General features: G+C 35.3%; 2 protein-coding genes across 3 annotated transcripts; both read right to left on the reverse strand.

Annotated features, from left to right (window-relative positions):
• Nucleotides 1–2,497: 2,497 nt before the first annotated feature.
• Nucleotides 2,498–7,191, reverse strand: LOC142337699 (serine/threonine-protein kinase ULK4-like). Its single transcript, XM_075387145.1, has one exon. The coding sequence runs from the start codon at nucleotides 6,536–6,538 to the stop codon at nucleotides 2,603–2,605; it is 3,936 nt and encodes a 1,311-aa protein (XP_075243260.1). The 5' UTR covers nucleotides 6,539–7,191; the 3' UTR covers nucleotides 2,498–2,602.
• Nucleotides 7,192–39,580: 32,389 nt separating this feature from the next.
• On the reverse strand, nucleotides 39,581–47,843 carry LOC142337700 (uncharacterized). Of its 2 annotated transcripts, none has more exons than XM_075387147.1 (5): nucleotides 47,493–47,843; nucleotides 46,109–47,130; nucleotides 45,308–45,442; nucleotides 40,531–40,759; nucleotides 39,581–40,152 (listed from the first exon to the last, which is right to left on the reverse strand). In XM_075387147.1, exons 1-5 carry the CDS (start codon nucleotides 47,722–47,724, stop codon nucleotides 39,875–39,877), a joined length of 1,896 nt encoding a protein of 631 aa, XP_075243262.1. In that variant the 5' UTR covers nucleotides 47,725–47,843; the 3' UTR covers nucleotides 39,581–39,874. The 2 variants fall into 2 exon arrangements, with proteins under 2 accessions (XP_075243262.1, XP_075243261.1); XM_075387146.1 differs by having other exon boundaries at nucleotides 45,308–45,574.
• Nucleotides 47,844–72,089: the final 24,246 nt, after the last annotated feature.

The following is a 72,089-nucleotide window of genomic DNA, read 5'->3' on the forward strand; positions in this document are numbered from 1 at the left end:
CCTTATAAACCATATATCCAAATATATAACCAAAAGAAAAAAATTACATGGTTCAGCAGAAATTTGATAAGACCTGTCAGAATTCAGTTTAAGCTTTCCGTTAAAAGTATAAACGGATGATCCTGCAACTCAAAAAGAAGCCAAAGGAATGGCAATCAGTGGGACAAGGTCACAGGACTACAAAAAATCAAATACGTAGAGAACTCACAAACAAAATCTCACAAACAAAATTAAAAACTAAAACTGTGAGGCATTATAAACCATCTATCCAAATATATAATCAATAGAACAAAAATTACATGTTTCAGCAAAAGTTGATAACACCTGTCAAAATTAAGTAAATGGCGACCAAATCAAGAACAAAAAATTGTAGTTTCAAAAAATTTTTTATTAATTTAATCAATTTGAGAATCATTCAACCCTTTAGCTATAGATTGAAATAATTAAATCGACTCATTTACAAACCTATAAGAAGACATTGTGATCTTTCATTATCCTGCATGCGTCGAAACACAACAATACGAGAAATACTAGTAAAAATTTTAAAATCCAATAAATTTTGCGAGAACGATGTCGCTGCCATCAAAACCAAAAAATTCACCAAAACTTTAAATATGTTCTATTCCACAATCTTTAGACGCCAATTGGACCTTTCATTAAAGCGATAATTTGTCAAGTAAACAGAAAACAAACTCAAAAATGCGCAAAGATTTAAATATCAAAGTTTTTTAATTGAAAACTGATAGCACTAAAGCCAAGAACCACTATTTACAAATGAAACTCAACCACAAACTAAATCTGATTTCACATAAAAAAAGATTGCGCTCTCTTTATTTACACACAGCTACTAATTGACAGAAGTAAGATCAAAAGATGTAACATTAAAAAAAGATAAAAAGAAGTAAGACAAGAAGACAAATACATTTACAAAGTCATAAGCGCCATTAGATATCAAATGAAAACCTGGTTTAGTTTCACTGTACCAATTGAAAAATGCAATTGAATTTAGTTTATTAGTGAGACTAAGTCAGGAGACAAAAAAATCAGGCAAAAGACAAAAATTCGATTTGTTTTCAAAAACAATTTGCACAGCAATAAAAACGATGAGCTCATCCTAAAAGCTGAATATCTATCATGTTCACTGGAGCTCAATTTCATATGAATGGTATCATATGAACCGGTTGTCGCCGGTAAATAACAACGGGGCGAGGTCTTCTTTCAAAAATATTTTGAAGAAAGACCACGCCGCAATACAATCCCAATAAATTCTTATTGTAGAAGTCCATGAACAAAACTACCCTGATATAGCTGCGCGTTCAACTAAGCACCTAATTGTCCCAAAATTTGCCAAATACATAATTTAGCAAATTAAATATTTCATACATCAAAAATAAATGATGCATTTTATATACATATTAGTTAAATTAGAAAAACGGGCAAAATTTCAATTCAAGAGTTCTCTAATAGAAAGCGAAATTAAACTAACCCTCTTTTGCAGTTTAGAAATATTGTGCCTGCGGTTTTCAGGTCTCTATTTTAGGCAAATTCAGACAAAGTGGGCAAAAAAAAAAAACAAATTTAGAGCCTTTTTCCATGAAAATGTGAAATTTGAAAAATTTATCTCAAATGTTAACCAAAAAACTAGGAAGAAACCATCCAGCATCCATCCTCTGTCTGTGACGGTAAAACCAATATCACTGTTATTGAGAATTGTAGCAAGCTTTAGCAAAATTGACGAAAATCTTGAAAAAAAAAGATACGAAAATGTGATTGAAAACAACGGAGATCGGTCTACTATTCAGAAAATTTTAGACTTCGATAAATCTTTGGAAAAACCGATATTCAAAAATTTCTTCTAAATTATATATATTTTACGCTGGACAGGCTTTTCAATGATACCACCCACAAATGTGTACGATAAATATATCGATCGACGAAAAAAAGGCTGAACAACAAAAACCGTTTGAGTATATAGTTCCTCCCCCCACTAAAGTGGGGTTGCAACAATTATATACAATGATGATTTGTTGCAGTTTCAGTGAATGACTAATTTTGAATTGATCGTCAAAAATTTTCTCCAGCATAACGTTCCAAAATCGACGTTTTTTCCTTTCAACAATTCCTTCAATTTGAAGTTGATGGAAAAGAAATTTTTGTTAAAATATTAATCAAAGATATACGCGAGGAGGTGGCTTCTGAGAACAGATGACGTTTCTTTTGTTCTCTACGAAGCGTACACAAGAATTGATGATTTGACTGACGCCCTGGTATATTAGAAATAAAAAGGTTGAAACAAAAAGGCAAACTTTTATAACTGTGCTCATTATTTAACCGATTAGAGAATCATGTCACGAGGATTCTGGTATCATATGCTTCATAATTGATCAAAGCACTCAAACTTGCTTGCTGCAGACAAATAAGATTATTGTAACCCACTCAATAAGTTTTCATTCCAAACAGATTTTATACAACGCACTTAATTTTTTGGAAAACAACGCTGGCACAAAGAACTCTATTTACACTATGAACAAAATTACAGACACGGGATTATAAACAGTCGAATTTTGTTTCATTCAATTTCCAGTTCCCATTGAAGTCTAAATTAAGCGTGGATGATTTTTAAAATCTCTTTTGCAACTGAACTAACTGTCACATCAGTATTGGTGCCACCCGATAGAGAGTTGCCTATTGCCAATTTCTGAATAGCTTCTGTCATGTCAGTGCTCAGCGGACTTCGCTTGAACTCTTCCACATGGTTTCTATCACTTGATAAGACGCGCTTTAGAAACCTCAGCAGAATTCGTTGCTTTTTCATATCGAACTCCTGCAACGCCTTTCGAATGCAAATGAGGTTATCGGACGAAATAATGTTGACGTCATCGGTTGAATCGTCAGCACCACCATAGAGCTGCACAAGAATGAACAAAATATTGCAGGCTAGTTCCTGGATATCAGTTTCAGTTGAAGTAAGCATTTGTATCAACGGTGACATTAGTTGCATAAATACTTTATTGCGCAGCAGTAAAGCTTCAGCTTTAGATGTATCGGTGGCTCCATTTGCATTTTTCTGCTGCAAAGTCACCCGGACAATATTTGAGGCATACTTCAGCAGATTTTGAAGACATTCAAGAATGCCAGAGGCCAACGTATTAACAGCCTTGAGATCCTTTTCGTTCAAAAAAGCTGAGCCGCTATTTCGATTTTGTTCTTCAGATGAGCGCATGTTGCTAGACACGGTCAGAAAGAGAGAGCACAGATTATCTGCCAATCCCAATTCGTACAAGTTATCCAAGTTAGCACCCTTGGTGGTGACTATAGTGTTGAATATGTTAACCAGACTCAGAACTACAGTTCCGGTCAAGTCTGTCTCGTGTTCTGACAAGACCTGAAACATGATCGGAATGATCCCAGCTGACTCTATATCCTTGATACTAGCGGGAAAAGTCTCCAGAATATTCGCCAGCATTTTAAGCCCATACGCTGGCATCGGATCTTGGTAGATGAGAATCTGTTCAAAGTTTGGCACTAAAATAGATACAAAATTAGACAAAACGCGGTTCTTAATGGCTTTGACAACTGAAGTCTCTGCAGAGAGACAATGACTTAGCACTTCGCTCGTGATTTCGGAGAGTAACAACAGAGCCATAAGTCTGATGTCTGCATTGTCACTATTTATCACCAGATTGCTAAGAGGAGGCATTAGTCCATCGACCATCTCGGAGCAATAAGATACTATGATTTGCGGATGTTGAACTATCGATTCCACACATCCCAAACACGTTTTCTTGAACTCATCCGACAAGTTTGCACTGTTCGAAGAATCGATGCATGTTTCTCCGGAGTCTATCATTTGCACATGCGTCAGCAATTGTCCTAATTTGGTAACAATGTCTTCATTTAGGATTCGGTTTCTGAATACTTGACTGGAAATCAGAAAAACGGACATTCCGAAAAGCGGTAACGTGGCTTTCATTTGTTTAATCTGCAACGTCGATGGATGTTTGCGACCAGAAACACTGTCCAATGTGGCCACAACGTCTTGTAGTACAACAGGGAACGTGTTTACTATTATCAACATCAACTGTTCCAGGCACTGGTTCAGGTAATTGAGAGAATAGTGCTGGCTCTGATCAGCTCTTGCTGACATCTGCTTCTTACAGTCGCGCTCAATGTATACCACCAATCTCTGATTGCACATGTATACCAGCATTTCAGTGCTGTTTTCAATTACTATTAAGAGCAGAAGGAAAAACTTAGCTCTGACTGTTGCTATTGGACTTTCCAGCATTTTCATGACTCGAACTATAAAATCTTTATCCTGGGTAAGACGCGAAACATGCTGCCCATTCGACAACATACTCAGAAACATCGTTAAAACTGGTTGCTGAATCTTGGAATTGGCAGCCATCGAATCCAGAACTCTCTGAAGTCCAACTTTGTCAATTACACTTGGAAATATTGCAGTGTTGAGCTTGTTGATTCTGCACAGGGCAGAAATTGCCACAATTTTGAGTGAGTCATTGGATGAATGGCAGAACAGGTTCCACAACAGAAGAGCAACTTCTGTTGTCGAGAACTTGTTTGAATGGACACCACTTGTCGCCGCAATGTTTTCTACAATTTTAGCCGCAAAATGTTGAGTTATGGATTCCTCGCCTTCTCGCAAACATCGGGTGACCATTGTGAAGGAGATGGAAGGAATTGTCCAACTGTCAATACTAGATCCCTCTTTTTCCTCCTGGGCCGCAATCAGAAAAAGCACTTCTCCAATGGCCGGCAATACACTCTGTTTGATCTTCACATTTCTAAAACTGTCTCGTAGAACTTCAGTCAATATTACAATCACCTCCATCAAGTTAGTTCCATGATTCACTCGTGAACAGTTTTGGGCAACAATTCCAATCAATCGGCAATACTTGGCCCGCATCTCTTGCAGTCCATTAGTTTTGACGTGGTTCACAACTACGTTTAGGAGCCTGTACTGGTTAACTAGCATATTACTCAAGGCTTCGCAACTGACCTTCATCAAATAGGATGCCACATGCAACTTTGCCTTTTGTAATGTATTGTTCTTCTCGGCCGGCGTCAAAACATCAACAAAAGGTTTCACATGATTTTTCAGCTGGTCTTCCGAGAGTGCTTTGATGCCTTCCAAACCAATACTTGGAGCTGGTAAGGATTTAGCCTCAAATTTTGTATCCAATACCTTTGAAATTTTAGGGTTGTCGATTATTGCACCAGTTGATAAGTCTGAACTTGTGTAAATTAGTTGTTTCCATTCAGACAACGAGTAACTATCTTGGTTGACATTTGACGCTCTCTGAGTTGATTTAGTCCCCCTACAGTCTGAGTCGCCTTTCGTTGACTGAGCTCTATTATCACGGGGCGTGGTCGACTCAGCAGCTTCTAATGTCGCTTTCGGTTCCCTACCTTGCGTATCAGAGTTAGCTCCACCTTTCTCATTTCCTCGTACTTTTGCTTTCGGATTGTTGACGTTGACAGATGTGCCCTGCGTCCCTTGTGCTAGTTTCGGATCTTCGCCAGTTTTGGGCCTAAGTGATGATCTCAATTCTTGAGTCATTCTCAGTGACTGGGCTAGTTTTGAAGTGGAAGCATTTAAAGTGTCCATTCCTCGATCTTCGGCATCTGAAGCGTCGCCTCCTGTAACCAGCGTGATAGGGCGATCGAAAGTCTCGTTTAAAATATTTCCTTTCCAAAATGGGTGCTCTGAAATTGAATTCCAATCAAATCGTTTCGCTGGATCGGGCTGGATCAATCCATTAAGCAAGTTCATAAACTCTCTCGATGGCTTTTCTGTGTGTTGCGCCGAAAGAACTTTGCTTCTTGGCGACACGAAATTGGCACTTTCCAAGTTTGCCATCAGATCATCGCTCGAGGAGCTGAAAGGAGTAGTTCCGGTGAACATTTCATACAGAATGCAGCCAAAACTCCAAAAGTCTCCAGCTTGGCTGAACAAGCCCTGTTTTAGAACCTCAGGAGCTGCATAAGACTTATCAACTGACACGCGTGAGCTGTCAACTTCTACCAATTCCTCAAAATCTTCCATAGTTTGTTGAAAAATAGCTTGTAAATCTTCCCCAGGAACTCTAGCTAGAGTGAAGTCACTCAATTTTAAGTTTCCCTCACCATCTAGTAGAACCTTCTGTGTCGTGAGGTTACTGAAAACAATGCCAATTGAGTGTACGTAATACAATCCTCTTAGAATGCAGCGACCAAACTTCCGAATACATGCTTCTGGTAGATGCTGGTCTTGTTCGATTACTTGTTTCAAAGTGCCTCCAGTGCATAGCTCAACTACAATCCACAGGTGGTTCGATGTTTCGTACCATTCGTGAAACGACACCACATTTTCGTGATTCAACTCGTGTGTCAATCTGACTCGATTGGTAATTTCAGCCCGAACTGATTTCTCAATACAGTAGATAGCCACAAAGTTGATAGTACCCTTACGCCTGCCCTTGTACACAATTGTGTTCTCACCTCTGCCAATTTCATCATACAGAACATAATTTTCCATCCAAACGTCTAAAAAGAATAAATTAAATTAGGAAAATCTTGGTAAGTATGCCTGCTGATAATTTACTTTGACCCTCGATTTCTCCATTAGATCCTCGAATCCTCCTTTGACGTGAATATTCTCGTGTTTTTGTTCTCTCTTCCTTTGGAGTATTGACATTTCAATACTCGCTCGCTTTCAATTTGTTAACCTCCCAAAAAACCATGTTAATCAGGTGAAGCAATGGGATTTCTTACCTGATAGCATTAGTACTCAATCACTTAATTATATTAGTATCGTGCAGTATAATAGCTGCTTTACATCACGAAAATGTACAAAATTGAGAGTTCATAAGTAAGCATTATCATCAGCATACAATTTAGTAACGGGTTTCGATTCGACTTCCTCATAAAAAATTTCCTTTCAATTGTGATATTGCACGTAAGCAAAGCAATGCCAACGAGACTGTGTCCAAGATAAGTTTTCAATGAAACAAAAAGTTTCAACGAGATTATAGCGTTACAAGCATTTATAACAGAACGGCAATTGGCCGATATTTTAGTTCATGGTTTCGAAGGCAATAACCATGACAATATTAACGTATTATTTATTGTAACGTCAAAATACGTGCAGCGAATAAAGTTAATACATCACAAACATTTTTATAGAATCAGCTCTTGGTGTTTAATTTTTTGTTTCATATTCTACCATAGATACAGTTAAAAGACAGGGGAGCCAACTTCAGTTGTTCGTTGAGCATTTCCAAGTTACTCAGATGTTCCGAGGAGAAGCATAAAGGAGTACTGCCAATGGCTCATTACACAGTTGCAATTTTAAAAAAAACATTCGGTAAACTTCAAAGAACAAAATGATCCTGAAAAGCTGAATTCTGACGTCTATCAACAAATAAAAAACGTTGCTAAAATTAAAAGTTCGAAGATCAGTAAACATATTCATTAGTTTGCCTCTAATTATTATTCAGCAAAATTGCTCCACTTTATAATGATGTTGTCGCAAAAAGCAATCCTGGGCTTATCAACGGTGCACCTGTGGGAAATAACGACTTGCACCAAACAAAATCAAGGAAACGATAATTCTAGAAAAAAGTTATTACAAATTTACAAAAAAATTGCTGAAGATAATGAGGACAGTTGTGGACACCCTAGATATTCACGCTCATAGGTATAATCAACATTACGAGAGAATTTGGTTGGGGAAACGGAAAGTGCTTGAAAAAGCTCCTTTAGAAAATGTCGACAACTTGATTCTTGGAAGTAGCATTGTAGCAAAAATCGAATCTGACTCAACACCAACTTAGTACATAGGATTAAACGCATATCGCCATTCAACCACCAAAGAAAAGATCAAAGTACTGTGAGAGAATAACTCGAACTAAATGAAAGCATTGGGAATCCAGGATGAAACCAATAAAATTGTACAGTCCGACGAATATAAAAGAGCGGACAATATCTTTCAAGAATATGAACAACTCGTTCAGTCATGTGCAAACAATTTTGATCATGAAGTATTCACGCTATGCGAAAAATCACTGTAGAAACCAACCAAAAACGATACCAAAAACAAAACAAACAAGGCGGCTCGGTAATGTGCGATGGCACATAAGTTTCCGACCCCGCCCATCCACAATTTTGGCATGATTGTCTACCAAATGAGGAACAGATAGAAAAACCCAAAAATTATTTTTTGCGAATCCCAAAAATGCCCAAGTCTTTTTCAAAAAATTCTGTATGAACGATAAGATAGACTCCAAAGCAAATAACTCAGTGGAGTAAAAATTGATGCATTAGATTGCTGTTATATGTCAATATTAAGAAAGCGAGTCAAGACGAACAGCAAAATCAAACAACAACAAACATTAGTTACATCAAAAAATTTATGTCCCTCTTAAAAACTAAATTTAATAGAAAGTCAACATACCGTCAGATAAAATTAAAACTAAACAAAAATTACATATAAATCACCAGAAAACATATGCGACCAGTCCATAAAAAGGTTTGGTAACAATTATACAAAAAAGAACAAAAACAGTAAAGTAAAAAAACTAACTTACTTTTTTGAAACAGTTAATTTCAAAGTAATAAATACCATCAGGAATCAATTAGTATTACCACAAATTTACGATTAACACTGCTCCTATAGAAGGGCATTAGGACCTGTCCTTGTTCATTTTTTAAAGCGGCTAAAAAGAACAACAAAGAAAAACAAAATTTCAATTGAAACTTGCCAGAAAACGCTGTCAAAACCGTGAAGCCAGATTTTGGCACTCAAAATATATTTGATTGTGCCTTCTTCAAACAGCTATAATGTAGTACGTGGCCATTCAATTGTAAGACTAGGTCACAAGTAGATAAAAAAAGCGAAGTGCTAAAGTATGTAATACTTTTAATTTCTTTTTCGAAGCAAAATTACATTCAATGTCATCAAGGCATTAATTACAAAAACAGCTATTTAATTAGGGTCGTTTATTCATGAAAAGGAAGCCCTCAAGACCTGTAATTATCCAGAATATTTCTTGCATCTACAAAAAGAACGTCAATTATGACAAAATCAAATTAATTTACTTTTTTTTGTGAAAAACCGGTGTCGAAGCCAGTAAGGTCATAACAAATTCTTTAAAAAAAGATTTTGGGACACCAATCCGTTTTGTTCCCTTGACACCCATAATGTCATTTTTGACCAGTAATTAACTAACGAGATTAGGTAACAAAAAGAAACATAAAAAGAACAAAATTGCGAAGTTAAAAAGTTTTTTTTTTAATTTTGGAAAACGATTGTTTTCAAAGTCATGAAAGCCATCAGCTATCAACTAATATCAGAATATCAGTTCTTCTATTCTTCCATGAAAAGCCAATGAAAGCTATCACTCTACAGGAAATTTCATACGACCGAAACGACAAAGTATAAATGACAGTTAGAGACAAAATTAAAAAATTCAATTGATTTCTTCAAGAAAGAGGCGTCGAGGCCGTTAAAACGATGATGTATATCTTTCAAGATTTTAATATCTTCAATTGTGTCTTATTCTCAATGCTAATAAGGTGACATGGAACTGTCAATAATGTGATAATGTGACAAAATTAGAAAACGTGAAAAACTGGCAAATATCAAAACAAACAAAAATCTGAAATCTTGTAGTATCAAAGCCAGAAAACAATAACTTCAGGCTTAAAACTGCAACCGAGAATAAATGTTAACTCAGTAGAAAGAAGAAGCAGTCTTTCTTTGCTGACACTAAGCTGGAAGTTGAGCAAATTAAGAAAAAATAGAGGAAAAGTTAATTAAGCCATTACTTATTGAAAAGTCAATTATTTTTAAAAAAAGAAACGACCATAAACTTTCAATTAAAAAACTAAATGCATTAGCTTGGAGGTGCTTAGCAAGCGAATTGGTTGGACCTATCACTCCTGAGCTTTGATTTGATATGTTCTGTTCTTTATTATTAAAAAAAAGTCTTTTTTTTTAAAAAAAAAAGACCGACTGATTACAACCCGATTTCTTTTGGATTGTAACAGTCCAAGAATGGCCCAAAACTAGCCCTGCTAATATTTATTGTCCGTTAGGAACAATTGATTTTTCGAATGTTGTAGATATAGATAATTTGTTAGTTGAAAACTCAAAATAAATTCTGCATTTTTGATAATCAGCGAGTAAAGTTAGCAAAAAACGGCAAAGTTTTAACTACAGTGCACTCTCAGCGGACTCTGAAGTAAAAATAGCCCCCCTCTGAGTCTACAAAGATTGTATGAGTGTTGTTTGGGGGTGTACTGTCGGCAAATTTAATCAAAGTGGACTAAAGTAGCTTATTTCGTGCTGTTTTTGATGAAAAAGGCTAAATTTTGAAATGTTTATCCAGATTTTTTGACCAAAAAAATTAAATCAAAACAATCAACAATGCTTGTTCGTCTTCAAAAATGAAATCAACGACACTATTCTTAAAAATTATAACAAATTTAACCAAAATTGACGAAAATTTAGGCAAAAATTCCGGAAAATGTGAATAAAAACAACGTGAATTCACTCTTCTTTTCTCAGAAGTTTAAACCTCGATAACTCCCTGTAGAAAACGAAAATTAAAAAAATCTTTTTAATTCCATATTCTACGCTGGACGAGCTTTCTAATGATACCAGTCTCAACTCTCTACGATGAATATATCGAGCGGCGAAAATTCACGGAACAAAAAAAACCCAGTTGAGTATATAGTTCCTCCCCCTCAAGAGGGTCGGAACAATGAGGAATTTAACACAAGCTACTAATTGATAAGTATGAATTTGAACAACCATCAAGCTACTAAAGCACGCTATAAATCAACTCGAAACCTGTTCCAATGGTGGAAACTACACCGTTCTCTACCAAGACAACCTCCAGCTCAATTATTCAAAAGGAGTGTCTTTTCTCTGAAACCAGCTACTTTCAATATTTCTTTCTTACTATTCTGGCATTACATCCTTAAATTGGATTTCTTTCTTACTATTCTGGCATTACATCCTTAAACTCAGCGACTTATCATACTCAACAGCAACAACTGCCAGAGCAATTTCTAATGAAAATCAAAAAGGGTGCCATGCCAATTATAAGCAAGTTCGTACAGCAAGTTCGTTAGCATTCAGTTGTTGAATTTTCATAATTCGACAAGAAAATGTTTTCAAAGATAAAATTGATAACTATTGTTCGGTTTGTTGCTCTGCCCTTTCAAACGCCCGAGTCAGATCCATCAACTAAAAACTGCAATTCATCCGAAAAAACTGCTGCTTTTCACTCCATGATAAGTCTCCATTTTTTTAAAGAGATAACTTTTCAAAAAACCTCATCCTGAAGCATTCAAAATCATTTAAAATTCACTAGATATCGAAAAAGATCCCGCCCTGTAAACAACTGAAGGACAAATTAAGACAGTAAAAATCTGTCACAAGGAACAAAATTTTCTCATCATCTGTCGAAGCATTGCAAAAAACGCATCCAAACAAAACAACTTCTAAGTGTCCTTCGGAAACGCAATTTATGGTTTCACGAAAACTGGCTAAGGTCTCCAAAAATCAAAAACTATTAGAAAAAATGGATATTTGACTCAGACATATACTCTTCTTTTCACGCTAATAGAAAATAACTACTTAAAAGTTTTCAGGGGGATTTCATTACCGTAAACAAATAGAAAAGCGAATCAATTGATATAATTTTGACTCACTACAGCCTGAAAATTCACCATTTTCGACGTCAATCGAAGCAATGAATTTGTTTGATTAAAAAATAATTGATAAAACTGTTGCAGAGGGAAGTCTTTTACGAAAATTGAACAGTGTTAAAGCTGATCAATTATCAACTCTTTGTTCAGAGAGGGCGAAAGAGAATAAAGGAGAAAGATTCTTTTAAAAATTACAAATGTCATTACAGCTGGATCAAACAAGCAATATCAACTCACACAAGCAGTTTCGTTGAGGTTTAACTACTTGAGACACCACTATGAAACAAATCTGGAAATTAAGAATGCTTATGAGGAAAGTGTTAAAAATGCCCGACTTAAAATATATTTTATATGGAAATACAAACAAAATATGTCCTTGTTAAAGGATAGTTTTGTATCCGAGATATTAAAAAACGCAACTACTGAAAAAAAAAGAATCGCAAAATCATACAAGAGGCTATCGTATTGAACACAATGTGTCAACGGCACTTCTACATCTCTAATAAGCATTTTACTCAATCGAACATCTGTCGAACATTTCTTGGCTATTTTCTCTTCAATATATACATAAAGATCTTTGCTGTCATTAACGACAACTTTAACCTGGTGGAACATGCTGACGATACCTTAGTATTTTAATAGAAAACCTTGAGAATTGACTCAAGTTGCTAGCTCAGCACTTTGACCAACCTTAAATTTAAACCTCAATACACAATTTTCTGCAATCGATCAAAAAGATTTACAAAATCATTGACAAAGGGCGAAATAATGAAAATAAAGAAATGAGCCTTATTGAAAATGTCAAGAAGTAAAATTCTCAAGAAGGAAAACGGCATGTGGAATTAGGTATTAATGCAATAAAGATGTCATCTACAGTAGACACCAGAATGAAGCTAATGAAAGCCTCGTTGTTTGGTGATTGTCAATAGTGCCTTATAATTAGCAACTATAAATTGCGCTCTGCTAATATGCTGTGAGAGTCGAAGAGCAATGCACTCAAAACTTGTATTGAAACAAACAACAAAACCAGATATTTCAAATCGAGCTCCCCAAAAACAAAAGGAGCATCGTACTTACTTAAAATCTTCTCATAAAAGTCACTGCTATTCATAATCTGAATTTTCCAACAATGAAATACAACGACAACAAACGCTCAAGAAAGATTCATTTTAGACTCAAAAGTCAAAAAAACTATTTAATACTTTTTTCACCAGTGCAACCACTTCAGGATGATGATATGATGGCGAAAACTCAAAGGATTTTACTGAAAAAAATCTGACAAAAAATTGCTCAATTGATTAAGAATTTCTACTGTTCTAAAAAAATTAGGCATTGACGCCTGTCACTTTAAGTCCAACTAACATCTGTTCACATTTGATAGCCTGATTTTCAGAGCCCAAGGCTTTTGGTCTGAAAATGATGATCGAATGTAGGCTTTTTCTCCAATGTAACGCCAATGAAATTTGCTCTTTAGAACTATCATTGTTGACACGTTTTTCGAAAAAAGGGGAGAATTTAATGCCAGCCCACTCTTTTGTTCAGACATTTCTTCACTTTTTTGAGGGCATCGTAGACTTACATGTGGTATCAACTTGCTGTATGTCAAAATCAACTTGTTGTCAATATGCGGTATGAGTTATCTGCCTCTAATTTTGGCAGCATCCTATGTCAATTTATGCCTTTTTTCGCCAAAATCTAAATTTGGTCATTGCTTTGTCATTTCAGTTCAGTTAACACGTAACATTTTCGACAAGATTGTATTAGAACAACAATTGTAATATCGTTCTAACACTAACAATAATTACAATTCAAAAACGTTGTAGACCAAAAAAGTTTTTGGCCAAATATTAGACAAATTGATTGATTTAAAAACATTTTACCACCATTTCTTTTCAATTTGAATCTTTCCAGGAATCTCGAAACAGAAAGTAGCAGACACTTTCAGATCCGTTAAATTAGTTAAGTTCATGAAATGCTGAAACATGTCAGGAAAATTGTTTTGAACATTGAATTTAACAAAACGCTTAAGCACAATGAAATTTAAAAAAAACGAGTTGATCCAGTAAATAAACAACTGATATGAGATGCATGGCAATGCCATAAACTCATTAGGTAACAACTTACAATACAAAAAATTGTGTAAGAATTTACAGATTTCAGCATGGTTTCAGATATGCTCAATTATTTAGACACGCATGGAGAAATCAAAGTTAGAACGTCATCTTAGTAGCGGTACAGGTGTCAGAAACGAGTACTTTTAGGGTCTCAACCGCTTATTCGGAGGCGACACCTAGAACAGATTTTTACAATATTTTTTTTTTTTCACGAGCCGTTTTTTTTACTTTTTCTTTTCTGAGTTCCGCACTTATTTACTTTGTCCTGAGGCAAACGTCTTTCAATATCAACGCCGAAAAGGTTTCAATTAATAGCCAAGGCATGTAAATACCTCGGAAGGATTTGTTTCTTTTTAAAGAATGCAAATATTATTTTCTCGATCTATTCGTGATCTGTTTTCTCAACTTTTATTGGTTCTTCGACATTTTCTTCAAAGCCGCTGTGTGGTTTAGCGATAGCAATCTGATCCAATTATTTTTGTTTCTTCAAGATTTTCTTAATAAAAGATAGCTTTCATTAATATCAATTTGGTAGTAGAGTTTGAAAATTTTCAGTCTTTTAGTTCGTGTTGTAGTTCGAAATTATATCGTGTTGTAGTTCGACATCTTGTATATAGTAAACTGTTCGTACGATTTTGATATTAATTTGTTTAGAAGCGTTGGCAATTATTGAGCTATGCTCAACACTTTTCTTGCATTTGTCATTCATTCTCAAGTTACTTTCAATATTTAATTCTTATGCTGTCTAATTCAGCATGTCCTGTTGAATGAGTAAATATTGTATGTAGTTACGCTTCCAAAAATTTGAAGCGTTTCTTTCTTCGAAGTCTTTTTTGCTATTCTCCATAGTAGCTTTATCGTTACCTCTCCCAAAAGCGTCCAAATAACAGTTGCCTAGAACGCTTAGTTTGGCAAACTTTGCAACATATCGTTTTCAAGTTAATTCGACACCCCCTGAGCTCTGAGAAAAGAACTTTTTTATTACATCTTTTATACAAATTGGTAAGCTGCAATAGCTAATAAATTTAACCAATAAAAGCAAGCTTTTCGATTTTTCCAAGTGCTTGAAAGGTATGTCACAACTTGTTCTGCTACATTTTGCATTTCGTCTTGGCTGTTCATTCATGTCTGCCGCATCTTCAGCCTTTTTCGTGATATAATTTTCAGTTCTCCAGGCTATTTTCAATCAGCATAAACATTTTCATCATAAACAGTATGTCAAATAAAGTCCAATTGCTTTAGTAAAAATTCATTCATGTAAACAAATGAACAAGAAAGCAAAGCTAAATTTCCTAAGCTAAGTTTTTTTAACTCGTTGGTGGTTGTTTAATCTTTTTGGACGCTTTTTAAACATTTTGAGATCATCGAACAACAGGCAAGTAATTGGCCAATTTCAATATCACGCTGTACGTTTTAGCGACAATCAAAAAAATTCATTAATAAAATCAAAGCTATTGTTTGTGGAAGGCTGAAAGTAAAACCTCAAGGTTCTCTTAGGCTATAGTGAAAAGAGTTAGTGAAAAGAGTTATTTCGATGCACAAGGTAAAATTTGTGATTCCTTTGTTTCATTATTCATTATTTGAGACTGGTTTATGATTATCAAGACAAAAACAAAAAAGAGTGTCGCTACGAAGACTACAGGATTTCCAACCGCCTTTCTTTTTGTTTTTGATTCCCAAAAACATCAACCAAAAACATTAAAAAAACCCAAAACGTTAACATTGGGATTCAACATTGATTCAAAAACTTTGATTACTTCTTTTAAGAATTGTTTAGGAATTCCCAATTGGTGTCATATTTGTAATTTTGTCCCAAATTAATTACTTCATTAGTTTTCTATGCATTGAATATTGTCAAATGACTTATGTTGATCCATTTCAAGTATTTTTTGATAAGCTAACGCCATTCACGCTCAAATACTTATTGGTTATTTAGCATTTTTTTAAATTTTAGAATAATAAATTTAAGGTATGCTTGGTTGGGGAACTCATGGTTGAAATCATTTTGCATTATTTTCAATTCCCGTTGCCGCTTTGTTGTTAATCGTTTCAAAAAGGATGTACTCTGCTCTCTTAGGTGGCTAAGTGTAACAAGTTGCAGTCAGAATTTGACAACCTTAACATGCTATCTAAAAAATACAACACTTTTAAATAAATCTTTTCTGTATTTGGTCAAAATTCTTTTTACGTTTCTTCATTTTCTTAGATATTAAGTTTGTATAATTTTATCATTTTATCATAGGATTGTCAGGCTTGTTTTTTGCCAAAAAAAAAATCGTCTATTGTCTTACTTTTGCCCCTTAACTCAAAAATTAGCGTGAGATCGTTTCGACTTCCTTTATGCTTATTTCATTCAACCATCTTATAAAGACAGCGTTTTAAAACCGACGTTGCTCTGCAAAAAATTGTCAAATAATTTTCGGTTCAATAATTTTAGCCACAAAAGGAAACATTTAGGAAAAAAACTAAATAAATTTGATTAAGTGCAATTCACGAGAAACAAAATCTCACGGCTACAAAAAGGCCGGTTTGAGAAAACTTCAGTGAAAACAGGGCAATAAAGTTTCCACAGCTGTGTTTGCTAGCGTTTCTGCCCAAAGTCCAGATGAACTGATTAAGCAAAATAAAAGCAATCATTGACACAAACAATTTGTGACTTAACTATATTTTCTCGATCCTTTTGTTTGAAGTTGTCAAAAAACTAGGCACAAAAAAGGAACCTACTCAAAATGGAAGTGTCCAATCAATTTTGTTTACTCAGAAAGCTCAAACAATTTTTTCGTCTTTTTCAATTTAAAACAGTTGCCATTTTTGCAGAAGCTTGCCAAAGCAGTGTTGCTAAGGCAAAAGCTTCTGCGATATCATTTCAGATATGCTAATATGATGCATTGTATGCTTACAAGTGGGACCGTGGGTACATTCTCGGCCACGCATAGAATCATCCGAGCATTATTTTGTTGTCTAACTTCATCGTTAATGACAATTTTGCAGTAGAAGCTTCCCTCCAATTGATTGAGCAAAATGCGAACGCAGACTACTACAGCGAACGAAGGTGTAAACACGACAAATGGAGGTAGTTGATTGAAGGCTTCTTTGCAGACTTAAATAAGGTTACTTAATTTCATCGTTAACGCACTCAGGGCCCATTTTAGTGCAAACCAGGTTGAAAATTAGGAGCTGTTATAGAACACTTTATCATGCTGAAAACATGTTTGTTTGAGGTGTGGGGAAGAAAAATCAACGCCAATGAGACGAAATTGATAGAAAATTGTGATTAGATAAATTGCAGTTCGTTATTTGAAAAAAACCCTTTTGTTGCGAAATGATGAGTGAAGAGATTTTGAGAAGTTAGTGTGAAAGAATCTTCAGGATCGCAGAAAGGTACCTATTGACAGGGTTACAGGGGCAGGCAGAAATACACAGGAGTTGACAATTGAATAACTGTTGTTTTCAATTATGCGCGGGAAATATATGCACTAAATCTTTAAATTGTGTAAATACCCCGCGAAACACTTTGTAACTTTCGGGAGGTCATGCTTCACTGAGGTTTAATGGTCAAAGAAGTGTATGTTTCTTATTCCAAGCGATTAAGTCAGAATGTCTGCAGGATCTGTTGTCAAATACGACAACCAAAGTTTCTGATTTAATAAAAATTCTCGCACGAAGTACAGATCCACAGCACAATTTTGAAATCTTTCATCGAAAATACAAGGCTTAATTAGAGCAATAGAAAGCCTGATTATCCACAAAATTTGACAGAGGTCACGTACACAAAAACTCTTAGTCCACCAAAATTCCACATCTGGATGGCTTCTTTACGAGCTTCAAGAACAAAGTTAAATCCTCTTCAGCAGTTGATGCTGCTACAGACTTTTGGACCTCGCAACCTCAACTAATAGCTAAAGGAATTTTGAACAAAAGCCCGAAGTACTCTCCCTGTTATGTATGATCCATGCCCAATCAGCATAAAAAACTGAACAAATCAAAATTTTGAGTCTTCCGAAAATTTAGAGAAAAAAAAATATTTGAGAACACGATTGGCCAATTTCCAATGAGCCTCTCCTGGAACAATCGAACTTAATACATCAGCAGCAAACAAATATCAGGTCTACCTGACAAAGCTATATAGTTGAGACAACCTATCGAATTTCGGAAAATTGTTTTTCTCATTCTAAGTTATTCCTCACTCCTCTCCTGAGAATAATCACTAACTGTAAACTTCTTCGGCATAAAAATAATCAAAAATTTTAAGAAACGCAACAAAACTATGCCATCAAAAAGAAAAGTGACATGAAGTTTTTTGTCCTGCTACTTTTTCATAAATAGATCATGAAATGAACTAAAAAAAACTCAGTGGAATTAAGAAAGTCTTCAAAAAATAAAACACCAGTTTCCTCTAGATTAGTTTAGACCGTACAAACTCCTATTCAATTTACAAAGAAGCGGTTTTCCATTATCAACCATACATTCAAAACTTTCAAGTTGTTCAAAGGCTACATTTTTTTAATTAGAGCATTTAGAAAAGCAGATTTAAGTTCAATGGTTTTATCTGATAAACTTTATATATGGTTATATTCATCCAGATTCTAAAAGTCTAGTTATAGGTGTGCCCGGAAACTTGGTTAAAACCTTCTGTCACAAAACGAGCTTTAAAACGACTTATCTCACCATCAGGACAAATTCTCACGGCGAGATGACATCTATTTCCTACTCATTTCCATCACTGTTCACAAGAAGCCAAATTTTTTTTTTCTAAACAGAGGTTACTCGACTTTCGAGATCACCTTTTTAAACTTCAAAACGAATCAAAAAGCACTTAATACTACCGGAATTATCGAGAAAATATCCCTTTTTTGAGGTTTGGTCTGATATTCGACGAAAGTGTTTTCCGACATGCAAAATGTAACACAAGCGAATTTGATGAAGACAATTTGGTTTTTCTTTGTGCATAATGTCGTACTGCACATTTGCAAGAGATGCATGCAGTAGCATCTTTTGACGTTAAAAACAATTTTAAAAACATAAGTCCAATATATGCTGTATTGAAAAGCGTTATCCAAGAAACAGCAAGCCATACAAACAGGATGTACCCAAAATCCTTCAGTTTTAACATTTTCTTGAGGAGTATATCAAGCAGAACTTTTGAAACAAGTTACCTGATTCCCACAATAATGCTGACATTCGGCTGAAATATACATTCCACCTATGTCATGAACTAAACAATCGCCATCAACAGTTACGGGCAAAATCTTTTCAGTTGCTCTGGTCACGCAATCTTTTGAGGACATGCTGTTAACTCAGTTCAAACTTAAGAATCAATTTTCGAATTGCTTATTTTCAAACCCTCCAAGAAATCCACCAATCCATTTTCAATTTCGAGGGAAAACGCTGTTTCATTAAACCCAACTGCGAGTTTTGCACCAAAATATACCTCGACACCAGCCTCTCTTAAGTTTGGAAATAAAAACTTTTTCGAGCTATCAGGAACAAATAACGTATGTTATAGAAAAACTTTTCCAGTTTTTCATTGTTGTACCTTGCCAGAACCCTATGACCTCCTTTTCCTAAGATAGGAGAAGGCTCTTTGTTGGCTTTGTGAATTGTGCCACCAGTAAACTTTTCAAGATAAATTCCCTTAAAAAGTGTACAAACCAATTTTTCACTTATTGAATCAACTACTTCAGAAAAGTTTAACTCCGTTTCCTCTGCTCAAGTAATATATTACCACATTTTAGTCACACTGTTTTCTCAAATTCGTTAGATCAAACATCAGTTTTCGCAAACGCCGTCTCACAAAACTTATCAATCCTTTACAAAACACATTAAGCTTTAAACCCTTTTCCTCTACTTGTTCGCAAAAGCTGACTGCTTGTGGAGACCAGAAGGTAATCAGTTTTCACTGAAAGTTTTTTCCTTTTCTATTGGCCTGACAAATTGCTTCTTGCCAGTGTCGTCCATTGACTTAGGTATCACCTCTTTAAATCCTACGGGCGGTGTCACCAAAATATTTGATTCCTGATTCAAATTGTCCACAAATTATTCAAAATTTTATTCTTGACCACTAAAGGAAAATTTATCATTAACTTTTTTATTCAAGCTAAATGTTGGGAACTGCTACATTGAGTGTCTCAAACATTCAATAACAGACTTAAAACTATTAAACTAAATAATTGGACGTTTTTAATCTTGAAAATTTATAACGCAAAATCAGAACCTTCAAACAAACAACTTAAACTTAAAAAGAGAACATTACGTATGACGGTTAAAAACACACAAAAAGCAAATTCCAAAGATTTTTTCAGAAGCAGAACTACAGTCCACCCTATGTCTACTTAAGATAACAATTCTCTGTTTAATACAAAAATCTTCCCTAAAAACCTAAAAAGGCGAAGCCCGCAAACAATTCATGTTAAATTGTACTGGAAAGTTAGATTCTGGCTAGAAAGCAATGCTTCTAAGAGCTAGATAACAAGAAATTAAAACTGACTACTTATTATAAAAGAGGACATATTTTGTTTAAGAATGTAGTTTCCTCGACAAAGTTGGAGCCGACACAGTCCAATTTAGCTGCTTCTCCGGTGCGACTAAACACGATGAGAACAGATCGTCCAGATAATTTCTCAAACACTATCGTACGCAGGATTAAACTTTCGCAGTTTTCAAGGAAGACTTCTAAAATACCGTTTTTTGTTTTTAAGATCAATCAAACTGAAAGATTGATTATCTGAGAAATTTGCTCGAAGTTAATGCTTTGCTTTATCACTTAACGTTATGTAACTTTTGGGAGTCAGGCTGAAAACACTAACAAAAAACTAACTGCTTATGTTCACTAGACCCAAGATAGAGTATGTGCGGGGCCAGAGACCAAAATCGCACAGAAATTACACTCAATAACAATAAAACAAAGTACAGAAATCTGAACTAAAAAAACAAGAATGAACAATAAAAGATTCACTGCTTAAGCATTACTTTTAGTTTTAATAATTATAATGATTCTAATTGAACCATTCCTTTAGAATCAAATTTGGAGGGGAAATAAACATTATAGCAAATAGAAAAAAAATCTTCAAAAGACAAAACCAGCAACAATTTGGCATAATTAATTCAATATTCAACAAAACTAACTTAAAACTGATACCAAAATCTTAAAAGCCCACCAAAAACACCATAAAAGTATTTTAATCTATTAATCTATGCATAGATCTGCTAGACGTGAAAGATACAAAACCGCAAGAACAAACAAAAATCTTGGTCTATTCAACAGCGACATTTGAATTTTGCATCCTGCGCAAAGAGAAGTCACTGAGTTTTTTTTTTAAAAAAGAACCTCATTACTCCTCTTTGAGTAATAAGCTCATTACGTATTCAAAATTCCAGTCTTTTAAAATACGCCTCACCACTACTATTTCTCAGTTAGCAAGAAACAGCGCATCTTTACAATCCAAATTTTTTATGGAGGCCAACCTCCACTTATTTGGGGGGATAAGGACTTTTTGAGGGCACCACTAAAACACTCTTAAAAAGGAAGTAACCACTGAGATTCTTCACATTTCTAATTTTTTAATTCCTACATTTTCACATTTCATGTGCACTTATGTGCTCAAATACAGTTTAAAAAACAAGAAACTGCACATCTCACATTTGCTGAATGCACTTACTTTGGATAAAAATATTCCAAAAGAATTGAGTAACAAAGAGCTCAACAAATTGCAGAACTATTCATTTTTAGTTCAGACTAGTGACGCCCTATAGAAAATTTTGAAAATCATAAAACATGATAGGCACGATTGCGACTGTTTACTCAGAACAATCATTAAACAAATAAGCAAATATCAGCAAGCCCGATCTTAGTTTTGAACAATAACTTGACACACACCAAAATTGCTACTCTAATATCCAGTTGAACAATACCGTGATAAATTTTCTTCAATCATTATTGCCATAATCTTTTGTTCTTATTTTACTGAATTTTCACAGAACACATCTTTTCTTGCTTTATTATTGTGAGAAAACAGTATATTGTTGAATACTTACTTAAAGTTGTCGACCTCGTATCTGAAGAAAAAGAGGAACTGCCTCGCCATCCATCCGCTTGTAGAAAACATCCAAAAACCTCAGAAAATCATTAGTGCAAGCACACGTGCAACAAGCAAACATTTTCGATTAAAATTGTTAGTATTATACCAGAACACCTAGTTACTACACACCTGGTACACGAGTTGCTGTCAAGAAGGAAGACCACTTCAACAACATTCAACTTTTCTAGAAAACAGAGACGAGCTGAAACAACACGACTGCAGTATCTATGTGAAGGGTCAGCTTTCATAAAGTTTACTACGTGGAAATTTCACCTGCTACACACAGAAGTCACAGCAAGGGTTCGTTGAAAAACTAGTTTTTCGTCCTATTCCCAGTGCTGTAAATTGATGTATTGCTTAAACAGTTTGATGAACGCTCTCCAGTTGGTTGTACTCATTTTAACCATTCATGAAAATGTTGCTTGTGATTCCATTCGAACATAAATTAGCAGCCTAAGAACATTAATCCAAAAGACCACATTGCAGCTCAATTTTTACTTGTTTATCTGTACGTTTTCGAAATCCTAATCTAAATATCTTTGCACAAAGAAACACTTTTCTCCGTAACTCATCTTAGGTCCATATTCACATCAATAAAAACACGATAAAGTACACAAAATTCATAAAGTGTAAAGAACACATTTAAACTAAAATTAAAATGGCACAACCACAAATCACACTAAAACCATATGGTGGATTAGATAAAGAGTGTTTGAGAGACTTTTTGGCATAATAGGAGTAGCTGCAATTGCAGGAGCACAACAGGCAAAGTTTTTGCAACTCCACTTGAAAGACGGAGCACTTCGTTACTTTCAAACTTTACCCAAGGCTACAAGAAACAATTTAGAACTTAGTTTAACAGCACTCTGTCAAACTTGCATCTGGTTCACCTGTATCTATTTCTCATGCTGTTAGAATTCACTTTGAGATAGCCAAGAACAAATTTTCTGAAGATTGTTCTTTTAACGATGAACACTGTAATTATTGACAATCCTTTATTTAAGAAAGATTCTATCAGGATCTGTCCCTCAAAATATTTGTTAAAACTACCTGATATAACTGTCCAATTGAATGAAATTAAGCCGATAAAACTAAAAATTCACATTTTTGAAAAAAAACTAAAGGTAATTCCAATTTTTCTAAGTAAAAAACACTATTCCGCCGAATGTTATAAAATTAGACAGTATTAAATTTGATCCGAAAACCGACTCCCCAGAAAACTTCTGGTAACGTTACAAAATATTGCAGTGCGCGCGTACCCAGATCCAATTCCTGAAGCCTATCCCAACGGAGCAAATCAAGCTGCGATTGATGCAGTTGACGCACGAAATGCGGAAGCATTGCTGTTTGCTCAACAGGAAGAGAGCACCAGATTAAACGGTTCTTAAAAAATGTATGCCCAGTTGGTTAAGAGCCAAGCTTCTAGAACAACCTGATAACACAGCCATAGAAGATTACCTCCTTGCGCGTAAAGAACTGACTATTCACAACCTGTGTAAAAAGGATGATTACTCCGATGGAGCGTTTAACGAAGTGAGTAGTACCATCACAGAAAATCTGGTTAATGCTCTATCAAAAAAACTCAAACACCGGAAGCCATGGAAAATAAAATAAATGTTCTCGCAAAACAATTAGATGAGCAGAATCAACAAGGACAAGAACATAGCTACCAAAACACAGGAATCGAGGATACGGTCGCGGAAACTACAGAGAAAATTCTAGAGGAAACAGAGGATAGAAGCCGAGATGACTATAGTAATTTTTATCGAGGTAGAGGACAGAACTATCCGATCAATACATTCCAACAACCATCATTTACACCAGCACCAACACAGGCATCTTATCAAAGCACAACAAAGTCCAAGTGAGGAATTCGGTGGTCAAGCACCCATACAAGTCGTGCCCTCAGAGCAAAGTTCTGGTCTAGTAGCAACTACACAGTACGCTAAAGTCGTTTGCTTTAAATGTGGATATACCAATCAATTGGCAAATCAATGTGCTTTAGGAAGAGGATGAAGACAAGGGGGTAACTTCCCGTTTCAAAAAGCACCAAAAAAACTTTTAAAGCCACAAGTCTCAAAATAGTCCAAGAATCAATCATCACCTTTTTCTACTCAAACCGAACAAAAACTAGATAGTTACTGAGTTAATTCAGAAAATGACATTTGCGGGGGACTATCCCACTAAAGGGAGACTATTTATCTTATGTCCACGTTCTCTTTGACGTCAAAAATCAACGCCCTGCTTTGATTGACACAGGTTCTTGCGCAAAAGCAATACCTCAAGTCTTGTTAGAAAATTTTCAAAAACAAAACGCCAAGCTTGATTTTATTGAACCAGTTTTTAAAATGTCAAACTTGCATCTGGTTCACCTGTATCTATTTCTCATGCTGTTAGAATTCACTTTGAGATAGCCAAGAACAAATTTTCTGACGATTGTTCTTCTAACGATGAACACTGTAATTATTGACAATCCTTTATTTAAGAAAATTTCTATCAGGATCTGTCCCTCAAAAAATTTGTTAAAACTACCTGATATAACTGTCCAATTGAATGAAATTAAGCCGATAAAACTAAAAATTCACATTTTTGAAAAAAAACTAAAGGTATTTCCAATTTTTCTAAGTAAAAAACACTATTCCGCCGAATTCTCATAAAATCTTAGAAAGCACATTGAGAGAAAACTCTGATCAATTTTCAGAATGAAGTGGTGTAGTTAGAGCTAATGAACAATTCGAAAAAACAGCAGAAATAGCGCATACTTCATCACTCAGCACAATTGATGAAAAAGGAAAAATAGTAATGTCAATAAACATTTCTGATCACTATGTTCATAATAAAGGTGATACGCTTATTGCCTCATTCGAAATTTCGAATCAATCGCACACGGATAGACTAAAAATATCGACCCTCAGCTAATTGCTTTAGCAAAAATGAGACCCAAATGACCTAGAAAATGGTCTCAATCAATTAGTGCAAGTCAATCTCTCAAATCAGAAAACTCGCCCCAGCCCTGAGTATAATAAACTCTGGTTTCAGACTCCAGAAGCCTGCAGTAATCCACAAAATCTACCACTTTTGCAAAGAGAAATTTATGAGCAAATAAAACACTTTCAAAGCCTAGAAAAAAATGACCCGAAAAATAATTGTGAAGAGAAGGAAAGGTTTTGGAAAAATCAGTTCTTACGCCACAGCATAAGGTCGAAGTTGAAAAGTTACTCGTGGAATTTTCCGGCATTTTTGCTAAACATCGTTTCGATGTAGGTTACAATACAGAGCTCAAATTATACTAACACCAGAGCATGACATGCCTGTGTGCGTTCAAAGTCTAATTACGCCCATAAATTTGAGGGATGAACTCATTGTTGAATTAGCTCTTATGCACTATTTCAAGCTTATGACAACTCTTTCTTATTCCAAATATAGTAGCCCTGTGTTTCACCAACGAAAATCATCAGGCGAACTTCGAATTTTGATTGACTTGAGAAGAATAAACCACCTACTATGGAATGATTATATAAACACGAACTTTCCATTCTCAAATATGAGCAATGCCTCAAACCACTTTGCCGGAGAAACGTTGTTTACAAAGCTATATTGTTCTCAAGCATACCACTGTGTACAAATGGCAGATGACCTTTCAGTTCAACTTTTGGCATTTCATTTTGCTTCAGGAACTTCAGCCTATAAATGCCTAGCACAAGGTCTAAGTAAATCTGTCACAGGCTTCAGTTCCTTTATAAGGCATTATTTAGATCGATGCTTAGGAGCAAAAATTTGTACACAAAATATGGATGACAGCGGTAGTGCTGTTGAAAAATTTGCAAGACCTTATCCCAAGTTTCACAAAAGTTTTTGAATGTGTTAGAAAATCAGGATTGAAACTCTCTAACAAATGTGAATTTGGTACGCAAAAAGTAACGTTTTTGGGCAAAAAAATTACTCAGCAGGTGTTCAACCAGAAAGTGAAAGAATTAAAACAATTTTGAGTAAACTAACCATGCCAAAAACAGTAAAACAAGTGAAAAAGTTGAATGGATTTCTGCAAATTTGGAGAGATTTTATCCCTAATCTAGGTGAAAAACTGCTGCCATTTTATAAACTGTTGAGAAAAAACGTGGAACACTTCGTTAATTATGAGCATGAAAAACAGATCTCCAAAAAGCTACAAACTGAACACTAAGATTAGCAAAACCAGGCTTACAGCATGTGTTATTATGTGACGCTAGCTATAACGATCAGGCTTCGTTCTGATGATTGAAGATTATATCCCAGATCAAAGAAACAGAAAAACGAAAAATATATGCACCAGTAGCTTTCGAGACAAAACTTTTAAATGAAACTCAATTGAAATTCTCGACATACTACAAGGAATTCTGGGGATTGTATTTCGCTCTTGATCATTTCTCCCATTTTATCTGGGGTACAGAAAAACCAGTTTCAGTCTTGACTGATAAAAGTTTGACGCAATTTTTTATTCAAAAGCAATTCCTCCTTCGCTTTGGAATTTCGTGGACAGACTTTTGTCTTATAATCTTGTAATTGCACATATCCCCGGCAGAGCAAATTACGCCGCAGATTTTTTATCACGCGTCCAAACTGAACCTAGTCAGAGAATTCAGCTCAAATTAACAGATCGCATACCTGTTAAGTAGTAGTAGTATTGCATATCTTTTAAGTAGTAGTAGTGTCAAGGATGCTGATACAAATATAACAAAGATAAAAAAAGATATAAATTATGTAACAGCTAGAAAAACATTAATTAAACAAAGTCATGCTATACAGAAACTACATCTACATCTAAGGTACCACGTGCAGGATAAGTCAAAATCATTCTTATCATTTCTCATTGCCATTAGTAGATTTTGAGTAGCGGTTTTGGATTTGCAAGTATCCTAGAAAAATCTGATGCTGACATTAAGAAAATCCTCGTCGTCATTTATAATACGTTCAACTCTGAAGAAAAACGATTTTTTGTACATTTTTTCTTAGCTCGTGTGAGTGCCAGACGTTCACGATCAAGAGTTCGTAGGTTTAAAACCTTTGAGTCCAACTTGAAAAATTTGTCAAAAGATATTCAATTCTCGTTGTTTAAGATTGCCGTAAAAACACGTATGTCATGCTCGATGAGTTGATAGCATATTGGCAGAGAGTTGGATAATTTTAACAGGGAGGAGTAGTCATTGTAACCAAAGCACCAACGCAGGCCATGGATATTGAGCTGTTCTAATTTCCGTAGATGAGAAATTTCAGGAAACCAAGCATGGTATCCATATAGTAGAACCGACAAAACACATGCCTTGAATAAATTGAATTTAACTCCAGATGGGAGGTTGAACGGAACACTGTGCTTCAAGTGGGAGGTTGAACGGAACACATTGTTTTTTGTACATTGAATACAAAGTACAAAAAACAATGCGTTCGGTCCAACATCCCATGTTAAGGAAATTGATCAAAATCTCATTTCTGAAATCATACGAAAAGGAATTTGCGATGAACTTTGTATGCAAATACAAGTGCAAACAAAAACAAATACCAAATCAGATGACATTTTAGGCTTAATTAGACTTTAGACTCAAATATTGCAAAATTGAAATTAACGCAATTCTCATGCGTGATCCATCTGATCAACTCAATGACCTTTTGGAAAAACTTAACCCGTTAGATCTTAAAGCGGAGCAAAAAAAGGATGAGGTTATAAAACGCGTTGTTCAGTGGAAGCTTCAAAACAATATTGATGATTTGCAATATGTATCCTTTGCTCTTAACAAAAAAGACCGCCTAGTACTAATTGAAAATATTCTTTACAGACAATTTTTTGATCACACGGGAACAGTGTATTGTCTACCAAAGCACCTTCGGAAAGAGGTTATATACCGCTTGCACAATTCGCCTAGGCAGGTCAAGACGGAAAAGATAGAAAACTGCAAGAATTCCGAAAAAGGTTTTACTTTCCTGATTTTGTTGAGTATTTTAGTCAAATGATCAAAAATTGTTTAACATGCACACAACAAAAAGCAATTTCAAACAAAGCCCTGCGAACCTTTTTGCAACCACCATCATTATTGCAATCGTTTCCAGGCAACTTACTTCAGATAGATATCGTTGGCCCATTGACATCAACACTACATAAATACGTACTGCTAGGCATTGATGTATTTTCAAAAAATTTGTTCGCCGTACCACTGACAAGAATCACAGCAACAGTAATTGCAACTGAACTCAAAAATATTTTTTCAGCACAGCTATATTCCACACACAATCATTTCAGATTTAGGCACAAACAGTAACAGAACTTATGCATGAATTAGCGAAACTGTTAGAAATAAAAACTGGACATGCAACTTTGAAACACGCTGAGAGTGTAGTAGTTGAGCGAGCTCATGGAGCACTTAAGCGCATTTTTAAGCTGAACAAAAATGAGCAGTGGTCCAATTGGCACAAGTATTTACCTCTTTCTACTTATATTCACAACACCTCATACTACACGTCAATTGGATGCTCTCCAACGGCAATAGTCCATGGAAGAGAACCAGTAAAACCACTTGAACTTAGCTTCAGTAACGAAGAAATTAAAACGCTGGATCCCAAATCTGATTTTGTGATTGAGTTACAGGATTCAATGCAACAAAAGTTTGCAGAAAAAAAGTCTTCACTCATTGAAAGCTACCACAAATATCGCACTTTTATGATGACGCTAAAGCAAACGCAAATCCATTAAAACTTCATATGTACTGTCTTATCTTAAATCTTAAACTATCCCATCAATCTTATTTTGGAAGCAAATCAAAGCTTGTATGGATACCAATATACCGAGTGAAAGTTTTAACGAATTCACTAATTCGAAAAGTTGGAACAAACTTTACACAATGCCATCATCGGATTAGACTTAGACCTTAGGAACCTACAGAAGTTCCAGTTGATTTAGAAGACATCAGCCCTGACAATTTTTTACCGGATCCAGTATTGGTAAAATATCGTCAAGAACCAGAAATGTTCGATGACGAAATCCCAAAACTTCTTGAACACACTTATCAGTGATGTTCCAGAACAAATTGAGCAGGAAGAAACTCAACCTGTCACAACTTCACTGAACTATCAAATAGCAGTGCCAGCAGTAGCTGCATCGGGACCACTACCACCAGCAGCTTCACCTCTTCCACCAGTTGTTCATCCGCCCCCATCGGTTGCTCCACCAACACAATCGCCAGAACCGGAAGAACTTCTTAATTTTCCTGAACCTCCAGACACCCTTTTGGAGTCAGACAGTGATTTTGAAATTGAGGCTCAAGAAAACCAAGATCCAGGAGAAGAAGTACAGCCAAGGGTCAATACAGGAGGAAGGCAAGAAGAGGGAACAAAATTTCCTTTCGCCGACTTTCCGGAACCTTTTGAGCATCATGGCCAACCTCCGAAAATCAATCAACAAATATCTCCGAGGATAAGACATGAAAGTACATTTGAAACACCTATTTCTCAGCAAAATGTGAATAGAAAAGTTACATTTCATCCAGACTCATCCAGACAAAAATACCAAAACAAGCCGCAACTCAATCGAAAAGGAAAACGGTAAAAACTTCGTTAGGAGATGGAGGAATATTCATTCCCGTCTCCAACTTATCGAAAGAACAGAAACGCCAAAAATTATAGAGTCATCGAGAGACAGCACAATGAGATTAGCCTATCAACAGGGACCTTCACGCGCTACACAACTTGACGTTAAAAGAAGCCAAGAGGTTATTTAAAGCGAACAAGACACCTTTAACAAGTTCATCAACACAATTAACATCTAAAATATCAACAAAAACACAATCATCACATAAACAGTCGTCAACGTTGCAAAATTCAGTCGTTGGAGCCAAGCGAAAAAGTAAGTTGAATAAAAAAGAGGATAAAAGCAAACAAGGTCATCTCGAGCTATTATTGGACCTAATCCACAGATATTCTTTACAACATAGAAAATTTCCGCCTCCACGTACTCAATTGCACAAGCGGTATCAACTGATAATCCTTATCAGAAATTAACTGACATGAAGATCTTACCTAGCAACGAGTCCAAAGGACACAAAATGCAATTAGCTTCTCTTCTTTCGTTTGAAGATAAAAAGAATTACAGATTTGTTTACAGCTTAGTCACAAAAATGTCAAAAAGTCAACCATTCTCAAAAAATGAGATACTCACTTGTCTCCTAAGCTTACGTTGTCATGTTCAAAACAATAAAGTTAATCAATTGTCATCTCTCAAATCGACTGTGAAAGTGATAGAAATTGGCCTAGAGTTTGTAAAATGATTTTAGAAACCTTTCGAGTTTAAATATTTACATACATATAGAAAGCGAATAAAAATTCTTAGTTTGATATTAACCGTAGTTAATCATGATGATATTTAATGTTTCCGTTCACATTGAGTTCTTGATGTAAGTACCTGTTACAATGTAATCAAAACGCTAAAAGACAAGAATGAGGTTTAAAAAAGGTATATGCACACAGATCATTTTTGACGCACAATTGAGACCCCATAAACATCCAGAGCAGGTTTCATCACCACAGGACCAGTAGTTTTTGAGTTGTTGAAAAATTTTATTTTCCATGTATTAAGATACGGGATAAAAAATTTTTCTCTCCCCGGGTGCAAAAAATTAACTCTGATTTTCCAAAACATCTCTGGGCTCTCCTTGCATGATACTTGACCCTCCCACAGATTTTCATCACCAGAGGACCATTGTTACCATAAAAGCAGAAAAAACTCAATTCCCCACGTATTAAGATAGGGAATAAAATTTTTTTTCTCTCCCCGTCAAAAATATGCAATAATTGCAATCGATACTTTCAATATTCATTTTACGCAAACAATGAGGCAGCTGTACAACCTTTCATCACAAGAAAACTCATAGTAAATGAGTTCCCAGCACTTAATTAATTTCACCGTGTCTTAACTTAATCAGGCACTGAAAAACTAAAAAGAATTACAATCTCTTTGGAAACACTTTGCAGTAGTCGTAATACGTCTTCAATTTAACGAAGCAGTAGAAATAACTTACAGGGCCAGCTTCTTTTACTATCTGTCTTTTCCATAGAAGCAGATTATTTGTTACCAATTTCCAAATACCGGAACGACATTATTCTGGGACTTTTAAACCAACTGAGAGTAATGAGGTACAGCCTCCGATATTGTTTAACTGTAACTACAATGTGTAACCATCCTTACGGGAGATAAACTGAATCCCCAACTCGTTGCTTACAAAAAGTGATTTTGTCACTATTCTGTTCAATACATTCTTTAAATTGAAAAGCAAAAATGTATTCATCTTCAAGCTGTTTTGCAACAGACCCAGGAGGAGCAAAAAACCAAAAATTTGCAACCCGGGCGTACAGCGTAATCAGGCAATCTGTAGTTTCAGTGAAATCTGAATGCCAACGTGTAAAATTTTCTCCCTGGGTGACCAGCAAGTAACCATAAGAAAGATCGGAAATTTGAGAACCTGTTGGCATTGTGACTTTGTAATCACATAGATTTTTTTTGGAAAAAGAACCATATAGAAATAAGCACCGAATTCTCCAGTTTTCGTTCCTGAAATGTCATAACTATATTTCAATCGGTCAACTGATATCAATTTGTCAACAGTTCGCTAAAAGGGAGGAATTTTTTGACTAATCAACTTATGAAAATTAAGAGAACAATTGATAATTTTTTACCTGAGTTTTGTCAGAAGTGTACTTAACACACTTAACACATTCAAACAAAGCAGGTTGTGTTCGGGAGATTCCATGTGTTTTGAAAAACATCATGTAAAACGTTGACACCTTCTGGTCTACCGCAACCAATCCTTTAAGTGTCATGAAAACTATCTGAAAAATTTTTGTCTCTGAAAGCGTTCACCAATTCCATTAGAAGAAAAAACTTAATGTCGAAAGCCAAGTTAACCACTGAGTTTTAAGCCAAATTAAAACACCAAAGCACATATCTTAAACAAAGCTAAAATATTTCTAAAGTACACTAAGAATTAAGTCCAACAGTAATCAATAGTAAGTCTAGAAATGAGTATGGACTAAGTACACTAAGTAATGGAAAGTGAAGAAAAGGAATTGACAGCAGCAAACAGCTGACACAATTTTTATGATTATAGACAACCAATTCACACTTGTGTTGTCAACAGCCGGTCCACAAGCCTAAGGTCGAACTGATGTCCACACCTTTAATACCCATCTCAATGAATGAGCCGTTCTGAAAGGCATTTCAAGATATGGCCTCGCCACTCGACAACAGTACAGCACAAGCTGACTGCCACGAGAGTAGAGGCAAGAACAAATTTCAAAATAACAAGGGCCTGAAAAGAGCATGATTACTTACAGAGAGAACACACACTTCCATCTTTTACCTGTTTTCACTCAACTCAAAACAAGAAATTTTAAATCTAAAACACAAACACAGCAATTTATTATAATAAGAAAGTATGTTTAGATGAGGCTTGCTGACACCCTAACCCTGTTAACCCTAACCTTAATAACCCTAACCCAAGCACCACTATTTACCAATGCAACTGACTACGAACATGAATTCGACGCTGTTTTAAAGAGAGGAATACTCTTTAATGAAGAGTCAAAAATTCTTTTGGCAGAGAAATTCATTCCTGTACAATTCCTGGTTTCATTTCCCTCTTACAATTTTACGTTGAAACCAGAACTGATCACGATGCTTGATAAACAAAATCACATGTGGAGTCTTCCATCTTCCCCTTGTCCACTTGACTTCGCCTCTCATTTTCAATCAAATCACTCATCATTCAACGTGAACTGGATGTTTCATACAATTGAACACGAAGTCAAATAATCCAAACAAGATGCTTAGATTATCCGGAACCGAAAAGAAAGGTTCCTGCAAACGGATGCCAACCGACAAAAAGAAAGCCGTGCACGACGAGGCGCTCATGTAGGAGCATTAGCAGTAGCAGGAATAGGTCTCAGTGGAACATTTGGCTCATGTCAATACCAGACGAAGACAAACGCAGCTAACATTGATCATCTTGGGACCAAAACAACAAACCTTGCTGACCACGTCACCAAAATGAAAACTGACACCGACCAAAAATTCTTAGTTGGAAAGAAACTGAAAGAAGTTGAGGAAGCGCAACAACAGATGGTCGAGACGCAGAACCAAAACTGGCAGCTCATTGAAGAACAGTTCAACGCCATTTCAATGAACTTCCACATTCTTAGAGATTGCACTCAGATGATCTTTTCGAATCAGCAAGTAAATTTTAACTTTGATAACATGGCATCTATACTGTCACTCAAATACTCTGATGTCAAAAGTTATCGATCTGCAATCTATACATACCGAATGAACGTCTTGAATGCTATATCAACTCTTCTTCAGCAGCATCTCCCGATTTCGCTAGTTTCCAATGAATCACTACTGGCAATTCTTCAATCAGTCGGAGAGGAACTTGTTTTCTCAGGCAGCAGGCTGTCACTGGCAATACCGCCAAATTCAGACGTTGTCTTATTATGATGCAAAGCTGTTTCGCGATGTTGTAACGGTCAATTAAGGATTGATATTAACCTTTGCAATTCCACTTGCATCTGGCCAAACAGTATTTTCAACTTACAGTGCTCGAGTGGTACCACTGCCACAGGCAGAACCTCGAACGGCAATTAAATGGGTTATAGAAGACCCATATCATGCAATTTGCGAGGATCAAATGGAATCGATGACGATCTCTCAAGCACAGTATGACAGCTGCCTAGGATCCTCCAGGTACAAAATTTGCCACGAGCCGCTAGCATCTCAGGCAAATCACCCCTCATGTTTCGCGACGTTATTCCTTGGCTTATCCTTAAAAGCCGCTGAAACTTGCGATACAGAGGTATTCTACCTCCCAACACAAGTACAGGCAGACAACTTGGGATACGGCATATGGCTGCTCACCTCTGCAATCGACACATTCAAAATGCGAGAGTACAGCCTACAGGAGCAACACAAATCGTGGAATCGACCACTTCAGGGTTGCAAAATTTGTATAATTACTGCTGAATGAGATTTCCAAGTGATAGTAGGAGACAACATCAAAACAAAATCTGATTAGGAGAGCTGCGATGAAATTCCTGCAAACTTCATAGATGTACAACTTCCAGACCCACTCGAACATCTGATAGGAGCAGTTCCGGCTGTTAAAGACTTAACGTACTTTCAGACCCGAACAGAGGCACGCGTAAAATTTTTGAGCCAAGTGCAAGTATAACTTCTCAGAAATCTCAAGATTAAGACTAGCGAAGACCTTGTGAGGATCGCCCAACCTCTGACAATGGACATGTCTAATTTGAAGGCAACATTTCGATCTGAGTTGAAAGAATATGTCCCAATAAAACTGTCTATGAAACAAAATTTGTTTTTGTCCTCAACTTGATCCTTCACGTTGCTTTCATATGGGCATACCATAGAATTAACATCATACGAAAATACATGCCTTCGTTCCTCAAACACAATAAGGTTCGCCAGTGTCTTGTAGTCAAATCTGATGATATCGACGAAACTCAAACTGTTTATCAGCAATAGAGAGACCAGTATGCGATTTTTCACATCGAAGAGAATAAGATGAAATTGTATAAGCCAATCTTGTCTCGCCGCACTAGTGTGAATGTACCATCATCTAAAGTCAGTACAATGCATTCGTGCTCGTCTGCTGATCTCGATTCTCCTGATAAATGTTCATCCCAAGTTTAAGTTGCAGTTTTATTGTAAAACTAAAACGCCCATTCGACGACCTTTTTTCTGATCGACGACTCTAACAATTGCCGCAATTGGATTAAAATCTTGCTCTATTCCTTACACCCCCGACAGACAAGCACTTCGAATGGATTCAATTTTCTACAACCAGTATCTGTTCGCCAAAGACATTATATCGTTGCCTCAAATTTTCAATTTTTCAAACGATGTCATCATAATTCTATACACGGAACAATTACATTTTGGACTGAAGTCTTGTGGCCGAATTGTTTCGAAATTTTCTTTGGACGTCGACCAATGAAGGACAAATTTTCTCAAGTCCGGAAGTTTTCCTGGGGACGGGAGAGTGACACCCTAGAGAGAGAGAGAGAGAGAGAGAGAGAGAGAGAGAGAGAGAGAGAGAGAGAGAGAGAGAGAGTTAATTTATCCCGGCCTATAAATCAAATGCACAAAGAAGGATAATAAAAACACGACATAAATCACAATCAAACATCGAAAAATAAATGCATTTAAAATGTCCATTAATCAAACTAAGATTTATTCAAGATTACTTTAGGCTGGGAAAGGACGCGCAACGAGGTCCTTAGAGCTACTTTCCAGCGGGCCCTGTAATATAAACTTCAGAGTAGATAAACTCAAATATATTTTTTTTTCATTTTGTAAATGATTTCATTTCAGCAACCTTTTAACTGCTCGAACTTATTGCTCCACCAGAGCCCGGAGATAAGTACTACATCGAATTGAAACATGTTTACAGCAGAGAGCAACGTTTCAAGTTAAAATTTGTCGTGTTTTGTCAAATGATCCTATGAAGGAGGAAAAAGTGACAAAAACTGTCTTTAGAAATTGAAAAAACTGATTTTTGACAGCAGGAATCGAATAGCGGTGCCCTCTACGAAGGCACCGCACAAATTTTTGCGTATACTCTTCAATTATTTTCAAAGAATTACCAGGAGTTGCAGGGATGTGACAAATTATCCAAAAAACATTTTGAACGAGATCAAAATTCCCTTGTATATATGAGTCCTTCAAGTTATGACAGATATCACAGACTTGCTTAATGGTTGCATTTTCCTACATAGTCAGGTATGAGAAATAGTATTTCCAACATATTAAACAATTTGGAAGCTCGGTGACAAATCGAGTTTCGCTTCATTTTAGTTTTGCATAAGGGAACTTTCAGTAGCATAAAATCAGCGCGTCTAGTTGAATCAGTGCAACTAAATTGAAAAACAGTATTAATATAATCCTCGGAATGCATATGATTTAATGACTTCAAAACGAATTCTAGTAGTTCATAGATATGCAATTCGAACACAGTTAGCATCTTATTAGCCGTATACAAGTCTTCACTATCATCATGAAATTTTGTGATGTACATTACTTTGATTATTTTCTTTTGCAATTGATAAATCGAAGAAAGGGATGAGAGGCTACAACACCCGTAAACAAGAACACCATATTGGATAATTAGGCATACCACATTCTTATAGTATTCAATCAATTGTTAACGCGGAACAAAGTGTCTTAATTTGGATATTACACCGCATTGTCGTCCAAGACTTTCAGTAACGGACCTTATATGAGCGTGGTAGGAGAGCTTTGAATCAATTTTCAATTCTAGATACTTATATTCATAGTCGATATTTATAAGACCAGATGCAATATTAAACCTGAGACTGGAAGCACTTGCTTTTGTACTTATTTGAAACGTTTAACTTAAATTCAGCTTATTTGCATTCAACAAGTTTATTTGCATTCAACCATATTGCTACATTGTCAAGGTCTGTTTGAACACTTGATCTGGAGCAGTCTAATCCACATAAATTTGTATCGTCAGCAAACAGATACACTAACATGATTACAGGCTTTAGGTAAATCACTGATATAAATGAGGAACAACAAAGGTGCAAGAAAGGAACCCTGAGGAACACCACAAGTGATACTTAACCAATTGGATGATACTCCAGATAAAGTTACTCTTTGTGATCTACCACATATGAAGCTATGAATCCATTTCCAGCAAATATGACGTATACCGTACCGTTCCAACTTGTTGAGCAAAATTTCATGATCTAGTGTATCGAAAGCCTTTTTCAGATCAAGAAAAAAACTCACTGTCTCAGATTTACTAGCACTTATCCTTTCTGTGAGTTCAACTAGGGCATCAATAGTTGAATGTTTTTACGGAAACCAAACTGTTTAAAATACAAAAGATTAAAACCTTCCAGATATTCGTATACTCTCGTGAACATCGCGCGCTCATATATTTTGCTCAAGATATTCAAAAGAGAAATTGGCCTATAATTATTCTCTTCTACACGTGATCCATTTTTAAAAAGCGGAAATACTTCAGCTTTTTTGAGCTCAGAGGGGAAGATCCTTCGTTAAAAGATACATTTATCAATGATGTAAGGTATTTGGTAATCACTGATCCTGCAGTCTTAACCAATATATTACTTATTTCGTCTTCATCTGATGACGATTTATTGCGAAGAGAGTTAATAATATCACTTGTGTTTCAGACACTGGCTTCATTCTTATTGACATGTTTACATCGCTAGTAAGTTCGATTGTCTCTGAAGGAATACTATGCTTAATGTTTTCTCCAAAAACTCATTGAATTTCTCAGCTAGTTCAAAGGTTGACGGATTAGGCTTGGTGTCTGATATACACGAAGCCAATTTAATAAAGCTATTATTCGGTCGGGTTTTTCCTAACAATTCGTTTAAAAGAGTGAACGTCTGTCTTAAACAGTTATCAAACATATTTTTATAGTAAGTCCGCTTCACTGATTTGACATTTTTTTCAAAACGAAATCGAATTTCTTTCAACCTATAAAGCAAAGGTAAATTAGATGGGTCTCTTTTCAATTTACTATGAGACCGGTTGCGTTCAGAACGTAAATTCTTTATTATTGTCAAACCATTCAGGCGTAAGGTTCTTTTTCGGATTTATTTGTTTAAATGAAGCATAGTGCTCGGTAACCGACAACAATACTTTATAGAAGGCAGTGAAGGAAGAAATACCCCTGTTCGATAATTTTGAAAAAATTTTCTCAAGTTGGTGACTCAAAACGAATAAATATTTTTCTACAATACTTGAATAACGTAGAAAAAATGTATCTCTTACCATTTTGCTTTCATCTTCATTTTTTTAGAGCCCATCTGAACAAAACGGGATAATGGTCAGAGAAACTCTGATGATCTGAAATCTAACAGTCTGCAATTAAATTTTGATAGATGAAATGATTGACGCAAGTTGCTGAGCTATTTATTACCCGGGTTGGTTCACTAGGTGTTATGCTGAAGCCATTTAATGAATGGAATTTATTTTTGGGTTTACAGATTGTTCTTCAAGATATTTATATTAAAATCTCCACAGATTACTGTTGGAATTTTTTGTTTCCCATAACTTTGTCTAAGATTTCAGTGAATTCAATTTTGTTTGCCCTTGGCTTATTGTATATTAACATTAATCAGAATAAGTAGCCTTTTTCATCTACGTTAACAAACAATGACTCTTCAATGTCGCAATCAAGCACTTTTTGGACGGAACATTGATTCTAATTTGAATCATAATGGCACCACCTTTTGAGTCACGAACTTTCGATAAAAGATTCTGATAACCAGTAAATAAAAACGATTATGGATCGTCTTTTTCGGAAAGCCAGGTTTCTGTTAAACAAAGTATAAAGTATGTCAGGAGGAGACTCAAGACTATACGCAAGTGCTTCCAGGTCCTCAATGTGTTTTTTTCAATGAGCGAACATTTAGATTTAAAACATTAAGTGAACTACAAGATATTGAAGATATAGAAAATTTCGAGAACCATAAAACTTGATAGGCATGATGATTGCTACTGTTTACTTAAAATAATCATTAAACAAATAAGCAAACATCAGCAAGCCCCTTGATCAATAACTTGACACACACCAAAATTGCTACTCTAATATCCAGTTGAATAATACCGTGATAATTTTTTTTCAATCATTATTGCCATAATCTTTTGTTCTTATTTTACTGAATTTTCACAGAACACATCTTTTCTTGCTTTATTATTGTGAGAAAACAGTATATTGTTGAATACTTACTTAAAGTTGTCGACCTCGTATCTGAAGAAGGAGAACTGCTTTGCCATCCATCCGCTTGTAGAAAACACATGAAAACCTAAGACAAATTTTAGTGCATGCACATGCAACAAGCAAACATTTTTGATTAAAATTATTAGTATTATACCAGAACACCTAGTTACTACACACCTGGTACACGAGCAGACTGTTGTCGAAGTAGATTTTTAATAAATCAAAAAAATCTTGGTTCTATGGTTCCATTTGCTTCGGATTGATATTGAGTATAGATAAAAAAAAACGATTTTGAAGCCTTTGTTGAGGAAAAACCCAACAAAAAATTTTGCATATTTCGGGTTTTCGAAATATTCTCTTGTAGGATTGAGCTTCAATAGAAAACCATTTAAATAACTCTCAAAATCTTAAGAAATTGCTGTGTTCATTTAGAACATTCTGAACATTTCAGTAAAGGTTTTTTTTGCATTCCCATTCTTCAAATTTTCTGGTAACAATTCGAGTTCAAATTATCTAATCTATGTTTTTGGCAAGGTTGTTGCTTAAAGGGACGTAAAGCAAAGCATTTTTCGTTTTTCAAATTTTCTAACGTTAGTTGTGAATTTAGACTATGTACTATATATTTTATTGTTCCATACACACTTAGGGACTTGAAATCAATGCCAACTGTTCAGATCTCCTCTTTCCTCTTTTACACGCTTGAAGAAAATATTTATTTAGTAGATTGGAACGCATACTGTGCGAAGCACAACTGGTGCCAATCCCATTTGTTTTCTTCTAAATTAAGAAAACAGAAATATATCTGTGCTCAGCTAACTGTTCTGCAGCTACAAACAGAAGTTAAGCAACGCATAATTTGAAAAAAAAAATTTAACTCCACTTAAGCAGACTCGGAACTTCAAATGAACAAAACAATTGGTACAATTTGACATTACACTTTATGATCACCAAAAATTTGAAAAAAAAAACCATTAAAAATCACTTTCATTTTCATTTGATGTATCGATCAGTTCAATTGCGCACATGAAAATTCAGGATATCTCTGAAGGCAGACCTGTGAAAACAACAGGACTTTTCACAGCACACATTCAAGTTGTAGTTCAGACACAATGAACTTCTATCTGCCAATCAGCATCATGTTATGTTTCTAATCTTAGGAGTAAATGAATACGTTGATATCAGTGCCCGTAAATGTGCTCTTGATTACCAGCTCGACCGAATTCCAATCCAATCCTTCCTGTGGCTCGCAAGCAAGTGTCGCCGGTACACAGATTGTTTTGACATTGTTTCTACTAGCGTGTTCTTGCATCGCCTGCAGGCACTTTTCCAGGGAATAGAAGGAGCACTTGTTTTTGCCCTGTAAAGCTGTAACAAGCGTGTAGATATATCTTTGTGGGTTGGTTCTGCTATCAGTGAAGAAGTGCACGTCTCCTAAAAAAATGGATAATACTTTTCAAGCAGTTGTCGGTCGTAAAGATCATTTCCCGTTAACGCACAAAGATTAAAGTGGGTACGAACAATGTTCAAGTATATTAGGGGAATGTAAAATTAAATTAAGAATTCTCCTGATCTTTTTCAATCCGACAATCTCAAACTAAATTCAATTATTCAAGGGCAATGACCCAGAAAGTTATTTTTTCAAAAGTTATCATATCATGTGTATAGACAATAAATTGGTCGCTGATGCACACATTAGTGCTGGAATCACAGTTTGGTTGCAAAATTACCAATCGAAAACTCAAATTTGTGTAAAGATTTAAAGCAAAAAGTCAAGATTGTAGCTAAAATCTTCTCAGAGTCGAAACTTACCACCTGACTTCTTGCTTTGTCTGGCTAACTTAGGGATTGGACTGAACCTCTTGGCAATTTCGACTGACAGTCCATAATTGAAATTCAGCTCCTGAGATATCGAGTAGGCTATACTGTGTTTGGACTGGAATATGTCTCCTCGAATGAAGACAAGGCAGCCTTTGATCTCCAGAATCTGGTCACCGCCACTTCCAGTGGCTGCGAAACTGCTGTTGGGCGCAAGTTGTACCTGAAAGAACGGAAAATTGCAATCATTCACAGCATAACCAAACACCCCGAGATTTACCCACACTAAGAGGAGATAAGAGTCCAAAGAAAGTAGAAATAATATACAAAATTCTTTGCAGCTTCAGAACGATTCCTTCATTTTTGGTATTTTTAAGATCAGATTTGAATTAACAATTAACTTGGTTACCGTGACTAGGTTTATAAAACAGCAGATCACCAGTTTAATAAATCAATTTTCAACAGTTCATTTCAGTTTTCCAGATATGAAATAAATGTTTCTATTCTCCCCACTTTGGTCAGGTAAGAATAAAAACTCATAATTAATTAAACTTAATCAATCGTGTTTTCATTTGGAATAGTAAAACCAACACAGTCGGGTTATCAACTAGGATAGTGGAACCCACACTATTTGATTTGCAATTGGGAAACTGAAACCCGCACAGTCGAAAGTCATGAGACATTAAGCAGGCTTCTTTTGCTTGCAGCTGGCTCCAGTTCTGCGCTTCTTGCTATCAACATTATAGTGTTTCCTCGCACTAGTGTAACTGAAACCGATTGCGCAAGCATGCTGAAACCAACTGACAAACCAGCTGAGTACAAACTTCTGTTGTCAGTGAGCAGAGCTATTCGTTTCAATGTCTTCTGACCAATTCAGAGCGTCCTCCAAATGATTCAAAAGCCATGGGAATAAATTGAACATTTATGTTGGCACATTGTTGGGAATATTGCTCCAACTTCCTGTCTTCCGCAGCTCTCAGTGCAAAACCAGACTTCCTTGCCGCATTTGAAATAATACTGGGTTGCAGTGGGGAAGTAATGGTTATATCCAGAGCTGCCGGTTGCCCAGCAGACCAACAAGGTAATTACACATCTCCAGGTCGAGAATTTGTTTCTGGTATCAGGTTTTTCTGCTCGAAAACTGGTGACAGGTTGGCAGCGCTGCTGGCGGTCCTTAGGCGGTCGTGGGTCCTTAGGTTGTCCCTGAGGCGGTCGTGTCGCGAGATCATATCGCCCCGCCCGTAACAGCATGATCACCGAGTGTATGCAAAGAACCTGTTTTACAATTAGGACACTTCCTTTCTTTTTCATATATGGGAGCGCCAAGTCTGTACTTCACAGCTGCACGAAACTCGTTTGGCAAGAGATGGAGGCCGAGAGCCGGCATGGGAGCTGCCGATAACCATGCTCCTGATTGAGGCAGAGAGAGAGTGAGAATAAACGAGCTTTTTCTCTTTTGGACGCTTGATTTTCAATTAATTTATTGAGAGCAACTTTGTCGAGGAATTCTGTATTTTGTTGAGTAAGCTGCAATATTGACAAACCATTTATTTCATCAATCATTTTGGTAAAAGTGTGATCTGCTGTCGGACTGGCCAGTTATAAGCTCTACTAATGTAGCCAACTGCGAAATCGAACCAATGTAGGCTGCTTTTATCTGATCAGACGCTCGTCGGATTCTAATTCCAGTCTTATTGATAGGCAAACATGCTTGATGTCATGATTCATTGGACAAGACTGTTCCCAGTATATTCTCAAAGGTTGTCCTTTGCAGCGAGTCAAATTCCTCAAAAAAATTTATAGCTTCCTCTGATGGTGTATTGCAGCGCAGTGAATACACCATTTTTGGTGCACCCAGGCAACTACGTAGAATGTCAAGAGCACACTGTGGGTCGTTTATGTACTCGAGGTTCTCCAGTAAATTTTTCGATCTTTTGAACACGTTTCTGTATCGAGGAAGCAATGAATCGGGGGGATCCAAGAGCAGCACCCAGTTTTTCAAGTCCCTCTCTACTGTTTCTTTTAATTCTGCTATCAATCGTGTTCAGAGCTCCTTTTGACCAGACCTCTTCTGGTCTCTTCTGATTCATTTGTCTCTTCTGAGTTCTAGACCGCATGTTTTTGCCCGATACAGTAATATATCTAAGACCTCGTTCAGTTCGGGTTCTGTTCCAGCAATAATACCATCGTCAAGGTACCAACAGTGCTGAGTAACATTAGGTAGTTTTGATTCAATCTCTTCTATTATAGGCCACAAGGTTAGGGAGAACAACAGAGGACCCAAGGGATCTCCTTGTTGCACTCCAGATCGACTCGTTACAGATTTGTTGCTATAATAAAGATGACTGTGCTGTGAGTAGCAATATATGGCAAAGGACGCAAGACTCGGCATTAATGTAACAGCTGCATTTAGAATTTGATTTCGTTTAATGGAATTGAAGGCGTTTTTAAAATCGATCTGTAATAATCCTGCATCCTGTGAAAGCTGCAATTTCTCAAATGCAATTTTGGTCGCGTGTATGATACTTTCAGCTCCACCCTTGACTCCTACACCAAGTTCGGCCGACTCTGTTTGTGTTTGTTTGGCTATGCATTTTGCAACCAAACGTCGCAAGACCTCACCTACAGCTATCGAACGTACACCACATTTTAATTTCTTTAAAGCCGTTAAAGAAGAACTGCAGAAAACTGGCGCCACTGACACAGGGAGCTGACCTCTGCTGGCCAAATTCACAAGCTTTGTTATGCTTGTAATAGCTTGTTTAGATTGATCAGAAACAGCGCAATTAACTGCGTGCAAAAGGTGTTCAGGGTACATTTTAGATGGACCAGCAGCTGAGAAATTGGGGAAGGCTTCTATTTGGCCAAATACAGTTGGCTCATAGAACCGATGAGCTTGGGAGCTGTAATCTTGAAATTGCAGCCGAGGTTCTTCTTCCAGAGGGTGTAGAGTTTTAGGCCCTCTGAAATGTATGCATATTATCTGGCGCTACTCCATCGGATGACAGAAGTTTGGCTGCTCTCCCGAATTGGCCTTGGAGGCACAGCGCCTTAGCACGATCTACAAGTGCTTCTATGGTTTCAATAACGGTTTTTCTTGATTGCTTCATCGAAGCAGCTTCATACCAAAGTCCGGCGTAGTCCCCCGCTTTCCAGCGCTCAAATCGTTCAATAAGTTTCCCTGATTTTGTTTGTTTTTCTTTCCACCCCTTTTAGATGCTCGTAATATGCAATTACTAATGGCAAATGGCTTCTTCCAGATTTCTGTGCAGTTTGGCTGTGAGATACATCCCTCGATAGTTTTGGTGAGAACGTCCGACCAACTGAGTCGAAATTTGACCGGTTTGTACTGTAGTGTTGGAATCTGTTTCTTGCAAATTGTTTCCAAGTCTGGCAGTCCAATAGGATTTATGTTTGATGCACCAGGACTGACCTCTGTGCTACTTAAACTTGTTTCTGTTTTGCCAGTCAAAACTATCTCGTCAATGCGGGCTGCTATATCACTGGGAATCTTTTCTGTGTTTGACAAGGAGCTAAAATGAGCGTATGCTCAAATGGATCGTGAGCACACGCATTCATCAAATAGTGGTCCCCAACTTGAATCACTGAGTTTTGTTGTTTTTGTGGCTTTTCACAGTTATTTTAAACAAACTGTCTTTTCTATCAGGATAAAACAGCACTGTATCAACAGGAACTTGAAAACGGGGGTCAGAGTCGTCAACTGTCAAGTTGCTCATTGACTGTGTTAATCCAGAGGATTGTTTTCCTTCACTTAAAGTGTCTGATAACACACTGTTTTCAACAAAGCTGGAACTATCTACTGTTGTACATTCATAACTATGAACTGAAGAAGCTTTCATTTTGTTTCCGTTTCTCTTTCCCATTTCTCGTTCTTATTTTCCAAAATAAAAAGTATAGCTTCTTATATATCGAGAGATCTTTCTTGCATTATCTTTGGGCTGTCGACTGCAGAATAAATTTCAATATCGGAAACTGAAGTAACTATAAATATTGTGGTTCTCTTCTTAATGAATAACAAAAACGTTGGGGGGGGATTTACTTGAAAAAAAAACAACTGCACGAGCAACCAATTTCTATCAAACTAGGAACAATCTCACCGGGGACTGCCATTCTTCATCTTGCCCCAATAGACCCTTCTAGCCAGCTAAAGTAACAAACAGGACGCAAAAACATAGTAATCTTTGGTAACTTTCTCTTTTTGAGTTGCAGATTTTTCTTTACAATTTTTGGTACTTGCAGATTTTTGGTACAATTTGTAAATTCACATTATAAGCTAATGGTTAATTGTACATGCTAAAAAATTAAATCCAAAGCAAAATTTACAAATTTGTAGAATCACATTTAGATCAGTAGATATGTTTTTCCTTCCTAAAAGTAAAAACTTGAACACTCCCAAATTAGTCAAGTTTTCGTTCTTACCTGACCTAAGTGGGGAAAACAAAAGCATATTGTAATAGAGGCCTACTTCTTGTTGTGAAGAAAAGAAACGGACTGCTGATATTAGATTAATTAAACTGCTAATCTGTTGTGTTGATGACTAAAATCATGATAACCAAGTTAATTGTCAATTGATATACCATATACTCAAATGGGATTTTTTGTTCAGTATTAAGAGGAACATTTTCCTGTTGTAAGATTAAAAATATATTTCAATTTTCCAAAATTGCAGTCATTAACATTAAGCTCATTAACGCTAGACATACAAATCTGGGTCTGGAAATTGTCATAGTTTAAAATCCTCAAAACTCACAGGAGGCGGAATTGGTGGCTGAAGGGGTCCAAAACCGGTCAGGTGGGGCGGTGGTCTGAAATTGCGAGGACCAGGCCCAGCCGGTCTCATTGGCGGAGGCGGGGGCCTGAAGGGTCGTGCAGGGGGTGGTGCACCCTGGAACATAGGACGCGGAGGTGGTGGCCCACGCTGTGGTGGAAACATGGGAAAACCGGGCATCCCTGGTCGCTCATTGGGACTATTCGGTCGCATTAGTTGAGGTGGCGGTGGTGGATTTCGAACAGAACCCTGATCAACTCAACAAATTAACATTCAAACATCACAATGCAGTTCAGTTTTCATCCAAGTGCATGTATGATATGAAGTTCAACTATTGCAAAAACTTGATATAACAATATGACATTATATTATTGAAGCACTAGCACATATCTGTTCAGAAATGATTTGGTAACTTAAATTGATAAAAGGAGAGCTATAATTATTGAATCGAAGGACGATACGCTGCTATTATCCACGTCAGCTTCCTAAAATTGATTGATAAATCACTTCGAACTCTAAGCCCACGTAATGGTAAATAAATATGCCTTAACAGCTGCCTTCTGATACCTGCCGCGGCCAAGAGAAACCTAATTAGTTTGATTAAGATTACGTAACTTACCTCTTTTAAGCAAATTTCAAAGTCGGAGCAACTAACCTTACTGCCTCCTCCGTTCAACTGCAGTTGCATCATTGTTTTTAAACTTATTTTATTTCCCACAATATTCGTCATTGTTATATCATTTCCTAATTAAAATTCGAGTTTTGAAAGCACTTAGTACTTACTCCTCTTGATCCGCCTCCTCTTCCCCCCCTAGTCCCACCGACTGCACTACTTGCATCACTCTTTTTCCCTCGTCTGGCTCTCTCCTTCTTCAGCTTGGCATTGCCACTGTTGTTTTCAGTTAACACAGATGTAGACGCACAACTCTTTCTGTCCTCACTCGCACTCGAATCATTATCGTCATCTTTGTCGGCAGGCAAATTAGAATCTAGTTCAGGATTGAGAAAAGCGCTCGATACAGACGAGACTCTCTGAGATCCATTTGCACCTCTGTTCTTCAAATTTGATTCACCAACAACGCTCTTTGAAGCTGGTTTCAGCTTCATAGATTCCAACTCATCCATTAATTTTGCAGCCGACTGTTCTCGCTCTGCGTCTCCTTTTCCCGATTTTGCACCAATATTTTCTGGATCTTTCATTTCAACTTTCCCTTCACTTCTCTGCTTGTTCAATTCATTCAGATTTTTCTCATTCTGAGAACAGGAACTGACAAACCTGTTAAATTTTTTCTGACTTTCTTGGGATATATGTTTAATTGTGACTTTAATATTATCGTCAGAGTTACTCTCAAAATGTTTCTGTAAATCAGACAACAAACTTTCTCCCAAATGTTCGCCTTTGGCTGAGGTAGACTCTCTGAACTCTTTGCACCGGTTCTCAAGTTCGGCGAGGTCATTTTTACGAGAGGCCAGCAGTTGGTTAACAACGTCAGTTTCAGTTAATACTTCCAGCACCAACTGACGCCGCTTTCTGTTGTCGTCTATCACTTTGTCATAAACCCTAACAAGAGACTGCAAATCGGCCTTTTCTATAGCCTCTGTAACTTCTTTTCTTTGCTTCACCTTGAGTAGCATGACCACATGTCCAGCATGGTCATTTCCCCAGCACACTTCGCATATGGTTATGGCACAGTCTTCGCAAAAGTAGGACAAGCTCTGTTCCGAGTGAACTTCACATGCATTCTTCACCTCACTTAATGGTCCGGGTTCACTTGTGGTCTTAGCAGCTGATGCAGATTTCTGCCCTGTAAACGAAATATCGAAAATTAAGAACCGCAATCTGAAATCTTCACTTTTCTGCAAATCTGAAAACTTCAATTTGGCCTGTATATTCTTTAGCCGAACTTGTACAATAAAATTATATCGATCAACTAATTAGCTCAAAAGATGCCGAAAAACTTTGTAACCATCTGAAAACAAGATGAGAATTATTCAAATTCCATAAAATCGAAACAGGTCGGTGCCTTATTTTTAAATAAGATCTGAAGGGCCTTTCGGCGACATTATTGTGTCTTTTCTGCAAAAGCTAATGAAAAACACGAGACAACGTTTGTGCTCTCTGACTGAATGTTCCATTCAAGATTATTACATCATCAGCAGTACCAACCTTCGAGAAAGTTCTTGAGGACGTATATGGGTTGCAAGTTGTTCACATTAATGCAGTGTGTCTTCCTGCAGTTGGGGCACTCTACAATTGTCCTATTGGCACCTATGTCCGTGATGCATCCTCTTGCGGGTCCGCAGAACATGTGTCCACAAGGCAGCAATCTGGGATCCTCCAGAATGTCACAGCAAATGGAACATTCAAAGTCGCTCATGTTATCAGAAGAAAAGGCCATTTTACGAATTATGCAAACTTCTAATGTCTTTGGGCTAAACGCTTCATTTAAAATTGCAATCAGGTCATTCCCGTGATCATTTAGCTCTAAAATTTAGTATTCAGATAATCAGATAATGTCACGCCCCTAATTCGTCCCTCATAGTTACATGAGATTTTATTAAATAAAGCGCTAAATATCCCTGAAAAACTGTCATAATTTGATTCATATTTAAATAGTTCTCAAGGTCATATTGGGTCAGCATTTCCATCTGGAACTGTAACCCTCAATTTGTTTATGTTAATTCAGAACATCCCCAGAGTGACAGATCAATGATAAACACATTACGTACCAGAAAGCTTTTAAGGTTCTATGAAGCTGAATTTGCATATTGGTAAATACAGTAAAAAGAAGCTACGTACTTGGTGAAGCAATTATGTTGATAAAAAAGGAGCAAAGACGGAATTGAAAATGTACTCAACCAACGTCAAGAAACATACCAAAGCCAGAAATTGCCCGAGATCATTAAATATTTACCGAAGGACCAATAAAATTCGAGGTACAGAACTGCGGAATCAACAATCAACAATAACACCGGAGAACCAGCCTGACAGCCAGTTGAAAAGTAGTCTTAAAATCCTCATAATATCTTGTGAAACGTCATATTCTTTCTCGAAATAATTTTTATTGAACGGGCGAAATAATAAAAAGATACAACTGGAAACCACTGTCATTTTTCTAAGTTATAATTAGACACTTATGAAGTTTAAATAGAGCAGTGAAACGCTATTAAAACAAGCCAACTATTGGATATATCACACATTCGAACTGCTCAAATAAAGGCTATTACCAGCTAATTGTAATGAAACTATATCCGGTGAAATCGCACTATGAAACAACCATAATAATACACCACAACCTAAATCAACAATACTGAACTGTTCAACGTTGACTGGCTCTAGGCGAAAACCATGAAACATGAGACGGTATGAAGACCAAAATTGAAGTCCAGAAACGGCGCAACGAGACTGAAAAACCTCTAACCAGAGTCGAGGTTGACCACAGAAACCGGAAAAAGCCGCCCACTTGCGGGCAGCCGTAGCAGCAATTGGACTTATCGGTCAATTTCTATGAGTAGTGGAGGATGTAGCGGTATCACAGGAATTTTCGGATCTCGTCAACGATCATTTCAAAATGCTGAAAATATCGACCGATTAGCCGGCCGAAAGCCTTGATGACTGTCATGGAAATCAGCGCCTTACAGATAGAATTTCTTCCTAGTTGCTGATAAACATGCAAAGGTTTAAAAAATTTCAAGAAACTGGAAACTAGTTGAAAAAACAATTTGCAATCATTGGCAACAACATGGACGACATAGCAATCTGTTTACAGCTGCAGACTTCACTACAACAGCTAAACTTTAACTTCGAAACAGCAGCTTCCTTACTTCTTCCACTTTAAGCGTATATTAAAAATTATAGAGTTGCATTATACTCGTTTCGTATTAATCGTATAAATGACATTCCAACATCGCGACAAACGCCTCCCATTTCTCTCGTACCCCAAAAATCTTTGATTGAGATATTTGACACAGTCAAAAATAGTCAAAAGCACATCCTTGATAGTTTAAATTTGACAATACCAAAGACTTTCACTCTTTCGTACCACGATGCGAAACTTGTACAAGAGATTTCAGTGGAAGATGGACTTCTACCGACACTAGCCACTCCCATAGCCCGACAGTTTTTGGGGCAAACGTAATCCCAATACAACAGAAAGACTTCATTGACGCCTTAAAAGGGGAAAAAGATGCAGAACACTTGGCTATCCGAAGGACAAGTGGAAACGACATTACTGTCGAAAGCTCAGCATGACAACTTTCTTTAATCGCCACGATACCGAATCTGTCATGAGACAATGGAAACCCAAACTGGATTCTCCTTGTGTCTAGCAACCCTCAAATTTGATCACGCAATTACCGTGTTGAAAGTATGTGACAGAGAAAAAGTTGTGTTACCCAGCCCAGAACACGCACAGAATCTTGGATACGGAATTTGGCTACTCATATCAGCTTCTATATATTTAACACATACTGAGATTGGTAAGGACGAAAGTGGCCAACAAACCAACATTCCTCACAATGGATGTAGCATATGTTTAATGATATTAAAGTGTGGAAATACCATGTTTAGCCACCACATCAAGATAAGAGCTGATTTACTAAGTTGTCGCCGCCTTCAAGCTTAACGCATATATGTAAAATTACCCGATCTACTTCAACACTTTATTGATTCAGTCCCAAACCTCGGCGAATTACCAAAATATGAAAAAACCACTGAAATAAACCTCGATTTATTAAGAAAGTTAAGACCGAATTGATCTACTCCAATCGATCTACTCCTTAGTTATATGAGATTTTATTAAAGAAATCCCTAAATATCCTTGAATAATCGTCATAATTTGATTCATATTTAAATAGTTCAAGGCCATATTGGGCCAGCATTTCCATCTGGAACTGTAACCCTCAATTTGTTTATGTTAACTCAAAACATCCCCAGAGTGACAGATCAATGATAAACACATTACGTACCAGAAAGCCTTATTAATCTTTTAAGGTTCTATGAAGATGAATTTGCATATTGGTAAATACAGTATAAAGAAGTTACGTACTTGGTGAAGCAATTATGTTGATAAAAAAGGAGCAAAGACGGAATTGAAAATGTACTCAACCAACGTCAAGAAACATTCCAAAGCCAGAAATTGCCCGAGATCATTAAATATTTACCGAAGGACCAATACAATTCGAGGTACAGAACTGCGGAATCAACAATCAACAAAAACACCGGAGAACCAGCCTGAAAGCCAATTGAAAAGTAGTCTTAAAATCCTCATAATATCTTTGAAACGTCATATTCTTTCTCGAAATAATTTTTATTGAACGGGCGAAATAATAAAAAGATACAACTGGAAACCACTGTCATTTTTCTAAGTTATAATTAGACACTTATGGAGTTTAAATAGAGCAGTGAAACGCTATTAAAACAAGCCAACTATTGGATATATCACACATTCGAACTGCTCAAATAAAGGCTATTACCAGCTAATTGTAATGAAACTATATCCACTAAAATCGCACTATGAAACAACCATAATAATACACCACAACCTAAATCAACAATACTGAACTGTTCAACGTTGACTGGCTCTAGGCGAAAACCATGAATGAAACATGAGACGGTATGAAGACCAAAATTGAAGTCCAGAAACGGCGCAACGAGACTGAAAAACCTCTAACCAGATTTGAGGTTGACCACAGAAACCGGAAAAAGCCGCCCACTTGCGGGCAGCCGTAGCAGCAATTGGACTTATCGGTCAATTTCTATGAGTAGTGGAGGATGTAGCGGTATCACAGGAAATTTCGGATCTTGTCAACGATCATTTCAGAATGCTGAAAATATCGACCGATTAGCCGGCCGAAAGCCTTGATGACTGTCATGGAAATCAGCGCCTTACAGATAGAATTTCTTCCTAGTTGCTGATAAACATGCAAAGGTTTAAAAAATTTCAAGAAACTGCAAACTAGTTGAAAAAACAATTTGCAATCATTGGCAACAACATGGACGACATAGCAATCTGTTTACAGCTGCAGACTTCACTACAACAGCTACACTTTAACTTCGAAACAGCAGCTTCCTTACTTCTTCCACTTTAAGCATGTATTAAAAATTATAGAGTTGCATTATACTCGTTTCGTATTAATCGTATAAATGACATTCCAACATCGCGACAAACGCCTCCCATTTCTCTCGTACCCCAAAAATCTTTGATTGAGATATTTGACACAGCCAAAAATAGTCAAAAGCACACCCTTGATAGTTTAAATTTGACAATACCAAAGACTTTCACTCTTTCGTACCACGATGCGAAACTTGTACAAGAGATTTCAGTGGAAGATGGACTTTTACCGACTCTAGCCACTCCCAGAGCCCGACAGTTTTTGGGGCAAACGTAATCCCAATACAACAGAAAGACTTCATTGACGCCTTAAAAGGGGAAAAAGATGCAGAACACTTGGCTATCTCCGAAGGACAAGTGGAAACGACATTACTGTCGAAAGCTCAGCATGACAACTTTCTTTAATCGCCACGATACCGAATCTGTCATGAGACAATGGAAACCCAAACTGGATTCTCCTTGTGTCTAGCAACCCTCAAATTTGATCACGCAATTACCGTGTTGAAAGTATGTGACAGAGAAAAAGTTGTGTTACCCAGCCCAGAACACGCACAGAATCTTGGATACGGAATTTGGCTACTCATATCAGCTTCTATATATTTAACACATACTGAGATTGGTAAGGACGAAAGTGGCCAACAAACCAACATTCTTCACAATGGATGTAGCATATGTTTAATGATATTAAAGTGCGGACATACCATGTTTAGCCACCACATCAAGATAAGAGCTGATTTACTAAGTTGCCGCCGCCTTCAAGCTTAGCGCATATGTAAAATTACCCGATCTACTTCAACACTTAATTGATTCAGTCCCAAACCTCGGCGAATTACCAAAATATGAAAAAACCACTGAAATAAACCTCGATTTATTAAGAAAGTTAAGACCGAATTGATCTACTCCAATCGATCTACTCCTTAGTTATATGAGATTTTATTAAAGAAATCCCTAAATATCCTTGAATAATCGTCATAATTTGATTCATATTTAAATAGTTCAAGGCCATATTGGGCCAGCATTTCCATCTGGAACTGTAACCCTCAATTTGTTTATGTTAATTCAAAACATCCCCAGAGTGACAGATCAATGATAAACACATTACGTACCAGAAAGCCTTATTAATCTTTTAAAGTTCTATGAAGATGAATTTGCATACTGGTAAATACAGTATAAAGAAGTTACGTACTTGGTGAAGCAATTATGTTGATAAAAAAGGAGCAAAGACGGAATTGAAAATGTACTCAACCAACGTCAAGAAACATTCCAAAGCCAGAAATTGCCCGAGATCATTAAATATTTACCGAAGGACCAATACAACTCGAGGTACAGAACTGCGGAATCAACAATCAACAATAACACCGGAGAACCAGCCTGATAGCCAGTTGAAAAGTAGTCTTAAAATCCTCATAATATCTTGTGAAACGTCATATTCTTTCTCGAAATAATTTTTATTGAACGGGCGAAATAATAAAAAGATACAACTGGAAACCACTGTCAATTTTCTAAGTTATAATTAGACACTTATGGAGTTTAAATAGAGCAGTGAAACGCTATTAAAACAAGCCAACTATTGGATATATCGCACATTCGAACCGCTCAAATAAAGGCTATTACCAGCTAATTGTAATGAAACTATATCCGCTTAAATCGCACTATGAAATAACCATAATAATACACCACAACCTAAATCAACAATACTGAACTGTACAACGTTGACTGGCTCTAGGCGAAAACCATGAATGAAAGATGAGACGGTATGACCAAAATTGAAGTCCAGAAACGGCGCAACGAGACTGAAAAACCTCTAACCAGAGTCGAGGTTGACCACAGAAACCGGAAAAAGCCGCCCACTTGCGGGCAGCCGTAGCAGCTATTGGACTCATCGGTCAATTTCTATGAGTAGTGGAGGATGTAGCGGTATCACAGGAATTTTCGGATCTTGTCAACGAACATTTCAAAATGCTGAAATTATCGACCGATTAGCCGGCAGAAAGCCTTGATGACTGTCATGGAAATCAGCACCTTACAGATAGAATTTCTTCCTAGTTGCTGATAAACATGCAAAGGTTTAAAAAAATTTCAAGAAACTGGAAACTAGTTGAAAAAACAATTTGCAATCATTGGCAACAACATGAACGAGATAGCAATCTGTTTACAGATGCAGACTTCACTACAACAGCTAAATTTTAACTTCGAAACAGCAGCTTCCTTACTTCTTCCACTTTAAGCATATATTAAAAATTATAGAGCTGCATTATACTCGTTTTGTATTATTCGTATAAATGACATTCCAACATCGCGACAAACGCCTCCCATTTCTCTCGTACCCCGAAAATCTTTGATTGAGATATTTGACACAGTCAAAAATAGTCAAAAGCACACCCTTGATAGTTTAAATTTGACAATACCAATGACTTCCACTCTTTCGTACTACGATGCAAAACTTGTACAAGAGATTTCAGTGGAAGATGGACTTTTGCCACACTAGCCATTCCCATAGCCCGACAGTTTTTGGGGCAAACGTAATCCCAATACAACAGAAAGACTTCATTGACGCCTTAAAAGGGGAAAAAGATGCAGAACACTTGGCTATCTCAGAAGGACGGGTGGAAACGACATTACTGTCGAAAGCTCAGCATGACAACTTTCTTTAATCGCCACGATCTGTCATGAGACAATGGAAACCCAAATTGGATTCTCCTTGTGTCTAGCAACCCTCAAATTTGATCACGCAATTACCGTGTTGAAAGTATGTGACAGAGAAAAAGTTGTGTTACCCAGCCCAGAACACGCACAGAATCTTGGATACGGAATTTGGCTACTCATATCAGCTTCTATATATTTAACACATACTGAGATTGGTAAGGACGAAAGTGGCCAACAAACCAACATTCCTCACAATGGATGTAGCATATGTTTAATGATATTAAAGTGTGGACATACCATGTTTAGCCACCACATCAAGATAAGAGCTGATTTACTAAGTTGTCGCCGCCTTCAAGCTTAACGCATATATGTAAAATTACCCGATCTACTTCAACACTTAATTGATTCAGTCCCAAACCTCGGCGAATTACCAAAATATGAAATAACCACTGAAATAAACCTCGATTTATTAAGAAAGTTAAGACCGAATTGATCTACTCCAACCGAGTCCCTTATCAAAACTTATCAACAGATTCCCTTGTGGAGACAGCGAAACCGATAACAACTCAAATGAAGACGTTTAAGCAAGCCTTAATTGAAAAACGTGAAGTTTTCGTACCAATCAAACTTGCTCTCTCCTTAACGATTATTGTCTTTATCGAAAACATACATATCCCTTACATATCTTCATCATGTACTTATACCACAGATTAGAATTTGTAAGACGCATGGTACCAAAACTTATGAAACTAAATGAAACAAATGTACCGCTAAAACCCGTAGTTTCTGGACCAAAATACCTGAAAGCCGATGTAGTGCAAAATCTAACAAGACATCTGAAGAAACTACCCACAGTTATTTCACTAGAAGACAAGGGAATCCTCAAACTACGAAGAATCTCACTACCACAATATCAGCATCGTCACAAAACAAGATCAAACGTTTTGACATAGAAAACGAACAGGACCAAGAAGTTCGAGGAACACAGGAAAGTGCTTTGAGTTTTGAAAGTTCTTGAATAGTTCGACAAGCATAAAATTTGATCATTATTTCCCCACTAAGTTAATTTAACAAGTGCATTAAATCATTCGAATTATCCAACCCTTTAACACATGTATGCCTTCTAAAACTTAGTCTTTCATTCATAGTTTACATCTTTCAGTCTACTGTATCACTTAAATAACTTCTATCCTCTTCTGTTTTAAAGTTGTTCATCTTAACCTATTCTTAAACTTGTCTTTCCTTTAATTTTATCTCAGATGCATTTTTTTCAGTTTTAAACTTAAATCTTTCGCTCCAAATTTCTTTTCTAAGAAAACATAAATTGGGTGCCTCCAAAAAAAACGTGGGTGTAACCTTATACCATGCAGATTATATGATTTACAACACAAATTGTGAAGCTCAGTTCCTTCTCAAAATTTTCAAGGAACATTGTCATTAAGTCCGGTAGTGTCACGCCCCTATTTCGTTACGTGCAAAATCCTTTGAAAGGCCTAAATATCCTTGAATAATTGTTATAATTTGGTTCATATTTAAAGAGTTCTCAAGGCAACATTTGGCACTCATTTCCATCTACGACTGTAACCCTCATTTTTTTATGTTTTATTCAAAACAACCGCAGAGCGACAGATTAATGATAAACATATAACGTACCAGAAAGCTCTATTATTTATTTTTAAAAGTTCTATGAAGATGAATTTGCATAATTGGTAAATACAATAAAGAGAATTTACGTACTTGAAGTGATATGTTGATCAAATAGGTGCAAGTACGGATTTTTATATGTACTCAGCCAACATCAAGAGAGGTACAAAAGCCAGAAATTGCTCAACTTGAAGATCAGTAATATTTACGAAGAAATATAACTCAAGGTACGAATTTTCGGGATCAACAATCACGATAACCAGTCTGATAGCCAGTTGAAAACTAGTCTTGAAATTCGCATAATCTCTTGTGAAACTTCTTATTCTTTCTTGAAAAATTCTTTTATTAAAACGGGCGAAATAATTAAAAGATTGAATTGAAAATCTTTGATAATTTTCTAAACTAGGAATAGACACTTATATAGCGCTTGTTTAATTATAGCACTGAAACGCTATTAAAACGCCAGGCAACTAGTGTATATATCACGCATTCGAACCGCTCAAACAAAGGCTATTAATAGCTAATTGTATTAAAATTATATCCGCTAAAATTGCACGATGAAACACCTATAATAAGTCCTTGTTACAGGGCGATAATTCTAGTTAAATACTCCGGATAATAACTCTAAAACACCGAGATAATAACCTTCAAAAGGTAGTGCGCAACAGATAATAAAGAATACTGCTTTATTATGTAACTATAGAAAAATCCAAGTACGGAAAAGAAAAATTCTAACTTGATACAAAATAATAGTTAAAAAAGTCTGTTTTGGTACTGTTCAAAAACGCGGTGCCATTTACTGAATCAAAGTTCAAATAATAATTAGTAAAAGTCTCAAACAAAATTTTCGAGCTCCTCTTTTCCATTCGTCCTTTTTCACTGTACTACCTCTGCAATTTGCTTCCCGCCAATGGGTAATCGAAAGCATCACGGGTAAATAACGTTCTAGCCAAGCCTCGCAAATCACATCTGGTAACAGCTTGAGCCAAATGCAATTACCCTTGTAGGTTACAAGCTGCAGCTACCTGTACGAAGGGTTACTTGTTTTAAGATTCTCTGAGAAGCACCATCTCTGAGAAGCACCAAAGTTTTCGTCAGCTGAGGGGGTTCTAGGATATAAACCCCCACGAAAAATGTGGAAAAAGCCCACAACATTTTAGATGCAAACCCACAAGAAAATAAACCCCCCTTACAAATTTGAAATTTCGTCGTGATAATTTTTTCGGTTGTGAGTTTCATACCAAGTCACCCGGGGCGCTAAGGCATAGCCACGGCTCGCGAGGCATAGCTAAACGCGCAGCTCGCCAAAATTCAAGTAGGGGTTTATTTCCTTGGGATTGTATTGCCATGTTAGTCTATTTCCTATCTAAAATTAATTGTGCTTTTTCTGTGGGTTTTTCCCCGAAGAGGGCTGAGGAAAAAAACTGAAGAAAATTTTTTTGGCATTTTTGAAAAAAATGGTTTGGGAGCTGCTGCAGGCGTAATTAAGCATTTCTCGCGCTTTTAAAAGAAACCTGATAAGAAGCTCGAATGTAATACTAATATCTAAGGTTACCGGAGAAGAAGCCATGAAAGATTAATTCTGCCCGCCAAGAATTGCTATCGGGGCGTTATTCGTCTGCTCGGTTAGACTAAGATTGTCTGCAATACAGGTTGAAAAACTTTTTCATTTCAGATAGTCATCTCTATAAATGAATCAGAGGCTACGGCAAGAAAACCACGATCCCCGAACGGATCAATAATCCGCTTGGTGACCTTCAATATTTAATTGAAAGACACCTTATGGTATAGTTTTCATTTGTAAACCTATTAACGCCAGATTGGCTTCCAGAAACCACGCTGTCAAATACATCTTGGAATTGTGTTTACTGTAGGCCTGTTAAACCGTCGCGGATCTTCATCCAGCCACAAAATTTTTTGTCTGGGGTTGAATAACCTCGTTATAAGCTCAAAGTTTCCTTCTCAGCGATAGAATCTACATAACTCACTTTATTTGATCAATTGCGCACCGATCGAACTAATATGGAGACATTTTTAATATCATGAGTCACCTGGTAGCAGGATAAAAGTGACGTCCTCTTAAGTTTCAAGCTTCTTTCTAACAAAATTTGATGATAATTAGCGTACCACTTTGAAGGAACTTAGAGAGTTGCGCAATAGGCCAACGGTAATTTTCGAACTACCAATGTAAACTAAGCAGCGCAATAAATTATGCTCAAAGAGGCAGCGAAATAATAAAATTTCAGTGCATAAGCTTTCAAACGTCTACTGGTGCTCTCCTGTTTAATAAACTAACGTCTATTGGAATTATTCCCGCAAATATGAGTCAAGCTACAAAAAATGAAAATTCAAGTTACTGTCAAAATCAAACTATATCTACTATGAGTTAAACAAGCTGATTTTTAAAGTTATAATTTAAGCTAACTTAAGTTATAATTCCGAAGGGCCTAACTGTGTTATATTGATACTAGCTGTATGTTACCTTCTCTCTTGGCCAGTTTGAAACAGAAGGTTTGTAAACCCGGTAACCTGTCTTGATGCCATATTCAATGATTCAACAAAATACATTTCTTCTCAACAATGTCAGAAAAATTGATTACCATCAACCAATGATTCAGATAGAAAAGAGCTTTAAGGCGACAACGAAAGCAGTCTTGAAACTTGCCACAAAAATGAATCTATTCAGCAAATTGACGAGAACGTTTCTATCGCTCATCGACTTATGGGAAGAGGATCAATTAAGACGATTATATTCAGGTCAACAAGACGGACTAAGAAAATTGAACTGCTATCTATTAAGTTTTAGGTAATCACTTTACTATGTATGCATCATGTAAAATTGTACGAAGATGCCACAACGGAGGGCTTAATTGTTCCGACCCCTCATGAGGGGGGAGGAACTATATACTCAAATGGGTTTTTTTTTGTTCAGTCAATTTTCGCCGATCGATATATTCATCGTAGAGAGTTGAGACTGGTATCATTGGAAAGCTCGTCCAGCGTAGAAAGATTTTTTAAATCTTCATTTTCTACAGGGAGTTATCGATGTTTAAATTTCTGAGAAAAGTAGAGTGAATTCACCTTGTTTTTATTCACATTTTCCGAAATTTTTGCCTAAATTTTCGTCAATTTTGCTAAAATTTGTTAAAATTTTTAAGAATAGTGTCGTTGACTTTACTTTTAAAGACAAACAAGCATTGTTGATTATTCTGATTTAATTTTTTTGGTCAAAAACTGGATAAATATTTCAAAATTCAGCCTTTTTCATCAAAACAAAACGAAATAAGCTACTTTAGTCCACTTTGATTAAATTTGCCGGCAGTACACCCCCAAACAACAATAATACAACCTTTGTAGAATCAGAAAGAGGCTATTCCTACTTCAACTTCCACTGAGAATGCTCTGTAATTAAAAATTTGCCGTTTTTTGCTAACTTTACTCGTTGATTATCAAAAATGCAGAAATTATTTTCGAGTTTTCAACTAACAAATTATCTATATCTACACCATTCGAAAAATCAATAGTTCCTAACGGACAATAAAAAGTAGCCGGGCTAGGTTTGGGCCAATCTTGGACTGTTACAATCCAATAAGAATTCGGATTAAAATCAGTCTGTCTTTTTTTTTAAAAAAAAAGATTTTTTTAATAATAAAGAACAGAACATATCAAATCAAAGCTCAGGAGTGCTAGGTCCAATTGGCTTCCTAAGCAGCTCCAAGCTAATGCATTTAGTTTTTTACTTGAAAGTTTATGATCGTTTCGACTTTTAAGAATAATTGATTTTTAAATAAATTTTGGCTTAAGTTATTGTTTTCTGGCCTTGATACTACTAGATTTCAGATTTTTTTGTTTTTAGATATTTGCCAGTTTTTCACGTTTTCTGGTCACATTATCCCATTATTGGCAGTTCTCATATCAGATTATTAGCGTTCAAAGTAAAGCGCAATTGAACATTTTAACATCCTGAAAGATACAGATTATCGTTTTAACGGCCTCGACACTTATTTGTTGAAGAAATTAATTGAATTTTTTAATTAACTGTATTTTTACTTTGTCGTTTCGGTCGTATGAAATTTCCTGTATAGTGATAGGCTTCACTGGCTTTTCAAGGAAGAATAGATGAGCCGATATTCTGATATTAAGAGATAGCTGATGGCTTTCATGACTTTGAAAACAATCGTTTTCCAAAACTAAAATAAACTTTTTAACTTCGCAAGTTTGTTCTTTTTATTTTTCTTCTTGTTACCTAATGTCGTTAATTACTGGCCAAATATGATATTATGGTTGTCAAGGGAAGTGTCAAAGGAGATTTAAGTCCCATAATCTATTTTCTTAAAGAATGCGTTATGACCTTACTGACTTCGACACCGGTTTTTCACAAAAAAAGTAAATTAATTTGATTTTTGTCATGTTTGACGTTCTTTTTGTAGACGCAAGATTTATTCTGGCAAATTGCAGGTCTCAAAGAATTCCTTTGGATGAATAAACGATCTTATTTAAATATTTCATTTTGTAAATAATGTTTTTTATGACTTTGGATATAATTTTATTTGACGTTTTCTGGCAAGTTTCAATTGAATTTTTGTTTGTTGTTTTTTGTTGTTCTTTTTAGCCGCTTAAAGAAATGAATAAGGACAGGTCCTAATGCCCTTCTATAGAAGCATTGGTAATCGTTACCCTTTGGGATATTTCACTTGATTTCTAATGGTTTTCATTACTTCGAAGTTAATTGTTTAAAAAAAATAAGCGAATTTTTCAACTTTACTGTTTTTGTTCTTTTTTGTTTAATTGTTACAAAACTTTTTTATGGACAGGTCCATATCTTTTCTGGTGATTTATAAGTTATTTTCTTTAGTTTAAGGTTTATCTGACGGTATGTTGACATTGATTTTAATTTTTGTTTTTTTTTAAACGGACAAGTTTTTGATGTAATTAATGTTTGTTGTTGCTGTTGTTTGATTTTGCTGTTCGTCTTGATTCGCTTTCCTAATATTGGCATATCACAGCAATCTAATGCTTCAATTTTTACTCCACTGAATTATTTGCTTTGGAGGCTATCTTATCGTTCATACACAATTTTCAATTTTTTGAAAAATACTTGGGCTTTTTTGGGTTTTTTTTTGGGATTCTCAAAAAATAATTTTTGGGTTTTTCTATCTGTTTATGCCAAAATTGTGGATGGGCGGGGTCGGAACCTTATGTGCCATCGCACATTACCGAGCCGCCTTGTTACCTTAAATTATCAAAAAGCGACAATCGGATAACTTCTGCTAGGCTTCGCCGAGAGGGCACCTTATTTACCTCTCGAGGGCCCACGAGAAGATATGCCCAATTCATAACCTGAAGGAAGGGGCAGAATTTGACTATGACTATGTTGCACTCCATCAGTGTTTCAGACCCCCTTCTCTTATGTTCCATCATTCTATGTCTGGCTATCAATTTTATCTAAAAGCAAGATCTCTGAAAAAACATTACTCTGACTTGCAATCACTGGTTGCTGGCAAACTGTTGCGGAGAAAAATCTCATCGTTCCAAATTATGAAAACTACTTTTACGAACGAGTTCGAGATGATTAATCTAGAGGTCACAAGGAAAACAGAAAACACTACGTGCCTGGATCATACTTTCAAAAAAACCGAAATATAGAAAACGGGGAGGTGCTCAAAAAACATCTTTTTCCAATGACCACCCTCTCTTCGTCAGAGCGAAATGAGGCTCTCATGTGAGCCAAAATTGCTTTTCGTTCAGAGATACTAAAATTTTGAAAACCATTTAGGTGTCGAAAGGTATTTAGAAACGATGAACTATTGATTAGACACTTTTCCAAATTCGCTGTATTGGACCAAAAATTCTTCTCAGTCTTAATCTATTCTGCCCGCGCATTTTAATGCACTGAGATTAATTTGTGCCTACCAGAACTATCAATGAAAAAAAATAGAGCGTGGAGCTATCAATAAAAAAATAGAGCGTGGAGTTCCAATAGATGTATGAAAACTAAACTTTAGCAATTTTTGAAAAGCCAACACTTTTAAATTTTCTTCGGAAGAACTAAAAAGAATCATTTTAGGGGAAATTAGAACTATGTGGTCATGGTGTTCGACAAAACTATAAACCAATCAAAGATCTAAGTGGGAAAGCCACTGCAGTAACTTGTCTTCCCATTATGCGAAGATAATCAATCCATGAAGCAAATCCTTCTATGATTGATAATGCAAATATTTTCAATAATTGCCAATATAGGAAAACCAAATAGTAATGATCAAATTAAACAACCTAATCTTTCCTTTACCAGAGAGAAGCAGTATATTTATCTATATCCCACAAAAAAAAATTTGCGGTAAAATGTATTATAAGTAAAATTGAAAATTCCTCATAAGGTAATTGCAACATTAACAATAAACAGGTAAAAACGTGCATCTCAGTAACCGCCCCTAGTCTAGTAGAGTGGGTAAATATACACATTGGCTCACAGCTAGAGTAAATCAATTCCGTGGTGGCAATTTCTCTAATCGTTTGGAGTAAAGTTTATGAAGCAGTCATGTTCAACAAACACTATAGCTGCTTCGCTCACTTCTCTCTGTTTTACAATAGCCAGTAGCAACCACAGGAATATTCATGACAGTACTATATATCCCTTCGTAGAGCTAACAAAGATTTAGACTGTCAGAAAAAGTCAATTCATCTTTTCTTGGTCTAAAGGAGGCGTGTAATACCATCAACAATGAGTTAATAGCTTTAAAATTAGTTCCTTAGTAAACCCGCGGCCTCAGCTGGGCAATATCATACTTGACAGATAGAGTTCAGAAGGTTGATTTAAACGGAATATCATGGACATGGAAGAAAATACACCTGCGAGTCCCAGACGGCTCCATTTTAGGACCTCCACTCTTTAAAATCTACAGTAATGAACTTCACCTGTCTTGTAAATGCAAGAAGGTGCTACTTTTTGCCGACTACACAAGTATTACTTCGGTGAGGAGCAAATAGAGAAAATAAGATTATTTGATTTTCAATTATTGGCTGAACTCTAATGGCATTGAAAACAGTCCACGTCAAAAGAACCCAGTGACTATAATCTGATTGAGAAATTAAAGACAAACAAAAAATCTCTGAAAAAATAGTCGAAAAGATAACAACTGGTCAGCAAGTAGAAGCCAAAATAGCAAATTAAGCAAAAATTATACAAACTACCAGCATCAGCAAATGATTGATTTCTTGAGGCTGGAGTTGTAATTTTAAACTTTAAGGCGTGTCGATTTGCTACTGTGATCAATTATCTGTCAAAAAATCATTTAATTTCTAAAAGGTTCTTTCAATTTCTATTATAATTTTCTTGGTTTAAAAATCCTTAGTTCTGATTATAGCAAAATGTTGACCAAAAACTAGCTTTTCGGTTTACCATCTCTCAAGACAACCAGCGGTCAATTTCTCTGAATTTTATTACTTTTCCTAGTTTTTCCAGCGTTCCGGTCTGATAAACCCACATTTTTTAAGATCAAAGGTGCACGTTCTTTTAGATCTATCGAAATAGCGCTTTGACCGAGAGTTTTGTCCGTGACTACTTTGACTTTTTTCGGACCATTTGTCTGGGACTGTTTTGTCTGCAACTATTTTGCAATTTAGGGCTAACTCATCCGGGACCGTTTTGTCGGTTCACTGTGTACGTTTCTCGCCCTAATTCGTTGCCTTTCAAATTTTGTTACCTTACTTAGAAGTCCTATCGCACTAACTAAAATTCATTTTTGACATTTGAGTGTTAAAAAAGGTTAATTTTTAAAGTAGTGGATAAAACAAGGGATTCAACCACCTGTAAAATTTGTCCCTTTCTCCTAACGCTAATCGCGCATGTCGAATCAGGCCAAATTTTACTGTTTGTTGAATCCCTTGTTTTATCCACTACTATATATTAGCTCTAAATTCAATAAAAAAATCAATTAAAATCAAAAACAAAAAATCAAAGCAAAATTTACATTTCACTCTTTAAGAGTGATTCACTCTTAATCGGAGTGATCCCCAGTAGAAAAGATCGCTCTTTTTCGCTCTTAAAGAGTGAATCCCTCTTTTTTGATATTTTTTTATTTTTTTTATACTTTTTATTTCAAATTATCTATACTTTTCAATAAATTTATATTTTCTTTTATTTTTTCTATATTTATTCCATTATTAATAAGAAATGATACAAAATTATAGTATTTACATGAACAACTATCAGTGAAACTGCTTCGCAGATCCTCTGTTTGGTTAATAACTAAAGGACTTACAGCTCTAGGACTTTGCCAACTAGGATTAATTGTTTTATCCGCGAAGCGGTTACACCGATCAGTTATATCAGGGAACCTGCTTTGCAGATTTCTACTAAATCCTCTAGTTAATTCTATATCTGGATGTTGTTTCTTTACATGAGCCCGTATCCCATCATATCTCACAACAGAAGTACAAAATGGACAATTAACTTTAGCTGAAGTACAACTTCTACATGTATACTTACCCTCATCAAAATTATTTAGTGGTTTTATATAATTACACTTATTACAACATCTAGTTAATACTTCTGCGCTTGGGTTAAGGTTGGGGTTAGGGATAAGGTTAGGGTTGGGGATAAGGTTAGGGTTAGGGTTAGGGTCTGAGTTAGAGTTAGGGTCATAGATAGAACTAGAACCAGAACTAGAACTAGAGCTAGAACTAGAACTAGAACTGGAATTAGAACTAGATTCATTTTTTAAAGAACAACCCCATGGAGAAAAATCATTACCACAAATACCACTTAAAATTATATTACCACACATACATTTATCAGTTTTATCTTTATGATATGATTCATAATGATATTTTAAACAAGCAATGTTTCCATATTTATAGTTACACTCTAAACATTGTAAAAGCATTTTTAATAGATAAAATTATCAGTGAACGAGCTTTGCTCGTGGTTCTCCAACAAACTTTGTTCGTGGTTTACCAAACTGCTCAACGGAGTTGTTTTGCATATTCGTAGATAATATTAGCTATGCTGTAGAATCGGTGTACAAACTTTGTGGATAATATTTAGCCATGATTTCAATTAAGTCTTTAGTATTATCTTTAGATGTGATACACTCTGCTAAATATTTATTTCCTAAAATATTGAGTGTATTAGTTTTACATCTCTTATCTAGAATCAATTCAAGGTCTAATTCTTTTTTATCTTTAACAAAATTTATAATCTCTTCTCTAAATTCTTCACTATTTACATAGTTTAAAAACTTTCCTCCCTTTCTATTCAAAATTCCCATCTCTTCATTGACGAAGTCACAGTTACACTGATCAGTATAACTGCTTCCCTGATCAGTATAACTGCTTCCCGATCTATAGATTCCTCTTGGATCATGGAAGCTGCTTCGCAGATCGAGGAATCGGACTTTGTCCGTGTTTCACCTTCCAACTCTTCTCCATATCCAACATTAACTAATGTATTTACTCTACTCAACATTGTGCTTGCTCCCATTGCTACAGTTCCAGCATTTCTTGATATTGAATCAAGATAAAAACTATTAAATATAAATAAACCTGTGCCTATAATTCCACCAATATTTGATAAAATTTTCATACCCTTTCCCTTAATCATCTCTTTTGTTAAAACATCATTCTGAATTTTAATATTATTTAAAGTAAGAAGTTTATTAAAATAAAACTGATAGTTATCATGATTAATAACATTTCTATCTTTTGCATTAATCATTAGTGGTTTCATATATGCTATAAGTTTATTTATATCTTCTCTTTCTAAATCATCTTTTAAACTAAGAGCTTTTAAATCAAGGAAACCAACTCTTGAATCATATATCATTGTTCTATTACTACTACTAATAATAAAAGTAATTTCCTTTTTATTATATTTAATTATACCATAACGAAGTTCATCTGACATTCCATCTGTAGAATTATAATAGTTACTATTTAATTCACTAATTATTTTATTGAAGTCATTTTCACATTTATATATCTCATTAAAGTTTTTAAATAGGTCAGGTCCAATATAAGTTGTTAAATAAATAGTATCACAACTCATTATTGCTGTATTAATTATTTGAGCTGGTTTATGACACATTACAATCATTTGAATATTACAATGTCTATCTTCAGTAAAATAATAACCTATATCCTTATTTAACCTATCACCCATATCATCAAGTACTATTACACAATTTTGAAATTTATGCATATTATTTTTTGTGATCATATATCACATTTATTAAACCCAGTATAAAACTTATTAGACTCAGGATCTATCCAGTCTCCGTCATCTTTACAAACTATAACTATGGACCTTTGGTCTTGATCTTGAACTTGAACGGTGTAACCGCTTCGCGGATCTTGATCTTGAACTTGATGTTGAACTTGATTTTGAACTTGATCTTGATCTTGAACTTGACCATGGTCTAAGTATAACTTTAAGTATTGTCTAATAAAATGTTTTACCCGTTCCAGTTCCACCATAAACAATAGTATGTAGTGGCGACTTCATATTCAAATCTAACTAGACTCCTATTCATAAATCCACCAAAGCTTTCTTCTAGTTTTGTATATTTACTTGGTCTTGAATCATATATTATATAACAAATTCCAATAATAATAATAAAAATAAAAACTGCACTACCTGTTTCCATTTTTATATAATAAATATAGATTTGATTTAGATTTAGACTTATAATTAGACTTAGATTTAATAAATTTATTATATAAAAATGCTCGTCCTAACTTTTGAGGAATTCAATAATAAAATTAATATTGATAATAATGCTATGAGTGATATCAGAATAAAAGATACAGGTACAGATATAAGTCTAACACCAATTGAAATTGTAATGAGAGATCAAACTCCAGATAGTATCAGGGATCCTAACTTCAACATTATTGTAAATCTACATCCAACTGAAGGTACACATTGGGTTTTAGTTATAAGAAGAGAAGGTGGTCCAACATATTACTTTGATAGTTTTGGTGCAGAAACTCCACCTTTATTTTTAGAAGAATATGTTGACCTAGGCTCTAATGAGAAAATACAACAATATGATGAATCTTATTGTGGGTCTTATTGTTTATATATGATCTATCTTATTGATAGAGGATTTAGAATTAAAAGTGCTTTGAATATTCTAGTTAATCAATGTAAATATCCAGGAATATATAATTAGTGTTTTTGTTTAAGTTGTAGTAGAGGTGGTGATAAAGATAAGGATAAAGTTAATGATAATGTCATTGATAATGATAATGATTATGATCTACGAAGTAGCTTTGCTAATAATGATAATGATAATGATCTACGAAGTAGCTTTGCTAATAATGATAATGTTAATGATAATGTTAATGATAATGTTAATGTTAATGATAATGATAATGATAATGATAGAGATAATTTTATATATCTATTTGATGAAAAATATCAAATGATAAATCTAATAGGAATAGCAATAGTAATAGCATTAGTAATAGTCCTACTAATAATATATCTGTAAACATAAATGATGATCTATATTCATGGTTAAATGAAGATGATATAATTACTGAAGCTGCATTCCCATATAACTTTAGATGTATAATATCTGGTCCTAGTGAATGTGGTGAGACATTCTTATTAAAAAAAACTAATTCTAGCTAGTATATACTTTGATAAGCTATACATCATTGGACCTACTGGTGATCAGTACCATGGTATAGAAAGAATAAACACAAAAGCAGATGTTGAATTTATTAAAGATATAAAAGATTTACCATCTCCCGATAAACTACCCAAAGACTTAAAGAAACTAATGATATTCGATGATGTTAGAGCCAAAGAACCAGTTATTAAAGAATACTTTTGTGGAGGTAGAAATAATAATTGCAATATGATATATCTTAATCAAAACCGGTTCTCTCTGGATAGCCAGAGTGTTAGAGAGAACTGTAATCTATTTATTTTATTTGAACAAAGAGGTAAAGTCCTCATATCTATATATCAAGATTTCTTTAATAATGTTGAACTTAGTTATAATGATTTTGATAATATATGTAATAAGGTATGGAAAGAGCCTTATAATTATATCGTCATTGATATAACTAAAAATAAAAATATTAATGGTAAACTAAGAATTAATTGGGATCGGAGAGTTTTATAGTTAAGTTTAAGTATCAGGGAACCTGCTTCGCAGATAAGTCTAAGTCTAAGTACAAGTATAAGTCTAAATCAAATGTAAAGTAAAACTTAATACATCGCCATTAAAGTCTATAGGTCTTCCATGCTCATCTTTAATATGAAATTCTATATATTCTATTCTATCTTTAGTTACATTTTGATACAAGATATTAGTTGGTATAATATTTATCAAGTAACCTGGTGGTTCAGTTAGATTAAAAGTATATAGTATGTCTGTATCTTTACCATTATCTTTAGCTCCAGATATAATATTGCAAAGAATGTTAATAGTACTAAAACCCATAATATCAATAAATTTCTTGAGATTTATATCTACCTTTTTTATAAATTATTTTTCTAAATCCTAGTAATGAGGCTAGTGAGTTTTCTATATCAAAGCTTGAGTGCTCCTTGTTTTATTTCCATTAAACATTTCATCGTATTCTTATCGGGTTCTATTATAACATTACCATCAGTTTCTTCTTTTATTAATTCTGCTATATCAGTTAACTCATATGCTCCCGGTGTAATAGTTGAATATAGCAACGGGATTCCTTTATAATTATGATTAAGTATAGATGTAATGTTTGGGATTGAGGTAGAGATAGGGCTAAGGTTAGGGTCAGAACTAAGAGCCCGAGTTAAAGCTTCATCATCTTCTATAACAGTACTAGCATATAAGAATTGATTATTTCTACTATTCACATTAAACACCGAATTATAAACAGATAATCTAATTAAACCTAATTTTGTTGTATTAAGTATAGGTTCACTAAAGTTAAACTTTTCTGTTGGTTTTATCATTCTAAAGTTAAGTGTATGCTCTTCTTTAGTTTTAGTTAAAGCTTCATGTATCTTTTGTAGTTCATATAATATCAAGTTGTCTGTCATTTTTTATATAATAAAAATGGATTTTAATTTGGATACAACTTATAGTTATAATAATGATATACACAAAAGTAAGATTATAAAATATAAACCTAATAATCTGGCAACAATGAATACGGTTAATACTAACATTAATATCATTCTCAATAGAGAAGAGAATCAATTAAATTTGCGTGATTCCTATCTAGAGATAGAGTTTGTTGTATCAGATGATGCTGGTGGTGTATTTGCTAATGATGCTAATATCAGATTAGTTAATTATGGTATGATGGCATTGTTTAGTTCAATTAAGCTTGAAACTAGTGGTGGTAGGACTATTGAATATATAGATCATTTTCATCCTAATCTATTGATGTATAAGTTTTTAACTAGTACCAATGATGAATATGAGAGTGGTTTTGTTAGAAATCAGGGCAATAGAGATAGTCAACTTAAAGACGACCATATTGCTGCACAACGAGGACATATTTATATGATGATTAAGATGAGTGATCTATTTGGTTTCGTAAATGATTTAGAAAAGATTATATATGGTTTAGGATTTAAACTATTATTAAAAAGAAATAATAATGATAGAGCTCTATATAGAGTTAATGCTAATCCTGGTGCAGTTGCCAATGATGGTAATATAGAAATTAGAGATACATCATGGTGTGTACCTAGTATTGATCCTAGTAAGGATAATCGAGTTATTGTACAAACAGGTTTAAGTAAAAAGAATAATGTAGACTTTAGTTAATATGAAAGAAAGACATTTTATAAGAATGTGCCCAATGTTACTAACTTCTTGTTTGATCTAGGTATGGAAAGTGGTATGGAAAGACCACAATACATAATAGTTGGTTTTGAAAATAATAATGTTAATGAACAAACTCATGATGCAAGTACATTTGATGTAATGAATGTTACTGAATGTTATTGTAAGATTGGCATTTGATTATAATTATGATTATGATTATGATTATATCCATGATTATATCCATGATTATATCCATGATTATATTATGTTTATGATTATGATTATAGCTATGATTATGATTATATATTTATCGATCGGTGTAACCGCTTCGCGGATAAATATTAATACTAATATTATTATTACTAAAAACATTGTTATTACTAAGCACTAATATCTTTAATCTATAAAAATACTCAGCTTGTTTTTCTTATTCTTCTTATAATCCTCATATAACTTAACAAATTCATTATACTCATCATTATCTAATTTATTATCATTCATTGATTTATTATATAGTTTATTAAACTTATCACTAAACTGTTTACTTGAAATATACATTTGTGAATGCTTTATAATTTTATTTCTAATTTTAGTATTAATTGTTTTTGATAATGAACCACAAACAGTTGCTGCAGCAAAAGCTGCTGGTATAGAATAAGCTAATCCTATACATGTTAATGAAACTGATGTTGTTGTTGCCGTTGTTGCTATTGATGATAATTCTATTTCTATTATCTCAGCTACGTTAATATAATTCTTATATCCACTTAACTTCTTATTATAGTTATTAGTTTCAGTTTCATAATAATTTCTAATATCTTTGATAATGTTAATATTATTGTTAAATTTATTATTAGCTTGAATCTTTTCGTTTATCAATCTTTCTGATACTGATGACAAATCTGGATATAGTAATCTCTCACTCGGTGCTGTTGGATTGGTCATGGACTCCGTCATAGCTTTACTTATTTTCATTAGTAAAAAAACTTTCTATTTCTTTTGTTATATCTTCTGGATTAAAACCATAATGCATCTCAAGTCTGTCTTTCTCTTTATTATCAAGTAACGTACTTCGTAAAAGTATAGCAATTATATATTGTACTATTATCCTTTTACTCTTAAAAGTGCTTCATCTATAAAAGAATTAGTATTTTTATTAACGTCTTTAAATTCCTTCAACCCCTTAGTAAACATTTCATCTAGTTGTATGTTAGTGATATTCTGATTAAACTTATTATTATCAAATTCTTGTTTTAATTGATTTTATTTAGAGATAGTATCAGCAGCAACTTTATTACAAAACTTAACAGTATTTGTGACTTCAATTGTTGATTTAATAAATTCTTTAATTAGTTCTTCATTAACTTGTGTTTCATTTAGTTGTAATGTTTTAGTTGTAACTTTATCAAAGTCACCCTTTCTTAGTTCAGTTATGTTTCTACTTAAAATGTCTATTTTATTAGAAGCGGATAATAAGTTATTGTAACAATACTCTTTATTAACAACATCTTTTTCATCTGTGGGAGGATGAGCATTTGTAATTTTATAGGCATCCTTCATGTTAATATTATCATTATCTTCTAGGAATAACCCACGAGCCTTACTTAGTGTTAAGTTGTTTGTTGATGTTGATGTTGATTTATGTTTAGCTTGATTGAATCTATTGTCATTATTTATTTTAAGAAATATATTTAATGATTGTAAAACTTTATTATTAGATTCAAAATCAAACTCAGATTTTAAAAATTCCTGTTCGTAATATTTACCTTCTATTATCTCACCATTAATATCTCCTATTTTATAAGTTGGTGGTTGTGTTTTTAGAACTTCATTAACTTTAAACAATTCTCTATTCCAATTAGAAGTGTAACCTTTAGAGAAGATATTACGTTTATCTACATTTCTAACATAATCACCAACGTTAAGTTTAGGTTTAATATTCTTAAAACTAAAAGTGTATTTAACTTTATCAGGATTATTAGAAGCGTCAACTGGTGTGGTATTAATTGTTGAGTGAATGTTATTGTTACATGTTACAACAGCATCATTTAATATATTTACCCAATTACCATCGCCATTGATGAACATAGGTTTATTTATTATATGTAATAATGTTCTATTGAATCTCTCTATGAATACAGCCTTTAAATCACTATAAGTAGAATATAGCTCTATCCCTGAAGCGGCTTTGCCGGTTTCATATTCTTTAAGGAAAGATTTAAATGTTTTATTGTAAAACTCACTACCTCTATCTACCCATAACTTTTCTAGTTTTCGTCCTTCTGATAGGATTGTTTTAAAACCATTGGTTATAGATAAACCAGATTTATTCTTTAATGGAATAGCCCATGCATATTTTGTGAATATATCTATAACTGTTAATATCAACTTATAATTATTTTTGTATTTACTTAGAGATGACTTATCAATTAAATCAGCTGACCATGTTTCATCTTTATATAATGGTATTATTCTTTGTCTTTTAAACTTTGTTATTTGAGGACTGAATACTTCTTTAGCTAGTTGTTGTTGTTGTTTTTCCACATTTTTTATGAACGTAGTCAAGGTTTCACCTATTTGCCC

Source organism: Convolutriloba macropyga, chromosome 4, assembly GCF_964194025.1.
Source record: "Convolutriloba macropyga chromosome 4, txConMacr16.3, whole genome shotgun sequence".
NCBI lineage: Eukaryota > Metazoa > Xenacoelomorpha > Acoela > Convolutidae > Convolutriloba > Convolutriloba macropyga.

Coding starts and splice junctions, on each gene's coding strand:
- LOC142337699 (XM_075387145.1), bottom strand. CDS start 6,538: ATGGAAAATTATGTTCTGTATGATGAAATTGGCAGAGGTGAGAACACA.
- LOC142337700 (XM_075387146.1), bottom strand. CDS start 47,724: ATGGCCTTTTCTTCTGATAACATGAGCGACTTTGAATGTTCCATTTGC. Junction 47,131..47,492: donor CCTCAAGAACTTTCTCGAAG/GTTGGTACTGCT, acceptor TTTCGTTTACAG/GGCAGAAATCTGCATCAGCT. Junction 40,760..45,307: donor AGCCACCAATTCCGCCTCCT/GTGAGTTTTGAG, acceptor CCGTTCTTTCAG/GTACAACTTGCGCCCAACAG.